The sequence below is a fragment of the Cornus florida genome, unplaced genomic scaffold (assembly GCF_030987335.1).
Source record: "Cornus florida cultivar Cherokee Brave unplaced genomic scaffold, ASM3098733v1 CherokeeBrave_3.0.0_Hap2_Chr04, whole genome shotgun sequence".
Taxonomy (NCBI): domain Eukaryota; kingdom Viridiplantae; phylum Streptophyta; class Magnoliopsida; order Cornales; family Cornaceae; genus Cornus; species Cornus florida.
Window position 1 is genome coordinate 21,385,548 of NW_026775574.1, and position 72,089 is coordinate 21,457,636.

The following is a 72,089-nucleotide window of genomic DNA, read 5'->3' on the forward strand; positions in this document are numbered from 1 at the left end:
TTCGAGACGAAGACATGACAGAGATGGCAAATAGTAGCACCTTTCATCAGTTCTAGGTTTTTCTTATGCATTTTGGGTGTGCAATCAATTAAACACAGAAGCAACCATCAAAGCCATGGAAATGTGCAAAAGACGCAGACGAAGTTTAGCAACAACCCTTTCAAGCAAAGCATAATCAGAAAACAGAAATCAACAGAATCAAAGCAAGAAACACTCCCACTCGCTGGTGTTTCCATAATGGATCTTCCTTCCTTCATCGTTGTGGACATTCTTTCAAGGGCTTCCAACCACAACCCTCTTACACCGCAGGTGCGTCTGCAAAACCTGGTTCAACTCACTCTTAGACCCTTATTTCAATAAAACGCGGCTTACAAAAATGCCCTTCATAAGTTTGTGCTTTCTCAAGATAGTTGTTTCTACTTGCTTGAACTTGAACAACACTGTGACTACACTGATCAATCTCACAGGCCTACTTACCGAAAAAGAAAACAACCTCACAGGCACAGCCCTATGTGTTTTAGAAACACATTTTACCTTTCTGAGAGAGAGTTAGAATTAGTGGGTTCTTGTGATGGTTTGCTCTGTTTCTCAAATGAATATCCTAATGACACTTTTTACATAAGAAACCCAATTTTGGGAGAATATATTTACCTTCCATAACCCAAACCAGAGAAAAAAACTTATAAATGTGGCCTAAGGGTTTGGACTTAGTTCAGCTAGCAACCAGTATAAGGTCATAAGAAGGTTCGGGGTTTTCCCACCCCACTTTCATATTATGAGAAATCAGAGGTTGAGGTTTGTACTTTCGGAACTGCTACGTGGAGAAATTTGGGAGATGCTTCATTCCCCCTTTTGGGAAAAAAGTGTGGGGTTACTCTGAATGGGGCTTTTCATTGGATTGTCGCAGATCATACAAATTCTAAATGTATATATTCCTTTGATATCGAGGACGAAAAATTCCGCTTAATTCCACCCCCTCCAGAGTTCGGAAATGGAAAACATGTTGTCAGTTTGGGAGTGCTAGGGAACTGTCTCTGTGTAAGTAGCTGGCATCATTATCTTGATATATGGTCTTTGAAAGATTATGGAGTTGCGACGTCTTGGACTAAATGTTGCATTTTGAAAAATACACTACCCTCTGGGCAGTGTAATACTGCACTTTACCCGATCACACTTTGGAAAGATGGAGAAATCTTGGTCTCATGTCATGGTGCTATGGTTTCTCATAATCTGAAAGAAAGGAGTTTTACGGAACTCAACGTTGATGGTATTGAATCGAGGTGCAAAACAGTTGCTTATATCTTTCACTCAAGGATGTTCCACTGGCAGAATGTTTGAGGGTTTTGAACGTCAATTCAGAATATTCTTGTACTACTCACAGTTTCACCGGTATGTTCTGAAACTACCATGAGCATGTTATTAGTTATCATTTATTTGCACTTTGTAGTTGAGTAAATTGTGCTTTTGCTATTATCCACCAAATTCTTCCTTGTTGCTATGTAAATTGTGCTTCTGATACTACAGTTTCACCAGCGATGCATGTCTGTTTCTCCTCCAAATTCTAGTCCACACAAACTATACCATGAACATAATTACTTAAAAAAATTATTTGCATGGGTTAAAAGAAAAAAATATTTGCATGGGTTAACAGAAATTTCTGAAGTTGCAAGCTTGCTTTTGGTCGAGGATTATTTGATTGGAATTTTTTTTTGAACTCTTAACTGAATCATACAGTGATATGGTGGGGAAAAAAAATACAATGATATGGGACATAATTGACACTTTGTTGAGATTTGCCATATTATAATACCTGTGTCATGTCATGTTAGTGTATCTCATGAGGGTGCGGAAATTCCAATTGTTCATAGATTCTTTGTGAGAGATGGGAGCTTTTGTGGTTCATTTTTTGTATAATTTTGTGTCCTTGGCATGTATACAGATAGTAACCCTATTGGTATTGGAACTTAGCAAAGAAATTTGTCCTTTGCTTCTTTTGTTAAAGCATTGATAGCATGACATGTAATTTGGACTGTGAACAATGGATGTTTGTTAGTTCAAGCTTAAAACTGAAGTCAGAAATACTAATCTTTTACACAAAGCCATCTTATTCCCATTTTGGCGGGTGTGAGAGACTGGGGTTGCTGGCCTTTTGTATAACAACATTATTGCCTCAGTTACTTCAACCTAAAGGCACCCCTCCACATATTCATGTAATGGACCCCGAGCAGTTTGAATTAAGGGATTATTACATATAAATGGGGTTAGGGCACCATATTTACTTAAAGGCTGAGTCAAAGTCCCATAGTTTCTCTAAAATGGGTTTGACTCAAAAGCTGAGGTGGCACATGAAAAAATACTGTTTCATATTTTCGTTGCCTAAAATACCCTTCTTCCTATTTTATGTGTTGCCTAAAATGCCCTTGTCCAATTCATTTTACCTTTGAGCCCTGATCGAATTCTCTCATTCATCAAATCTGAGTTTCCTTGTGCAAGAGCCTTGCCCTCTCTTTCTCTGCCCTAACTCTCACTTCGTGAAGCAAGTGCTCTCTCTCTTTCTCTCTCCGTCTCTGTAACCCAGCCGTAGCAGCATCCCCACTTCTTCACTTCGTTTGGGTGGATCTCCCCCTTCGTTTGGGTCGCTTTGCTTCTGGTAAATACTTCCCCTTTCTCTTAGATCGAGCTTTACAACTAATATTTTCTGCACCTATATATACACATGTATATACACACTTTTTTTGGGGTAAATTACTAGATATTTAGCTTTACAAGAGTTTTTTTTTTTTTTTTTTTTTTTTTTTTGTAATTAGGTTTGCTTGTTTTTGAAGAGTTCATGCTTTCTTTATATGTTGACTGAACTGAAATCCCAAATGTTATCCTACAATCTTTCCACTAGCATGGATTTTCATAGTAAAAATACTCAGAATTTGCTGAAGAAAACATAATTAAACAGGATAAAAAACAAATTTCCATGCATGTCCTTTGTTACATACATCGGATTATAGTTCAATGTTAAATATATAGACATAATATATATAAGATAACAAGCAACCCAACTCATATGTGTGCCAAAAGCCCCAAATACAATCATTTTCTACATTCAGTTAGACACGAAACCACAAAGCTTTACTTTTCCAAGTATCCCAAATTAAGATACAAATAGGATCAGAATCCCTATTCATATTTATAATTCTATATCGAAAATCACTAACTTGCATTTGAAAAGGAGTTCCGAAAAAATTGATGTCCCATCAGATTGGCAGAAAAGAAAGTTCAATCATCTCACAACTAAAAATACTAAGGACGGCATCACTGTTTATTTTGCTAAACCTTTTTTTTTTTGGTTCTTTGAACCAACCAAACACAACTCTAAACTAATCAGAGGTCTTGCCTTTTAAATTTTATATAGTTAAAAGCTATAGCAAAGTGACCAAAATTCAAGAAGATGTTTCTGGGTAGCTAGTTTCTGTAGCTACAAATGCAAGAAAAAGGAGAAATAGAAGCAAATTGATAATGATACTTACAAAGTTTAAAGGCCATCAGTGGACTGTTGGTAGACCAGTAATTAATAAATAATCTCCTATTGTGTACAGAATCATAACACTTACTCCAAAAACATATATATATATATATATATATATATATATATATATATATATATATATATATATATATATATATAATATTATGAGTTGAGTTGAGAATTGTGGGCTACATTTCAGATTGTGGGCTACTTTTGGTACTCTGTCCTGCATTTTGAAAATTTCTACTCAAAGGGTATTAACTGAATTTGGTGGCTCTCTGTTACAACCCTCCTGGCTTTTAGCTCATCAGCCAAACTGACATGTACTGTGTGCAACGTTTCATGCTCCCAGAGAAACCCTCTTTCAAACAAACCTTTAGAGAGAGAGAGAAACAGCAGCAGATCAGGAGCACGGTAGAGAGAGAAACAGGACAGTATTCTAGAGAGAAAGAGGAAATGAAATGGGCATTTGAAGGAAGTGAAAAAAGGAAGAGTAATTAACTTCCAAAAAATAAATAAAAAGATAGAGTAATGACAAAGGTACTGCATTAATACCCACGCCTACATCAAAACAAGAGCGCTTGATGATTAACCAAGCTACTGTAAACCATAGAGTACTTACTAGTATGTACTTGTGTGGATATGTATAATTATATATATTTACACGAATATATACTCTACACAAGCTTTTTTTATTTTTTTATTGTGTTTAGTTTATGTTTATTTACTTCTTATTTTGGGATTTTTACACATAAATGGGCTTAGTGGCCCATATTTACCCATACACTGAGTCAAAGCACCATAGTTTTTCTAAAATGGGTTTGACCCAAAAGCTGAGGTGGCACATGAAAAATTATTGTTTATAATTTGTGTTACCTAAAATGCCCTTCTTCCTATTTTATATGTTGTCTATAATGCCTTTGTCTAATACATTTTACCTTTTGGGCCTAACCGAATTCTCTCATTCTCTCATTCGTGCAAGAACCCTGCCCTTTCTCTCTCTCTGCCCTAACCCTCACTCAGTGAAGCTCAAGTGCTCTCTCTCTCTCCCTCTCTCTGTAACAGCCATTTCACCCTTATTCGTGCGTCCTCTCTCTCTCTCCCCTTTTCTACAATGACCTAATTGCAAGCCCTAATGCCTCTTTCATATTCTATTCGTATAGCCCTCTCTCCCCCCTTCTTTGTAAAACAGCGATCAACAAAGCCCTAACCCGAACATTCCATTTGTGCAAGCCCTCACCCTCACCCTCACCCTCAGCCTTAGCCTTAGCCCTCTTTCTCTCCCCCTCTCTGTAAAACAGCGATCAGACGATTCAAACCCTAGCCGGTAGTGATTCTGTGAAGCTCCCATCTTTGTTGGCCACCATTGATCGGGCATTTTTTTTTTTTTTTTTCTTCGGTTTCCTCTCCATCTCCCTCTCCTAATTATTTCCAGGTAACTTCATATTACAATTTATTTTTGTATATGCATGTCTTTATGTCAAACTTCTCGCCTATGATTGTTCTTTACACAAAAATCTAATAAATTTATCAGATTGCATAAGTATCCAAACACTAGCAAGTTTTTTTTGGTAATTTTTTATTATTATTTTTAAATCAGCTATTTATTCTGTCTTTTTTTTTTTTTTTTTTCCCTAAATTGAAACATATTATGGAATGTTTTATAATGGTTATGTATGCACTAGAGATCTTTCTCTCAGCCAAAAAAGGTAAAATCTAGAAATAAAGAAACCACTGCCTCAAGATACACGGATAATATATGCAATTATATATGATAAAAACAAGAATAAATAGAAATAGAAATAGAAAATATTAATATTAATAATATTAAAACACCTATTATGATCTTATATTAAAATTCAATCAGAACCCACAAATATTCATGAAAATTGGAGAGAGAGGAAGAACCAATGAACCAGAATTAGATTAGCAGAGAGAGGAGAGAGTCCCCGAAGAGGTAGGAGAAGAAAAAGTGAAAATTTGACCTAGATCATTAAAAATCCAGCCCGACACAAATGATTTGGTCCCAGATCATTAATAGTTGTATTTACCAACTATTATATATATATATATATATATATATATATATATATATATACACATACATACATACATATATGAAGCCCAACCCACATTGAAAAAAACCCAGCCCAACCCAAATGATTTGGTCCCTCGTGTGTGTGCCTATATAGAGGAAGAACCAATGAACCAGAATTAGATTAGCAGAGAGAGGAGAGAGTCCCCGAAGAGGTAGGAGAAGAAAAAGTGAAAAATTGACCTAGATCATTAAAAATCCAGCCCGACACAAATGATTTGGTCCCAGATCATTAATAGTTGTATTTACCAACTATTATATATATATATATATATATATATATATATATATATATATACATACATACATACATACATATATGAAGCCCAACCCACATTGAAAAAAACCCAGCCCAACCCAAATGATTTGGTCCCTCGTGTGTGTGCCTATATATAACCCTATTCGAGCTTTTAGATTGCACGGATCAGGCTATTTAAACCCTAGCCGGCAGTGATTATGTGAACCTCCCATCTTTGTTGGTCACAAGCGATCGGCCCTTTATTTTTTTTTTTCGGTTTACAGGTAACTTTAGATTACAATTTATTTTTTCTTTCATTCATTCAATAACCTTATTTGGGTTTTCATTCAAAGTGATTATTGGGCGTAATGATTTGTGATTTGTAAACTAAATTTGATGTATATTGTATGTGAATTGAGATATTAAAAAACCACATAATCACTTTGAATGATGTGATTTTGTAAACTTGATATACAAAATTGATGTATGTGAATGATGCTTTCCTTATAATAGTTTTCCCAGTATGTGAATGATACTTTCTTTATGATAGTTTTCCTAACATGGTTAGTTTTAAAATATTATATATATTATATATATGTGTGTGTGGGTTTAATTGTGGAGATTTTATTTTTGTGTGTATCTATCTAATAGTATGATTGTATGAATTTTAGAAAAAGCATTACAAGGGTTCCAATTACTAAAAAACTACTTCAAAAAGAAGTACTACAATATAATGAGAATAGAAAAGTAATAAATAAGACAATTGAACCCCTAGGCTTCCGTTCATTTTTATTTTCAACTTTTTAAATTAATAATTAAAAATCATGTATTAGTATAAGTTCGAACCACATCAGCCGTTAATGGAGAGTAACTACTCATGGATGAGTAGGTAATTTATGGTTAGACTGGAGTATCATGGGACACGGTAAATTTGTTTTGCACCTAGTTGAATCAGTTTCGAGCTTGGGTAATTGGACCCAATACCAACCAATTAGCCCAACAATGTCAAATAGTTGTATTTACCAACTATTATTATTATTATTCAAAGTTTCGAATTGTCTGTTTTTATATTGCTTTTGTTCCTTATTATTATTATGTAATGCCTTAATACTTTAATTTTTATTGCATTTGATAGTCACAGAGACAAAGTGGTTATTTTGTTCCAACTACACATAGACAGAAAGAATGCATGTCCATCAAATACACAAACAAAAGGACTCTCACTAGGACCACACAAAGGATAAGGGCAACAAATTGGTTTACCATGGAACAAGGAAATACATACCAGTATTTGCCCAATTGGAAGCTAGAGGAAGTGGGATAGGAGGATTGCTGAATTTTTTAAAAAGTACTTGAAATGATATGGGATATGGGACATTTGTAATGTTGAACAGTCTCATTTTTTTTTTGCATGTATTTTGCAATCTGTTGGTGTTAGCTATTTTTTAAGTTTTAAAGGAGAGTAGCTTTGCAACTTTTGATTGTGGATTAGGTTGGTATGTTTTTGCAACTATTGTATGGCTTATTATAGCATCTACCTTAGATGGAATCAAATGAAGTTGCTCTTTTGGGTTTTCATGAATTAGTATTGTATGGCTTATTATATTAGTGTCTCACTGAATTTTCATTTACTATTATATTAATGTACTAATTTCAAATTTGATGAAGTTTAAAATTGAAGCAATTTAATGAATGGAAAATTGGCCTGTTATTTCCTTGGTTCCATAGTGTCAATAAATGGATAATTTAATTTCAATAGTTGTCAAAGAAATAGCACACTATCTCAATAAACATATATGTGTAATGTGATTAAGTTGCATATTACATCCATAAACAACTCCATTAGCACCATGAATGACACAAAATATTCTCTAAGCTAGCTAAGCGAGTATTTAGAAAACGTGGTACCTTGATGCCAAACAGTGGTACCTTTAGTTCAAAAACGTGGTACCTTTGGGATAAAAGTGGTACCTTGACGCGAGGGACTTATTTTTGCAATTAAAAATGGTATTACACCCCACACCGCTAATTAAGTTGCACATTACATCCATAAACAGTTGCATTAGCACCATGAATAAGTGTTTAGAGATAACTTCGCAAAAGGGACTTATTTTTACAATTAAAAATGGTATTACACACCACATCTCTAATTAAGTTGCACATTACATCCATAAACAACTGCATTAGCACTATGCATAACTGTTTAGAAAACGTGATACCTTGACGCTAAAAAGTGGTACCTTTAGTTCAAAAACGTGGTACCTTTGGGAAAAAAGTGGTACCTTCGCAAAAAGGGTATTATTTTTGCAATTGAAAATGGTATTATACCCCACACCGCTAATTAAGTTGCACATTACATCCATAAACAGCTCCATTAGCTCCATGAATAAGTGTTTAGAGAAAACATGGTACCTTGACGCCAAAAACTGGTACCTTCAGTTCAAAAATGTGGTACCTTTGGGAAAAAAGTGGTACCTTTGCAAAAGGGATTTATTTTTGCAATTGAAAATGATATTACACCCCACACCGCTAATTAAGTTGCATATTACATCCATAAATAGCTCCATTAGCACTCTGAATAAGTGTTTAGAGAAAACGTGGTACTTTGATAGCCAAAAAGTGGTACCTTCAGTTAAAAAACGTGGTACCTTTGGGAAAAAAGTGGTTCCTTTGCAAAATGGACTTATTTTTTCACTTGAAAATGGTATTACACCCCACACTAATGATTAAGTTGCACATTACATCCATAAACAGCTCCATTAGCACCATGAATAAGTGTTTAGAGAAAACATGGTACCTTGACGCCAAAAACTGGTACCTTCAGTTCAAAAACGTGGTACCTTTGGCAAAAAAGTGGTAACTTTGCAAAAGGGATTTATTTTTGCAATTAAAAATGGTATTACACCCCACACCGCTAATTAAGTTGCGCATTACATCCATAAATAGCTCCATTAGCACCATGAATAAGTGTTTAGAGAAAACGTGGTACATTGACGCCAAAAAGTGACAAAAGACGATGCTTCTGCGGGTAGGCCTCAGATTGAAGTTTGGGAGACCCTGAAGAACCAGTTCTTGCCTCAGAACACTGCATGGATTGCAAAGGAATCTCTGAAGAAATTGAAGCACACAGGCACCATTCGTGACTATGTGAAGTATTTTAGTTCCTTGATGCTGGACATTCGAAATATGTCAGAGAAGGACAAGCTGTTCAATTTCATGTCCGGATTGCTGAGAATGTCGGCCAATTGATTCTCGGTGTTGATGAACATTAGTTCAATATCCCTTTTAGAAATCTAATCCCTTAAGAAGTGATATCTAATTTCAATGTGCTTTGTCTTGGAATGCTGAATGGGGTTCTTTGATATGCAAATGGTGCTGGTATTGTCACATTTAATAAGGATTTTGTTGAAGAATAAACCAAAGTCTTCAAGTTGTTGTTTGATATACAAGATTTGTGCACAACAACTTCCAGCAGCAACATATTCAGTTTCAGTAGTGGACAGTGCTACTGAATTTTATTTCTTGCAAGACCAAGATACAAGGGATTAACCAATAAAATGACATGCGCCGCTTGTACTTTTTCTATCAACTTTACAGCTGGAAAAATCCGCATCTGTAAATCCTACAAGTTCAAATGATGTATGCCTAGGAAACCATAATGATAAGTTAATAGTCCCATTTAAGTATTTGAAAATACGCTTGACCGCATTTAAGTGAGATTCGACAAGATTGAAACCTAGCACATAGACACACACTAAACATAATGTCTAGCTTACTAGTCGTTAAATATAGAAGGCTTCCAATCATCCCTCTATATTTCTTAATATCAACAGCTTTGCCTTTCTCATCCTTATCAAGCTTTAAGGAAGGACTCATGGGAGTTTTAGCATGTTTGGCGTCATCCGAGCCAAATTTCTTTAGCAAATCTTTTGTATACTTAGATTGGTAAATGAAAATTCCATCAAAAGTTTGTTGGATTTGCAATCCTAAGAAGAAGTTGAGTTCGCCCATCATGCTCATTTCAAACTCGTTTTGCATGGAGGTAGCAAACTCTTTACTTAGAGAGTCATTAGTTGATCCAAAAATGATGTCATCAACGTAAATTTGAATGATCAATAAATTGCCCTTAATGGTTTTGGTAAACAATGTATTATCAATTTTTCCTCTACTAAAACCATTTGAAAATAGAAACCCACTAAGTCTTTCATACCAAGCTCTAAGAGCTTGTTTCAAACCATATAAAGCTTTGGTCAATTTATAGACATGGTTTGGATTGCATAGCTTTCAAAGCCTGGTGGTTGTTCTATAAATACTTCTTCATCTATAAAGCCATTTAGGAAGGCGCTCTTTACATCAATTTGAAATAATTTGAAATTTTTGTGAGATGCAACTGCAAGTAACATTCTTATAGCCTCAAGTCTAGCCACGGGAGCAAAAGTTTCTTCATAATCTATACCTTCTTCTTGATTATACCCTTTTGCAACAAGTCTAGCCTTGTTCCTAATAATAGTTCCCGACTCATCCTTTTTGTTTCTAAAAACCCATTTTGTACCAATAATTGTTTTATTTTGAGGTCTAGGGACAAGATGCCAAACCTTGTTCCTTTTAAATTGATTGAGTTCATCTTGCATTGCCAAGAGCCAAGATTCATCATTTTCAGCCTCATGTATATTTTTCGGTTCGAATTGAGAAACAAATGCCACAAAATTGCATACATTTCTCAATTGTGACCTTGTGCTAACACCTTTGGATGGATAACCAATAACTTGGTTAATGGGATGATAATGAACTATCTTCCATTCATTTGGAGTAGTTTTATTTTGAGACGTATCATCACTCGAATTGGAACTATGATAGATATCAATAGGAGACTTATTTATGTTGAGTTCATTGGTACTATTCTCAAGCTCTATAGGGGACCTATTAGTGTTGAGTTCATTGGTACCCTTTTCAAGTTCAATTTCTTCATCATTATCCATCACACTTTTTATGGGAAGGGTTGTGGATTCATCAAACACAACATATACGGATTCAACAACAACCAAGGTCCTCTTGTTATAAACTCTATATTCTTTACTTCTAGAGGAATATCCAAGAAAGATGCCTTCATCAGATTTAGCATCAAATTTTCCTAGATTATCCTTGTCATTGAGGACAAAGCATTTACATCCAAAGACTTTGAAACAACCAATATTAGGTTTTCTTTTGTTCCATAACTCATAGGGTGTTTTGTTGAGAATTTTTCTAATGACAACTCTATTTATAACATAGCATAAAGTGTTTACAGCTTCGGCCCATAGAGATCTAGGTGATTTGTGCTCATTTAGCATGGTTCTAGCCATTTCTTGAAGAGATCTATTTTTCCTTTCAACAACACCGTTTTGTTGAGGAGTCCTAGGTGCCGAAAGATTATGATTGTAGCCATTTTCGTCGCAAAATCTTTTAACGCCTTGATTATCAAACTCCCTACCCCTGTTACTTCTAATGGTTTTAATTTTACATTCCTTTTCGTTTTCGACTCTTTTGCAAAATTTTGAAAGAATTAAATGAGCCTTATTTTTGTGTGCAAGGAAGAATACCCAAGTAAATCTAGAGTAGTCATCTACAATCACAAAGACATAAAGTTTACCACTAAGACTATCAATTTTCTCTGGTCCGAAAAGATCCATGTGAATTAATTCAAGTGGTTTAGAGGTGGTTATATCTTTTTTCCTTTTGAAGGAAGACTTGATTTGCTTACCAATTTGGCAAGCACTACACGGTTTATCTTTTGAAAAATTTGTCTTAGGAAGACCTTTAACAAGATCATTTTTAGACAGTCTTGAGATCAAATCCATGCTAGCATGACCTAACCTTCTATGCCACAACCAACTATGTTCATTTGATGACATGAAACATTTAACATCTTGTTCTAGAAGTTCACCTAAAAGCAAGGTATATACATTACCACTTCTAAGAGCACAAAATATTTGAGATTCATTTCTTTTAACAATGCATTTATCGGATTTAAAAGTCACATCAAATCCATCGTCACAAAGTTGACTAATACTAAATAGATTATGCTTTAAACCTTCAACAAGTAAGACATTTTCAATTGATAGAGAGGAAGAAATACCTATGATCCCAATGCCAATCACCTTGCCTTTAGAGTTGTCTCCAAATGTTACGCTTCTGCCGTTGTATGCTTCTAGAGAGAAGAATTTTGCGCGATCACCCGTCATATGTCTTGAACACCCGCTATCTAGAAACCATTTGTCCTTAGAAGATGTGGAGACCTTGAAACCATCCAGCAAAAGAGATTTCAAGTATTTTCACTTGGTAGCCAAATCTTGTTAGGTCCATGGGAGTTAGCTAAGAGCACATATGTTCCTTTAAGAACTCATTTTTTTTATGAGTTTAGGCTTTCTCTTTGAACAGTTTTGAATAACATGACCCATTCTTTTACAATAATTGTATCTAGAATTTCTGTCCTTGCTTTTGACAAAGTAGTTGGCCAAGGGCTCTCTCTTTTTCAATAGACATTCTTTCTTGTCAAAAGGGTCATAACCTAATCCATGTTTATTGAAGACACTTCTTTGAGCACCTAGCATTAGTTCTAGATTTTTGGTACCTTGAGTAAATTTTGCTAGACCATCAATTTGGCCTTCAATGATTAACTTCAAGGATTCATTTTCAAAGATGAGTTCAGGTGATCCAGTTTCTTTAAGTAACATGCACTCCTTTTTCAAGCATTCATTTTCATTTAGAAGGGTTTGAAGTTTATTTTCAACAATAAGTTTTTCCCTTCTTTGAGAAGCACATTTTTTGACCATTTTACCTAGTTCATCATGCAACTCCTTAAAACCATCAAGTAATCCATTATATGCATCAACTAAATCATCATAAGACATTTCACATTCAGAGGAAGAATCAGAATTAGAATTTACCTCATCCCTGTTTGCCATGAGACAAAGGATGGCTTTCTCTTCATTATTTTCGGAGCCATTTGAGTCATCATCTTCCCAAGTGGCTTGCATTGTTCTTTTCTTTTTCTTTTCATCTTTATATGCATGACAATCAACTTTGAAGTGTCCTAGTTTTCCACAATAAAAACAAGTAGGGGTGTCTTGTTTGCTTTGCTCATTTAATGGTTCACCCTTTTTAAACCTTCCTTTGTTGAATTTCTTTCTATGAAGGAATCTTTTGAAGGATTGAGTGATGAAAGCTAGATCATCGTTTTCACTTTCATTGTCGGCAACTTCCTTTTCTATTTGAGATGCTTTGAGAGCAATTTCCTTCTTTCGATGATGATCTCCTTCTCTATCTTTTAGAGTGATTTCCCATTTAAGGAGAGAACCAAAAAGTTCATCTAACTCAAGTGTGTTGAGATTGTGAGCTTCCTTAATTGCCATTGCTTTAGCATTCCATTTTTCGGGTAAGCTTCTTAGAATTTTTCTTCCAAGATTAGAGTTAGTCATAGTTCTGCCAAGATGTTTCAACTCATTTATAATGTCAGTAAAGCTAACAAACATAACACTAATTGACTCGTTTTCATTCATGCGAAACAATTCATATTGATGCATAAGAATATCAATTTTGGATTCCTTGACTTGTGAGGTTCCTTCATAAGTAACCTGAAGTTTATCCTACATTTCTTTAGCTGTGGTACAGGTAGAGACTCTATTGTATTCACTAGGACTTATAGCATAATTTAGATTAACTTTAGCTTTAGCATTCAATGAGATAAGTTTATAATCTTTGGTGTTCTATTCAGCTTCAGTCTTAGGGACTCTTTCTGCACCAAATCCTTTCATTGGAACAAAAGGTCCATTAACAATGACCAACTAGATTTGGTAGTCTATAGATTGGAGGAAATTTATCATTCTATTTTTCCAATAGCCATAATTTGTTCCATCGAACCAAAGAGGTCTAGTATTGGACTGACCTTCTTGAAGAAGGTGACCATTTAAGTTTGTCATGATTGATCTCTAAAACGCTTAAGCTTTTTCAATAGAGACCTTGCTCTGATACCAATTGTTGCCCAAGAATAGACTCTAGAGGGGGGGTGAACAGAGTCTTATGCAAACTAAGGTCAATTTTCAATTTTAAATTGCTAACTATAACAAAGCTTAACTTCCTTGATAAATACTGAAGAAGGCAACCTGAATTTCAAACTTTAAAAGACACTATTTATCAAACAAGATATAGAGCAATAAATTCAAGAGATAGAGATAGGAGATGCAAACATATACTCAGCGATTTTTAGCAAGGTTCAGAAACTCCTACTCCTCGGCTTAAGACCCTTCTTGAGACTTCCCAATTCAGTATGGCTTCTCCTTGCAGGTGGAGAGCAAACCTTTTACAAGAAACTCTTCCTTGCTTCTAGGTGCTAAGAGAAACACCTTTTCTTAGTCTTTTTTAGGCCACACCAGCCCTTACAAGTTTTGAGCAAGATTGAAGAAGTACAATATGATCTCTCTTAGATCTGAAGTATAAAATATAGCTCACTCTAGAGTGTATATGAATAAAATGGAGCTCAGTACTCTTTTATGATATGATATGTGTATATGATGAAGAGCAAGATTCAATGATAGCAATAATATGTTTTTCAATTTATGCAACAACCATTTATGAAGATAATAACTCATTATATAGACTTTTAGAAGTGTCTGATAGATATTCTAGCTGTTAGACACACACTTCGAGGAAAAATGGCCGTTTGAATTTTGAATTCTCGCAGATTCGGTAAACCAAAATAAATGGTTCTTTAGAATCGGTCGACCGATTTGGTCATGGGATGGTCATTGGCTTTGATTCGGTAGACCGATGAAGGAATCATCTTTGATTCGGTCGACCGAAATTCCTTGGTCCTTAGTTCTTAAACTCTCTGTGAGAATCGGCTCTGCTGATTCTTTTTCTTTGGTAGATTCGCTAGACTGAAACTTAAGAGAGATATTTTCAGTATGCTAGGTTCGGTCGATCGATTTTACAAGGTCCTGAGATTCGGTAGACCGAAGTAGCTTAGGAGTTTTGACCCAAGGTCTCTGTTTATATCGGTCGACTGATTTAGTGTACCCTTTCAATTCGGTCGATCGAATTGGTTTATATTTCAGGAGGCTTGTTCTGATGAAGTGTTAAACTTAGTCTTTTGGTCCTTAGGTATTATGAATGAGTTGAATATGCATGATTAGGGGAATGTGAGCTTCAAAGTGTTCATACAGACTTTAACAAGGATTCCTAAGCAATTCACCATCCTAGCTACCCCATTGATGACATCTAGATATCTTCTTTGAATCTTGAGTCCTCTTTGACATGTCTTGAGAATGCTTTTATTTCTTTGAGCTTTAATCTGTACTAACTTGTGTTGACGAGTGCTTTTAATCTATAATTTGCTCAAGGTAGATGTTAGTACACAAGGTACATCATTAATGAATTATGATTATCAAAAACCTTTGATTCAAGGTCAACAATTTCGATTACCCGTTTTAAGGTTTCTAACCCTTTGTTCTAAGTCCTAAGCAATCCTAATTAATTATATGACATGAATAAGCATCATTAACATGAATCAAACCACGCTTATATGCAAGAAAATCAAGATTCAAATCGAGTACATAAACTAACCATAGAAACAGTTTTTTAATTTAATACAAGCATGCATATTGTTTTGATTCAATTCAAACACGCATATTAAATCCATTTTAATATATAATTAATTCCTGGAGGTTATCTAGGCATGCACAAAACACAGGTTTAAGGGAAGGAGTTAGAATAGGAACTTGCTTGTGAGACTTTGAATAAAAATCTCAACGCCGTCTTCCTAAATTTTCCCGGCGAGTTCCGATTATCGTCAAGCCTCCTACTGCTCTGGTTCAATCCACAAGCAGACTTCCTTCCTTCCTCCTTTGTCAGACCCTCGGCCTAAACCCTAACTGTTTCCCTCTATCTGTTTGTCTCACAAAACTCTCTCTGTTCTCGAAACTGAATGTGTGTCTTAAAACCTTAGGCAGACACAACTCATATACTTATAGACGTCAATGAAAACCCTAATCCTAATCCCAAGCTAATTAAAAGTCGGCTAAAACCCTTAACGTAATTACCTAAAAGACAAATACAAAACCCTAATTAAAAACTTAATAAAAACAAACAATTAAATTCCACATAAGCATTTAATAATAAAAGAAAAATAACTCAATTAAATAATTTCATAATTAACCAATAAATAATTCAATTAATTGAAAACAACGATTTAAACAAATTGGAAAATAATAAATAAAAATGCAATAAACAATAATTAAAATGCTAATTAAAATGCCAAGACTATCTTTTTTAAAATTAGGGGTATTATAGCAGAATCTTCCATCAGAAGTAGTTTATTCCATGAGAAAGGTCGACAAACCTTTCCATAGGAAGTCGTTACCACTTCTTCTATTGGATGAAGATTTTTCATAGTCAGATTTTCCTTTGAAAACGGCACAATCTTCTCAATCGTTGTCCGACACGTGGAAAGTCATGAGACACATGGCAACCTAGGAAGCGAGCGGTTACATGCAAGTGGAAAGTCATGGGGCACATGGCAGCCTAGGAAGCAAATGGTTAAATGCTAACTACCATTACTAAATTCTATAAATAGTGCATGCAATTGTTAGAAGGCCTGTCAAACACACATCACATACAACATTTTCAATACAAATTCTCTTTTTATTACAATGCATTTTCAATATGTTCAGCCTAAGTCCCGTACTTTACTTTACATTAGATAATTTTACATTCCAACCAATTACTTTCTTAAGCAGTTCTTTCCTTCCTAGCCAAATAGCAATCCCGAAGTCCTTTTTCAAAGGCAAAAAAAAACCCTAAGATGTTCATTCCAGACCACATCACAATCGCCTATTCTTGCAATCTTCCATCTGGAATATTGTTTGGATCTTTCTTTGAAACTACAGTAGTTCCTAGCATGCCCATCCGGTTCCATCGGAACCGACCATTTTTACAAGCCAAACATATTAGCACGCCTAATGGGACAACCGGTAAAAGATCTTTCTTATGGCATATCTGAGTTTTGAACGTAAAGAGTACTACCTAAGGAGGGCCGAAGAACATGATGTATACTACCTAGAGATGGCCAAAAAAACGTGAAGAGCGCTACCAAAGGTACCTAAGGGTGGAAGAAAAATGTGAGTAATATTCTCGAAAATGCAAAGAAAAATTTCAAGAATGGAAAAGGTGCCAAAAATGTGTACAAACCCTTCTACGAGCTCAGCAACAACCACCACCCGTGGTGTTGATTCCACCAACAGTGAAGTCGATTCCACCACCAGTTCAAGTTCTACTTCAAGTGGAACCTCAAGTGCAGAATCTTCTACCAGCAGTAGCTCAACCATTTCCATTGCAGGTGCAGGTTCCACTATCGAACATTCAACAACCTACAAACACACCACCAAGGCCACTATTGGCCTTTCCAATGGCATTCGAAACGCAACGCCCTCTAAAGAAACCTCCTGATCAAGGAGAAAATCTAATTAGTCAAAGGAGTATTTTTCTGGTAGACCCAAACCCAATTCCAGTGATGTTTAGGGGGCATCCAATGGCCACCCTACCCAAAGGTTGGCCAGAAAATACAAATTTATTACCCCAACCTATGGCGTCGATTCCAACAACAGTGAAATCTATTCCACCAATAATAGTTTAGGTTCCATTTTAGATGGAATTTTCATTGCAAAATCTTCCATTAGAAGTAGTTCATTCCATGAGGAAGGTCGACAAACTTTTCCATAGGAAGCCGTTACCACTTCTTCCATTGGAGGAAGATTTTCCACAGGCAGATTTTCCTTCGAAAATGGCACAATCTTCTCAATTGTTATCTGACTTGTGGAAAGTCATGGGACACATGACAGCCTAGGAAGTGAATGGTTACATGCAAGTGGAAAGTCATGGGACATATGGTAGCCTAGGAAGCAAGCGATTACATGCTAACTACCATTATTAAATTCTATAAACAGGGCATACTATTGTTACCTAGAAGACCTATCAAACATACAACACATACAACATTTTTAATACAAATTCTCTTTTTATTACAATGTATTTTCCATATGTTTAGCCTAAGTCCCGTACTTTACTTTACATTTGATAATTTTCCATTCCAGCGAATTACTTTCATAAGTAGTTCTTTCCTTCCTAGCCAAATAGTAGTCCCGAAGTCCTTTTTCAAAGGCAAAAAGAACTTTGAGGTGTTCATTCCAGACCTTATCACAATCGTCTGTTCTTGCAGTTTTTATCTAGAATATTGTTTGGATCTCTCTTCGAAACTACAACAGTTCCTGGCTTGTCCATCCGGTTCTATCGAAACTGACCATTTTTACAAGCCAAACATATTGGCACGCCCGGTGGGATAACCAATATAAGATATTTTTTATGGCATATCTGAGTTTTGAACATGAAGAGTACTACCTAAAGAGGGCCGAAAAACTTGACGTGTACTACCTAGAGATAGCTAAAGAACGTGAAGAGCGTTACCAAAGGTACCTGAAGGTGGAAGAAAAATGTGAGCAATATTCCCGAGAATGCAAGGAAAAATTCTGAGAATGGAAAAGGTGCCAACAATGTGTACAAACCCTTCCACGAGCTCAGCAATAACCACCACTCGTGGTGTCGATTCCACCAGCAGTGAAGTCGATTCCACCAGCAGTGAAGTCTATTCCACCACCAGTTCAAGTTCCACTTCAAGTGTAACCTCAAGTGCAGAACCTTCCACTAGCAGTAACTCAACCACTTCCATTGCAGGTGCAGGTTCCACCCGAGGTGCATAACCCTCTACCAGCAACAGTCCAGAAACTTCAATTTCAGGTCCAACAGAATGTTCCACTATTGAACATTCAACAACTTATAAACATACCACCAAGGCCACTATTGGCCTTTCCAATAGCATTCGAAATGTAACGCCTTCCAAAGAAACCTCCTGATCAAGGAGTAAATCCAATCTGTCGGAGGAGTATTTTTCTAGCAAACCCAAACTCAATTCCAGTGGTGTTTCGAGGGCGTCCAATGGCCACCTTACCTAAAGGTTGGCTAGAAAATACAAATTCATTATCCCAACCTATGACATCGATTCCAGCAACAGTGAAGTCGATTCTACCGAAAGCAGTTCAGGTGCCATTTCAGATGGAATTTTCATTGTAGAATCTTCCATCAGAAGTAGTTCATTTTATGAGGAAGGTCGACAAACCTTTCCATAGCAAGCTGTTACAACTTCTTCCATTGGAAGAAGATTTTCCACAGTTAGATTTTCCTTCGCAAACGGCACAATCTTCTCAATCGTTGTATATTCTTCCACCTGAAGAATATAACAGTCATAGTATTTTTCTTCCAATTTTAGAGACAAATGCTAGCACTTTATTTGTCCCAAATTCACATCTTGTGATTTTTTTTTGGGGGGGGGGGGGGGGGGGGCAATTAACTATGTATATGGCCTGAAGATGTACAAATTTATCCTCTTCGTAAACCTTTAGATCCCGAGAGACAACAAAATTGGATTTGAGACTTCAAATCCTTAAGCTTACGACTTCCGTCTTAGTTAAATAAGCTGTTTAAAGTTTTCGGTCCAGTGGTACATTCCGGCTGAATAGTTTTAGTTGTTGAATTCCTTAACAACAGGAATATCACATGACAAATTCTTACTCACATCTAAAAATTTGATATGCCTTACAATTCTTCAAAGAATATTAGGCACATCAAATTTGGGGGGCAATGTTTACACCCAATTTTTCAGCTAATGACTAGTTGACACGTGGCGTGTTTTACAAAGACTTGCCATATATCAATTCTGTTTACACCATAATTATCAGCCACTTTCCGGTAGAAGATTGCCTTGGTCGATTCCAATGGAAAGGTATTATGACGTTCTAGTGGAAATCATTATCTTCTAAAGACTTTGGTTGATTCCAATTCCATTGCTTTTAATTGATTTCCCATATTGTTTGAACAAATTTGGAGAAGATATCAAAGATTCAAGTCAAGAAATTGAAGGCGCTCACCAAGTGTTTGAAAAAAAAGGCTTCAAAGAATTTTTTTTTATTCTTTTCATCTTTAATGGCTCCAAGAAAGAAATATGCCACACAAGGTGGTGCGTCCACAAGCCGCTCTATTCAATCTTCCACGATGCGCCCCACTCTTTGCGATACCATAGATGAGAGGTGGTATTGTCACCGTCTTAATTATGAAGTGGGTTTTGACATCGCCATTCTAAATCAAAGCATTCCGGAAACTCAGTGCCCATTGCAGATTTACGGCGCCGGCAAGCTAAAACCTTTTTGAGCCGGTTGGTAAACTTATGTACCCCAGACTAGTCAAGGTGTTTTATCAAAATCTTCATCCCAATCTAGATGAACGGGAAGCACTAGTGTCATCCGTTGATGGTACTATAATTCGCATTACTCCTTCGACGATTGCTATGGCTATGGGATTTCCATATCAATGCCCAGCCAACTTGGAGTCGATTTTCACTCCGATACCAGAGGACCCCCATATTCCTCTAATGATTAGTCGCCTTTCTGCTGGTCATTTTTTAGGCTCCAAAACTAATTCTACTGCCAAATCGTCTCTGCCATTACACTTATGGTTCACCAATGCCATACTTTTTCATAATGTGTGCCCTCTTACTCATCGATCCCAACGTCACCAAGACTTTTTACGTGCCTTATTTACCATACATTTTGGCTATTGGATATCTTTTCTGGAAATCATATATGGACAGCGTAGGATATTTTATAATTTGGTCATCAAGCGAACTCTGGAAAAAGAAAAATAGTGGGAGTTTCCTTTGACATTCTTTGTTATTCGATTACTAACTTCTCAAGGCTACGATTGCAACAGATGAATTATCTTATGCACGCAATGATCGATATGGTAAAATTGATTGGAGTCACAACAGTTCTTACATGGAATTAAAGGTAGTTACTACACTTGGAAAAAAGGCTCAAAAAATTGTGGAGGGTGAACAGGTTTTGCCTGTTCATCCAAGTCAATTGGCTACCCGACAACTTATAGAAGATAAGCTCGCTAATGAAAAAAAAAAATGAGCTTATGCCAGAAGTAGCCAGTGATGACGAAGATGATCATCCCTATGACTATTTGATGGGTAAGGTGACCTAACTCCGCTCTGAATTTCAAGAAATCCATCAAGGGCAGAGGAAAATTCTTGAGGGACACAGGATGATTCTTGAGGAATAAAGGATGATTCGTCAGGACCAAAGATCAATGATGGACATGATGCGCACACTTATGATTCATAACAGGCTTAATCCCGATGCTCCGCCGCCTCTATTTTAGCTATCATGTTAGGTGCATTCGTTCTTTGTTTTTATTTTCTTTTTAGTTATTATTTTTCTTGCATTTTATGTTTGCCTAGTGAAGACACTGTCCAATTCAAGTTTGGGGGCATAAAGTCTACTCTAGATATATAAAATAATAATAATAATAATAAAATCAATTCTTTTTCTTTGGCAAATTGACTTTAATTCAAGTATTGGAGAATTATTGGGGGGATTGAAAGACTTAAGTAATTTTTAAAATTCTTTTCTGTGATCGTCTTGAATCCCTAATATTTGTGCTTTATCTTATGTGGGTTCCATTATCTAGTATGATAGGAATTCTGATATTTGTTAGTCCCTAATGAATTTTACATGCACACTAGAATTTTATCTATGGATAGTTGTATTTTTGGTTGAATTTTAATGACTATGATGAATATGAATTGGTAAACTTTGAAGGTTATTACTATGTCATATATATATATATATATATATAATTAAAAAGAAAAAAGAAAAAAAAATATATAAACCCTCTCATGGAGTAATCGGGGCTCATGCCTCATAAGCATAGAGTGTTCGCATGAAGAAGTGGGGAGTAAGGATAAAGGAAAAAAAATTGAAATAAATTGATTTGGTTTGTCTAAGTTTGTAGCCTAGTTAACTTGAACAATTAAGTACTTAGGGGTGTCTTTACACCAAATGCCCTAAGACTGTCTGGTTTAGGAGTAATTGGCTGAAAACTTGTTACATGAGTCTTCTAGAAAGCTTAATAGACCGGACATTCACAACCAATCAAGACAATGTGTGTTAAAAAAATAATAATAATATTTTGCAATAGAAAATAACTTGAGAAGAGATCTGAGGAATTGAAATTATAGAAGTTGGGTTCAATTGAAAAGACATTACTACATATGTGATTTGCTAGTTCACAAATTTCATAACATTGGGGATTGATTTTGCTATTGTTATTGTTATATAAGTGTGTGGGAAACATTGGGATGAAGTATGAAAATAGGGAAAAAGGAGTATTGTCAGTTGATAATTTTTAAAGTACTTTTGTGCAGTCTTCCCCTTGATTATTGTGATGATATAAGAATAAGTTAATTGCCAAATGATTGAATTGTGTTGTATGTTTGTGAGTATCATCTCTGGAAACCCTCACGAGATTTCACTCATCCACTAGGGGTAACCTAGGGGTTTAAAAGGCTTGTTGCATATGCTAAATGCAATCGTGATTCATACAAAAGTGGCATTTATGTTTCTTTAGTTTTATTGCTATGAGGCTAGCAATATGTAAGTTTGGGGGTGTTAGGCTCTAAATGTTATACATTTTAGCTCATATACTTGCATGTTTTATTCTCTTAATTGTAGTTTATTTGTGATTTTACATTATTTTATTATTTTTATTTATTTCAGGGCTTTGATTGTAAAATCAGTCAAGACCAGTGGGACTGAGCAATGTTGAAATATCCAAGTCTACACTTAGAAAACAGTCCAAAAGAAGCTACAAGTTGGTGAGAATGGAAAGAAGAAAAAAAGGAAAAAATATTCTCCAAAAAGGAAACTTTCGCCAAAGTAGGTAACTTGAACCCATTTTGGTAATTTGGTTGTATCTCTATCCTCAAGTGTCAAAACAGCTAAATTTTTATGCGAATTGAAAGGAAATTCGAAGAGCTACAATTTTGTATTTTACGGGAATTTCATAAAACAATTGTTTACCTTGTTAAAATTGGTATAGAAGTCTGTACAAATTTTGAAGTCTTTGTTTGCCAGAATTTCCATGTATATCTTCTATATGAAAAACGGAACTTTAGGGTAAGGCTAATCTTCTCTTATTTAAAGGGAGTTCTCTACATCATTAGAGCATCATGATACAGAGGAGCTTTAGGCTAAGATCAGAAGAGAAGCATTCAGAAGTAAGAAGGGATTAATCCATGGCACTGAAGATGTCTACCTCAACCATGAAGAATTCCACTCCAGTTATACTTGGCTAAACGCTTTGCTAGGGTTGTGATGTAACCCTAGCTTAGCACCACTGGTTTGATTGTATTTACTTATTGGGGAATAATTTTTATCATGCATGATTGTATAATCTATATAATTTTTAATTGACTTTTCAATAAAAATCGGTTTTAGAATTTTAATTCAATTACAAATATTTTTCTATCTTATCTTATATATTTTAATCTTGTGATTGAACACAACTCATTCACTTCTTGCAGTTGTGAAAGAGATAATTACACAATGGTATTTCTTTGAATATAATGTTAGAGATTTGATGAATTATGCATAGAAAATATAGACCATGCTACACCCTAGAGTAAAGTAGTTGTGTAGATGGTTTATACCAATCGAAGATAGTCCATGCTTAGCTTTAAATTATATTATTTTCTAGCTGAATTAATATGTGCTTGTAATAATGATTAATTTCCTATGATTGTTATATAATATATCTCTAATAAATTGATGCAATTAACTGGTCATGCGACGGTAGTAGTGAAGTCATTTCCCTAGTTCTCTCTCTATTTTCTACATCCTATTCAATTATTGTTCTCATTTTATTTTTCTACTTAGTTAATTTAGAATAAATCATCACAATTTAATTATCCATCTTTCAAGTTAATTTAGAATTTAAGAAATATGTTGACAAACTTATTTTACACAAGTCCCTTGGGTACGATACTCTTACAAGTAAGCCATATCTGCAAAGATTCACACACTTACAAGTGGTACATACACACTTTGCGAGTGATATATATAAATCTCACAACAACACGGTTAGTCCCATCTGGGTGTGGAACCATGTTAAGGTATAATGACCCACTGCCAATTTTCTCGAGGCATAGGCCCTTCGGGGGAAGTGGAGTTCCAGCCAGTATTGTTAGGCCCTTCGGGGGAAGTGGAGTTCCAGTATTGTTAAGCAAAACTGGCTCACCATCGAAACAAAATGAACCTTCGTCGGAGGCACCACCAAATGCATGACAAAAATCACTTTTTGATTGCCAGAGATCGGTTAGCTTGGAAGAAGTGGAATTTTGTGGCACTCCAACTCTACCTTGTAAAGAAGGGGCAAATGGAGAATTTATTATAGCTACATTCTGGCATTTCTCCATGTAACAAAAGTCACTAGTTTTTGACGGGGATGAGTTTGCTAAAACAGAAGAATTGCAAAGAACCGGAACTGGTCGAGGCCCTGATTCAACCTCAAATAGTTGCGCTGAGAACTGATTGCGCATCAGCAAATGATGAAAATCGAAAGAAAAAAAAAATGATGCAGAGTTTTAGCCGATCACTTTACTCATAACAAATTTGAAATAAATTAAGTTTGAGGATCAATAGTTCAAATCATAATTGGGTAAAGCTTCATAGCTATGTCGAACATTGGGAGGGGCCGCAGCTACGTCCTTATTATTCATATTCTCCCAATACAATAAATTGAAAAACTTGAACAACATTATTGTCATTATAAAGGAAGTCAGATGTTAGTTTCATACCGTGCAATTGAAATGATTACTTCGTTAATTTACTAGTATTGTTTTAATTGTTATGCATAGTTTAGGAAAGCTAATCCAAGTTCACAATTAGTTTCAGCTTTGTGCAACCCATACTAAAGTCGGATCTTTCTGGATTATGTCAAAGTCTTTACTCATCTTATGATTGCATAATATATATATATCAATCTACAATTGGTACAATATTGGGTTATATTGTAAAAGTGACATAGATTTCCAATAAAAAGATGTCCAGAGACTCCAGACAAATCAAGCAACATTACAGTACATGTTAAATTTCATTGTGACATAAATGCAAACACAAACTAACCGCGCAGATGATTGATTTCACAACAGAACCACAACCAGAATCCGAGATATTCATCGCCTCAAATTGTTTCTGCAGTTGCAAATCTTGAGCTGAGTCACAGCAAACTCTCCCATTGTATTGACAGAAGGTCAGAGGGGTCTTGGGGATCAGAGGTGCTCCTATTTAAATTGAAACAAAAGAAAACAGAATTCAGCAAAATCAGCAGCACAAGACAACTAAAATATCACACAAACACACACAGAATTCAGCAAAATTAGCAGCATAAGACTACAAAAATATCACATGCACACACTAACATACACAAATTCAGCAAAATCAATAGCATAAGATAACTAAAATATCACAAATACAGAAAGAAGCTCACTCAAGTTTGTACTTAATGGGAGTGAAGAAGAAGGACGAGGAAGCAACAGTGAGAGAAAATAAGAGGAGACTGATGAAAACACCATCCATTTCCTCAAAACAGATTACACCACCAAAAACAAAGACAACCCACTTCTTTATTTACAGCCTCCAGGAGAGATAAAAGGCATGCAAACAATAATATATTGTTTTGAAAGCCAATTCTGTAGCTAAAAGTGACAGATTTCCAGAAGCTGTTGAAACTTCCACAACCCTTTCCAAAGGCGACTCTCTATCGGTTGACAATTTCATCTCCATGGATCTACACTATCAAATCAGAGAGCAAAGTTCATAGCAAGATGGAGACTCTTGAGACCCACCCAATTGGACCAATAATTCAAACCCCGGTTGACTTGGACTTCTATGGATTGGAATGGTTAAAGAGGATGTGGGAAAGCATTGATGTTCAACGTTTCTGTAAATAAAACTAGAATTGGATGAATCTTGGTAACAGTTGGTGTATTGTGTCTACATTTATTGCTCTTGCTTTCTTGTAACAAAAAAAAAAAAAAGTAAACAGAGTTGAACAGCTATGTAAAGGTATAACAATGGTTCAACCACTTGTTTATTCACAACCAATTCTAATTTTATTTTTATTTATTTATTTTGTCTGTCAAGTTTTTTAGAATAGTTGTAATTCAAATTAATTCTAATTTTATTTATATTTATATTTATTAATTAATTGTGTATAGAAACAAGTAATTTTAAAATATTTATAATTTAAGGTAAATTACATTCAGGTCCTTTGAAGTTAGGTTATATTTTATCTAGATGTAGATTTTGATTTTAACTTTCACTCGCACCCTAATTTACTTTTTGACATCTAATACATGCTAAATGACTATTTTATCCTTAATTTTTTTAATGCAAAATATATATAATTTTAAATGACAAAAGAGCCCATATTCTCTCTCCCTTCTCTTTCCTGCGGCGGCCCTCACCACCATCATCGTCGTCACAATCAAGCCTGGGTATTCTTCCACCGTCCGAACCCCTTCCTTTCTCAACACCCAAAAAAATATTTTAAAGACAAATTAAAACTTTAATTTATTATAGAATGAAGCCCTCCCCCTCTCTCTCTCCTTTGATTTCAAACGTTGCCACATAATTCTCCCTCTATCATTTTTTTTTTTTTTTGGTTAAACTCCCGCCATCGTCTTCTTCGTACTTTTCATTCAGATTTTATGGGTTTTCTTAACCCATTTACGTACAATAACACAATACCTAAAATCGGGCCGTCTTGAACCACTCGAAACATTTTGACTTCGAATATAGCTTCGCCGACTACCGGAACAGCCATGGCCAACTCCATAACCTCCGTCGATGAACCCCTACATTCTCGAGCTCTCCGCCATGATTCTGCCGCAGCCAAAGACGTCTATGATGGGTTTGTGGTGGCCTTCAATGGAATACAATGAGTCGCGGTACTCCGGCGGAAGGGCCATCAGAGATTGGTGAGGTGCGATCTGGGTGAGGGTCAGCTTGGGACATCATAAATCCTTCTTGTCCCAAAAAACAAGAGTTTGCTAGGCCTGACTGTTGTCCTGGGAAGCTTGAGGACAAATTTGTGGGTTCTTATAATAACCGGGGATCTTTTGATGCTTACCTGGTTTATAGCTCTAATTGTTGCAGAAGATGATGGACAACCTGTATTGATTGATAATCTTGATAGACATGGCCCTACAAGCATTTGTCTTTTGGTGATAAAATAGCTTTTGTTTTGTGATTGGTGGACTGAATCATTGTATGGCCTTTTTTTTTTTTTCTTTTTCTTTTCCCTGCTTTTCGCAACAAGATTGCTGGAAAAAGATGAGAGGAGAGATCGTGTTTGGGGGTGATGGGTGGAGTTAGAGGAAGAAGATGAGAGGAGAGATTTGTGTTTGGGGGTAGTTTGGTGAAAAAATAATAATCAATGAAGAGGTCAAAGGTGAAATAGTTATTTTATACTAAAAACATTGTGACATTAATACAAATTGATATTTTATTTAGGGTGTAAGTAAAATACGAAATCACTCTTTTTTTTTTTTTTTTTTTTTTTATATGAATGAAAAATAAAACTAAAATCTTCATTTAAGTAAGAAATGACTTAACCTTAAAAGATCTTAGTGTAAGTTACCCTATAATTTATCACCGAATATTTGTCAATTTTTTAAAAGTGACTCTAAAATTAACCTTTAAACGGTGACAAATTGAGTGAATTTTGATTTCTTTTAGAAGGTTAATTTGATTATAGTGTGAATATATATTATTTAAAATTTCATGGAGATATTATACATTGACGCGGTTTTATTGTATTCGCAATAGTACGATCACATGACGTAAACTTTGACTTTAACAACAAATGCCCAAACAAACAAAACCTAATTTTCCTGAATCCCATCTCTGCTGCCTCTCTTCCTGTGGGTCAATCCCTTCTCACAATCCCTCTCTCTTCGATCCCCGTCTCTCCCAGAATCCCTTCTCTAATCCCTCTCTCTTCGATCCCCCTCTCTCCCAGAATCCCATCTCTCCCCTGGGTCTCTCCCTTCTCTCTTCTCTCTCACAATCCCTCTCTCCCTCCGCAATTTCTCTCTGTCACGATGGCTTTCTCGGCTTTCGGCTCTTTGAATATGACGGGTCGGAGAGAGCCAGAAAAGCGACCTCCGCTCCACTTCCCGTGCTACTAATAGAAGACCTTTCTATGAAGTCGTGTAGAAGAGCCAGAAGCAGTTGCGGTTGTTCAAGTTGTGGTTCTTTTCTTTGTCGCTTTTCATTTCAAATCTTCTTGAAGTCAGAATCTCGTTAAGGTATGGCTTGCACTAAGAAGAGGCTCCTTGTACTGGGACAAAGCCTCGTTTCAAGACTCGGATCTCTATTCCTGGAGCTACAGAAAGAAAGTCCTTTGAAATTGCCATGGAGGATCTGGTATAAGCAAAGGTATTCCTACCAGGGTAAGTCTGCTGTACTCAAAGTGAATTGTCTAAGTGCTCTCCCTTCTTGGCTTTGTATTACCGTCCCACATCGTTTGTGAGATGGTTTCCATATATGTTACACTCGTTGCATTTGTCCCACATCGATCACATTTTGGATTGTGATGGATTGTGCACACTGTTTGTGGAAAATTGCATTGCTTAGTCATGATGGCACAACGGCCTCCATGTTGATGGCACGACAAACAATGTTGTTGAGCCGTGGTGGTGTTTGGAATTCATGGGTGGTCCTGAATCCACGTCCAGAAATTAAGGAGGAGGGTTTTTATTTACCCAAAGATAAAATTCATTTTCCTTTTTTTCTTTAGTTTTTTTCATTTTATTTATTTATTTATTTATTTATGTCCTTTAGCGTAGTTATAGTTCTTTTCATTTCTTTTTATTTTTATTTTTTTTCTTTTGTCCTTGTAGTTAGTTCATTTTATTTCTTCTATTTCTTTTGTCCTTTTTTTTATCATCTTCTATATATATTCTTTAGTTAATCCTTTTTTTATTTTATTATTTTTTTTTTTTACAGACCATTTTAAGTTCCAGATCCAAAGAAATCAAATGAAGATTAGCGATCAAATGAAGATCAGCAGTCATTAATGACGATCAAACTCCTTCAAACATCTGGATCGGTGGGAACGGTCGGCTTCGGAACCAACTGTCAGCGTCGATCCAAAGAAATCAAATGAAGATCAGCAATCAAATGAAGATCAGCAATCAAAGGAGAGTTCGGATTTTTCAGATCAGAAAAAGGTTGAATGGCAGAGTCTTGAGGTTGCAAAGTTCGCTGCGAAGGTTGAAGCTGACAAATTGGAGGTAGCTCGTTCGAATCTGGAGATTTTTGCCGGCTCCAGATTCGAACGAGCTACCTCCAATTTGTCAGCTTCAACCTTCGCAGCGAACTTTGCAACCTCAAGACTCTGCCATTCAAACCTTTTTCTGATCTGAAAAATCCGAACTCTCCTTGGATTGCTCACAGTTCCTCCTCATACTCCGGTTCCGAAGCCGACCGTCCCCACCGATCCATATGTTTGAAGGGGTTTGATCATCTTTTACCATGAATGCAGTTACAATTTGACCCCAAAACACAAAGTATCAGAGGTGGACTCGTATTTTTCAGTTCAGTTTTCTTGTATTTCTTTTGTCAAATCAAATGAATGGTGAGATATACACCACGTCTTAAATCTATAAATTCCATTTTGCTTTAATAGATAAATTCTGAATTACGGCGCATACAAATTTATTGAATTATTTACTTTGGTTCCTTACACAAAATTAAGAATAAATTGACAATTTTGCAGGTCTTTAAATTGGAAGTTCCAGATATGAGGAAGGAAAGGGGGGTGAGAGAAACTAATGAGGGCATATATATATATATATATACACACACATACACGATCTCTTACTCCATGTGGAACAAGAAAATTTTTCCGCACTTTTTATAATGACTATTAGATTAGACCATTAGATCGGATTTCAAACCCACATATATGTTTTTCTTTTAATTCAAAATCACTATAATTATTTTTAGTTTCTAAAGTTAATATTTGCTAATACAATTAATTATAACAATAAAAGGTAAGTACTAAAAAAAATAATAATAATAATGATACTATAATAATAGCAGTATTAAAAATTCCAATTTCAATGAATTTTATAAGTGTTAGAAAATTGCATCCATGACTTGATACTAAAGTTGACATTGTCTGATTGAGTGTAAAAAAGAAATTAAAAATTACACTATTGACATACAAAACAATAAGACATCGACTAAAAAATAATAGTAAATTAAAAATAAAATCTACTTGATCAACTTAATGCAATCTGTGATTTGCACTGCACTTCACTTATAAAAAAATTAATACATTACAATTTAAACTATTGTATACCTCCCTAAATGCATTCTATTTAAAAATTAGAACTTCAATATTTTCTTTAATATTGCTATTATTATACTATCATTATTTTTATTTTTTTAGTACTTACCTTTTATTGTTATAATTAATTGTATTGGCAAATATTAAATTTAGAAACTAAAAATAATGATAGTGGTTTTGTATTAAAAGAAAGCATATAGGTGGGTTTGGAATGCGCATTATAAAACATGCGAAAGAATTTTCTTACTCCATGAGAAGCAAGAGATCATTACTCTATACATATTTTTATTTTTTGTAGAATATATTTTACTGAAGAATCTTTGCCCATTGGAGTTGGTGTTGTGACTCGCAATTAACTCACATAATTGTGAGGAAAAATTTACAAGATTGACATTTAAAATGGGGTGAGGAATATATAAACTCTAACTAAATGTTTTCTACTAAAAAGATAGGGAGAAGAGGAGACAATAAGCAGGCCTTACCGCCTGAGTCACTTCAATGACATCGGAAGGAATTGGCAGCTCGTTCCGAGCCGCCGCACCTGAGCAAGAAGCGTAATTTCAGATATTAGCATGGTGGCGGCTCATTTCGAGCCGTTGGCACCAATACTTACATGCAACCGCAACCAGTAAAACTTACACGCAACCATTCAGACTTTTGCAGGTTGCAACTTTAGTAGGTTGTATCATTTACTTTCAGCGATTATAACCACAGCAGGCATCTTTCATCTTCTTGCGAATGAGTTCTTCAGCAGTCATTGCGTGCCATTGCTCCCGCTATATCATGACCCATTCGCAGGGTGACTCAATTGATAGCCATAGTTTTGGTTAAACTATACACAATTATGTCTTCCCCAAGTACCACAACCCATTACAAGGTTGATCTTTTACCTTGCACTCTCAACACCCCAAAAATGCAAGGTTACAGCCAGAGTTGGTTTGCATTTAATGCAAACTCAAGCAGCTCATATTAATTTTGATACAAATTTATGAACTAAAATTCTTAAAAAGAAATGTTAAAATTGTTTTCTTTCACACAAGGTTGTTTTGCCTAAGGGCATGGTCACTAGAAGCCAGTTGGGGGCCTTGTCTCAACAACCTCCTCCTCAATGATTGGGGCTTGGAATGTGAGAGGGTTGAACAAGCCTCGAAGGAAAAAGGAGGTGAAGAAATGGATTACATCCAATTCATCTCATTTTGTTTGTTTGTTTGAAACTAGAGTTCGGGCTGTTTCTTTTGATATTATTTCCAAAAAGGTTATGCCTAGTTGGAGTTGGGCGGATAATTATGTGGCACATGGTTTGGGCAGAATTTGGATTGGATGGAATGCTGCAATATTGTCTGTCGTGGTTTTGGATGTGCAGGCTCAGTGTATGTTGCTTCAAGTTACCATCCTACATTCTGGTGAAATTATTTTCTGTACTCCAGTCTATGCTGCGAATAGGGCTGTAGATAGAAAGGCTCTCTGGTCCTATATAACCCACTATTCTATATTGGCTAATGGGCCGTGGATCACCCTAGGAGATTGGAATGCTATTAGGTTCCATGGTGATAAGAAAGGAGGTAAGAGGGTTCCTCAAAAGTTGCTTGATGAATTTAGTAACTGCCTGCATACAGCAAATTTACTGAAAATTTATGCTACTAATGGTGAATGGTCTTGGAGTAATAGGCAGAGGACTACTAGGAGGATTTGTGTTAAACTTGATAGGGTGTTTTTGAATAATCAATGGTTGGACCAAATTCCTGGTACTAAGATGGCTTTCTCTGCAGCAAAGAGTTCTGATCATTATGGAGTGGTGGTTCAAGTTTCAAAGACTTTTGCAGCAGGTCCAGAACCATTTAAAATGCTGAAACTCTGGTGTCTTAAAGAAACTGTTTTACCCATTATTGAGCAAGCATGGAAGATTGAAGTTGGTGGCTCCCCTATGCACAGACTTCTAAAGAAACTAACACAAGTTAAAGCTGCTATTAAGGAATGGAATAAAAATATCTATGGGGATGTAGGGGAAAGGGGTTTTAAAGTCTACCCAAAAACTTGAAGACATCCAGTTGCAGTTGCTGTCCAATTCGTCTGAAGATCTGTTTGAGGCTGAATATAAGATCAGAGAGGAGTATCAAGCTTCTATGACTGACCAAGAGATACTTCTAGCTCAAAAGGCTAGGACTCTATGGTTAAGGGAGAATGACAGATGCTCTGCCTTTTTCCATCATTAAATCAAGCAACATAGGAATTTTAATGCAATTACTAGCATAGAGACTGAAGATGGACAGGTTCTAATGGATATATCAGATATAGGCCAAAGTTTTGTGGATTATTATCAGCAGTTGTTTTCTAAACAAATGGATAACACTGTCTGTGATCTAGTGCCTAGAAATACTCTCCCTGTAGAAGATATTCTTTTGTTGGAGGCTCCAGTTGGTTATGAGGAGGTGAAGGCTGTGGTGATGGGGTTTCATCCAGATAAGTCTCCGGGTCCTGATGGTTTTCCTGCAAGGTTTTATCAAACCTTTTGGCAATTGGTTGACAAGGATGTGGTTGTAACGACTCGAATAGATACCAAAATAATAATAAAAATCTATAAAAATTTTGGCATGACTTTCGCAAAAAATGTCCCTCAACAACCTGTAGAAATACAAAAATAAATGCAATGGCCTCACTGGGTCTTAAATCTAACTTATCATGTCCTAACGCACAATTCAAATATTATACTACATTCCCAAAATGGTTACATACATATAAAAGTCCCGTTCCTCCATCTCATCCAAACATGGAACCCACTTAAGTTACATCAAATTACAGTCCATAAAATGTAGCTAGAATTAAAAGTCCATAGCTTACAACATTATACTAATTAAACTAAAGTGTCACAAGGTAGCTAATATTACATTTACAAAATATTACAGTCTAATACAAAAGATAACAAAATAGAATGAGTCTTCAAGCTCATCTAAACCTGTGGTGGACCGTCGTCCGCCACCTCTTTTCCATATCCTGAAAAAATGTTTAAAATAAGGAGGTGAGCATAAGCTCAGTAGGAAGTGTCTAAGACACACTTCTTATATCCCCGTGAATCCATACAATGAATAGATAAAAAGTGAACGGGAGCATACCATCGGAAAACACATATTCTCAACCACAATAACAAATATATAACAAATATCAACCAATCACAAATTTACCACGATGTCATGAAGTGCAACGTTATGCAAATGTCACTCCCCATTTCCGAAACAATTCCGTTTCAACAACCAAACCGTTAGTGTAGTCCAACCCAAGGCACCTCCATGGCGTCACGAAAGGAAGGTTGGTTAACTATTCACGACCACAAGGCACCTCCAAGGCGTCGCATCCGGCCTAGTTAACTCAACTACATTCCTTTCTAGACTACACCAACATCACAGACCACTAGGCGCCTCCTAGGCGTCCTGTTTTCGCAACACTTTTAGAAAATATTTTCCCCAAAATAATTTTATTTGTTCTAACAATTATTTTTCCCCTTTCTCTTTCTCAATGGATGCATGAATGCTTCATGCTTCAAATCATTAATTTAACTATATGTTTTCACACATTTCCATTTGCATTATCATCACAATTTAATGAAAATTTCTAAACATTCATTTCCTTTATTTATTTATTTATTTATAACCATAGCATCCATTTTTCTTCAAAACAATAAATAAATAAATAATCATGGAAACATACAACACATCAAACACTAAGCATGCTCATTTACCGTAATGAAAATAGACATGTATATGAACTCAAATAACACAAGGAGCACAATTATCATTGTAATTACAAAGAACTACAACAACAACAAGCTAAGTAATTAAAATTTAGCATGCTTAGAATCAACTTTAAGGGGAAAAATTCACCAAAGGCCAAGAAATTGTAAATTAGAACACCCCTACCTCAAATTGATGTAAACCCCCAATTTGAGCCCAAAAGCCCTAGAATTTTGAACTCCCTAGAGTGCACCAAAACAAAAATTGTTGGTACTCACACGTAGAGCTCGCCGTGCTCTTCGATTTGCTACAAATAGCACCCAAAAATTCCAAGTATGGGAGGAGGAATCAAAGCTTGAAATTAGAAAAGAAAAAGAAAAGAAAAGAAAGGGAAGCTTCTGGACAGAGACGCAGAGAGAGAGAGAAATTGGTCTGTGAAATGGCCTTATGCCCTTTGTGGTGTTTTAATACATTAGTGGGGCCCACTTGCTTTTTTAAAAAAACACTTTATAACTTTAATATATATATATATTTATATATTCATACCCATTACATTCTCCCAAACTTTAAAAGATTTCGTCCCCGAAATCAGGCCATACCTGAGGGAGAAAACAACTCTGGATACTTGGAGCGAACCTCCTGTTCGAGTTCCGAAGTAGCCTCCTCAACTCCATGATGCCTCCAAAGAACCTTTACCAACGGTATCATCTTTTTCCTCAACACCTTCTGTTGTGTGTCAAGGATCTGAATTGATCCCTCCTCGTAGGAAACATCCTCATCAATGTCCACATCAACCCAACTCAAAATGTGAGACGAATCTGGCTCGTACTTCCGTAGCATCGACACATGAAAGACATTATGAACCCTGTCCATCTGTGGTGGCAATGCTAGTCTGTAGGCAACCTCTCCTACGCGGTCCAAGATCTCAAAAGGTCCAATAAATCGTGGCGACAACTTACCACTCTTCCCGAACCTCATCAACCCCTTCCTTGGAGACACCCGAAGAAAAACATGGTCTCCCACCTTAAAGGATAGCGTTCGTCTCCGCCTATCTGCATAACTCTTCTGTCGGCTCTGAACTGTAAACAATCTCTGTCTAATCAGCTTAATCTTCTCGGTAGTCTCTAGTACAATGTCGGATCCTAAAGCGGTTGTCTCGCCCACCTCAGTCCAACAGACAGGAGACCTACAAGGTCTACCATACAACGCCTTAAATGGAACCATCTGAATACTCGCCTGATAACTATTGTTGTAGGCAAACTCAATAAGTGGAAGGTGATCCTCCCAACTACCACCCAAGTCAAATACACAGGCTCGAAGCATATCCTCCAAGATCTGGATGGTACGCTCTGACTGGCCGTCCGTCTGTGGATGAAATACAGTACTAAGGTGCAACGCTGAGCCAAACGCTGCTTGAAGTCCTTCCTAGAACTTCGAGGTGAACTTAGCATCCCTATCCGACACAATAGCCACTGGAACTCCGTGCAATCTCACAATCTCTTTCACATAAAGAACACCAAGTGCCTTTGCGTCATCTGTTGCCTTAATAGGCAAGAAGTGAGCCATCTTGGTCAATCTATCGAAAATGACCCATACGGCTTCATTTCCCCTCCGTGACCTAGGAAGACCTGTCACAAAATCTATTGCAATCTCCTTCCATTTCCACTGCACTACCGGCAACGGCTGCAATAAACCAGCTGGTCTCTGGTGCTTGGCCTTCACCTGCTGACAGGTAAGGCACTTAGCTACAAACTGTGTAACATCCTTCTTCATTCCATTCCACCAATACTGACGTCTCAGATTGTGATACATTTTGGTACCACCTGGATGAACTGCAAAGCGGGAAGTATGAAACTCCTGTAAGACGTCCTCACGACAAACTGTAGGAACAACCAACAAACCCTTAAACCGTAGACCTCCATCTACATGTAAGGTCCAATCATTCACGGTCTCACCACTGGAGATCAAAGTGTAAATGGCATCCAAATCTGAATCTTGTCTCTGTGACTTAATCACCCATCTAACAAGAGTGGGTTGAGCCACGAGACTAAACAAGAATGTTGACTCACTGCCATCATCATCATCATCAAAACAATACAATCCCATTTCAGCCAAATCTTCCAGCATCTTCCATTTTTGAATGGTTAAACTAGCCAAAGTCCCACGAGATTTCCTGCTTAAAGCATCAGCTACCACATTTGCCTTGCCAAGATGATACTGCAAATCAAAGTTATAGTCTTCTAAGAATTCAACCCATCGCCTCTGTCTGTTGTTCAAGTCCTTTTGGGAGAAAAGGTACTTGAGACTCTTGTGATCCAAGAACACCTCAAATCTCTCACCATACAAATAGTGTCTCCAACACTTCAAAGCAAATACAACTGCCGCTAACTCTAAATCATGAGTAGGGTAGTTAAGCTCGTGAGTCTTCAACTGTCGAGACCCGTAAGCCACTACTCTATCATCTTGCATCAGTACACAACCCAAACCATCACGTGAGGCGTCACAATAGATGACATAACCCAAGCCATACTCAGGTATCACCAACACCGGAGCCGTAGTCAACCTTGTTTTCAACTCTTGAAAGGATAACTCACAGGCCTCATTCCATGCAAACTTGATCCCTTTCCTGGTCAATCTGGTCATAGGAGCTGCCAAACGGGAAAAATCCTTCACAAATCTCCGATAATAACCCGCTAGGCCAAGGAAACTCCGGATCTCAAAGACATTCTTGGGTTGCTTCCAACTCAAAACTGCCTCTATTTTTGAAAGATCAACTGAAACCCCACCTTCCGAGACAACATGTCCCAAAAATTTCACCTCTTGTAGCCAAAACTCACACTTTTCATACTTGGCGTACAAACAGTGCTCCCGTAGAATCTGCAACACTATACCCAAATGGACCTTGTGCTCCTCCCGAGTCCGTGAATACACAAGAATATCATCCACGAAAACTACCACAAACTAATCCAAGTAATCGTGGAAAACACGGTTCATTAAATCCATGAATGCCGCCGGCGCATTGGTTAAACCAAAAGGCATAACAAGAAACTCGTAATGTCCATACCGCGTACGGAACGCGGTCTTTGGAATATCCTCCTCTCTAACCTGTAACTAATAATAGCCTGACCTCAAGTCAATCTTCAAAAAACAACTGGCTCCCCTCAACTGATCAAATAAATCATCTATCCTTGGTAAAGGATACTTGTTCTTAATGGTGGCATGATTTAACTTTCGGTAATCAATGCACAACCTCAAGGAACCATCTTTCTTCTTAGCGAACAAGACCGGTGCACCCCACGGTGACACACTCGGTCGTACAAAGCCTTTCACTCTCAAATCATCAAGTTGCTTTTTCAATTCTTTTAATTCAATCGGTGCCATACAATACGGTGCCATAGAGATTGGCGCGGTACCAGGCATCAAATCAATAGCAAATTCCACCTCTCGGTGTGGAGGCAACTCAGTCAAGTCTTCTGAAAACACATCTAAAAAGTCACGCACAACCGCTGGATAATCAACCCCGTAAAACTCAACGTCATCATCGACGAGAAGACTAGCCAAGAAGAATGTCTGCCGATCTCGACCCCTGACACCATAAAATGAATGAGTGAGATGATCACACCGATCTCCCACAAAACAGAAACAATCCCCATCCGAGGTACACACTGAAACTCTGCCCCTGAAATAATCAATGACAGCTCTGAAGGATGACAACCAGTCCATCCCAAGAATGACGTCAAATCTCGTCATCTTGAGAAGGATGAGATCAAACTTAAGAACGCGTCCGGCAATTGTGATGGAACAACTCCTACAAACTCTACTAAGAGCAACTGAACCCCCGATAGGCGTGTCAACACAAAGCGGTCTGTCTAACTGATTGACCTCTAAACCCAATGCCCGTGCAAATGATGAAGCAATGAATGAATAAGAAGCACCGGAATCAAACAATACACGAGCCCAAGAATGGGATACAAGAAACATACCCCTGACAACTGAAGGACTGGATGGTGACTCGGCTGGAATGAGTGCAAACACATGACCCTGGGTCCTCTGCCCCTGGGAACTGCCTGCCTGATAGCCAGACTGCTGAGTAGGTGCACTCAAAGAAGCTCCCCTACCAGGTCGAGAACTCTGGGCTGACATAGCTGGCTGAGATGGCTGAGGTGGTGGTGGTGGTCGAAACCCTGACTGAACTATGGCAGACTGCATCTGCCTCTGCTGTGAACCTCCACCTCTACCCAAACCACTGCCCTGCTGTGGACAATCTTTCACCCTATGGCCCTACTGGCCACACCCAAAACATCCACCAGACGCCACCTGAATCTGAATACACTGGGACTTGTGATGCCCTGGCTGCCCATACTTGAAACAAATCATCTGAGCTACCTGTGTCTGAGTGCATTGGGACTTGTAATGTCCCAACTGCCCGCATCTGAAACAAGTAACATTCGGTCTAGAAGACCCCATGGACACTTAAGCTGTGGGTGCAGATCTGACTGGCTGCTGTCCCCTGAACCCTGACTACTCATGCTTCTGCTTCTGCTTCTTACTTGATTGACCTTCGGAAAAAGTACTCATACCCCTGTTGTGCTTGTAGGAATCCCTGATAGCCTTGTTGTCCTTGCTCTCAGCCTCAACCACTAAAGCCTTTCGCACTGCTTTTGCATACTCTGTCGGTTCTGAAGCAGCTACAATTGGCCTAATGGTAAGATCAAGGCCATCAACAAATTTCTCTATCTTTCCTTCTTCATCATTAGCAATTCCCGGTGCAAACCTCAAAAGTGATGTAAACTTGTTTTCATACTCTGTCACTATCATGCTTCCTTGCTTCAACCCATCAAACTCCTTCTTTAGTTCCCTCCGCTTAGGCGCCAGAAAGTACTTCTCATAATACAACTTCTTGAATGTAGCATATGTCATAGTATCCAGATTATAGGTGTGAGAAATGGTCTTCCACCAAATCTCAGCATCGCCCACAAAATTGTAAGTAGCCAATGTAATCTTCAACTTATCCGTTGCCAAATTCATGGCATTAATATGCTTCTCCACCCTATCCATAAAACTATCCGCAACAAGCGGATCTGAACCGCCCTCAAACAAAGTTGGCATCAATTTCACAAACTTTACAATGTGGTAAAGAGTATCATCTAACTTATTTTTCTTTGTAGGTGGTGGTGGTGGTGCCGGTGGTGGCATAAACTGTGACGATAACACACCTGTCGGTCGATATGCATCAAAAATGGCCTCCTGAACGGCTAACCTCAACTGCTCCCTATTTATCTGAAAAGGTGGGTCAACGGTCCCCCTCGCTTATCCCTCTCTTGGTGGGACCAAATCACGCAATAAGATATCTTCCTCAACTTGCTCCTGATCCCTTTCCACGGGATTGGAGCTAGAACTTTCCCGGGATCCCTTCATGTTGCCATGAAGCTATAAGAAAAGGAAACGGATCAATTACGATGACACTAAAATACGCACGAGAACGGAGTCCTCACACGAATGACTTGACAAGAATGGAAACACATAAACACCTTCCATACTTCCAAAATACCCAACTAAGGATAAACATAATCATAATAATATACAACAACATTAACCACTTAACACGTAATGATATAAGCATTTAAACAATTAAGCATGCCTTTCAAATAATTAAACACCTTAACACATAAACATATAAGCATGCAATCACGTAAGCAATTAAACAAGTAAGCAAATAACTCAACTCCCCATGCAATCTTAGGTAGGCCTCTACCCATCGTCCTAATGGTATTCGAACCATCGCTCTGATACCAAATTTGTAACGACTCGAATAGATACCAAAATAATAATAAAAATCTATAAAAATTTCGGCATGACTTCCGCAGAAAATGTCCCCCAACAACCTGTAGAAATACAAAAATAAATGCAATGGCCTCACTGGGCCTTAAATCTAACTTATCCTGTCCCAACGCACAATTCAAATATTATACTACATTCCCAAAATGGTTACATACATATAAAAGTCCCGTTCCTCCATCTCATCCAAACATGGAACCCACTTAAGTTACATCAAATTACAGTCCATAAAATGTAGCTAGAATTAAAAGTCCATAGCTTACAACATTATACTAATTAAACTAAAGTGTCACAAGGTAGCTAATATTACATTTACAAAATATTACAGTCTAATACAAAAGATAACAAAATAGAATGAGTCTTCAAGCTCATCTAAACCTATGGTGGACCGTCGTCCGCCACCTCTTTTCCATATCCTGAAAAAAATGTTAAAAATAAGGGGGTGAGCATAAGCTCAGTAGGAAGTGTCTAAGACACACTTCTTATGTCCCCGTGAATCCATACAATGAATAAATAAAAAGTGAACGGGAGTATGCCATCGGAAAACACACATTCTCAACCACAATAACAAGTATATAACAAATATCAACCAATCACAAATTTACCACGATGTCATGAAGTGCAATGTTAGGCAAATGTCACTCCCCATTTTTGAAACAATTCCGTTGCAACAACCAAACCGTTAGTATAGTCCGACCCAAGGCACCTCCATGGCATCACGAAAGGAAGGTTGGTTAACTATCCACAACCACAAGGCACCTCCAAGGCATCGCATCTGGCCTAGTTAACTCAACTACATTCCTTTCTAGACTACACCAACATCACGGACCACTAGGCACCTCCTAGGCATCCGGTTTTCGCAACACTTTTAGAAAATATTTTCCCCAAAACAATTTTATTTGTTCTAACAATTATTTTTCCCCCTTTCTCTTTCCCAATGGATGCATGAATGCTTCATGCTTCAAATCATTAATTTAACTATATGATTTCACACATTTCCATTTACATTATCATCAAAATTTAATGAAATTTCTAAACATTCATTTCCTTTATTTATTTATTTATTTATAACCATAGTATCCATTTTTCTTCAAGACAATAAATAAATAAATAATCATGGAAACATACAACACATCAAACACTAAGCATGCTCATTTACCGTAATGAAAATAGACATGTATATGAACTCAAATAACACAAGGAGCACAATTATCATTGTAATTACAAAGAACTACAACAACAACAAGCTAAGTAATTAAAATTTAGCATGCTTAGAATCAAATTTAAAGGGAAAAATTCACCAAAGGCCAAGAAATTGTAAATTAGAACACCCCTACCTCAAATTAATGTAAACCCCCAATTTGAGCCCAAAAGCCCTAGAATTTTGAACTCCCTAGAGTGCACCAAAACTGAAATTGTTGGTACTCACACGTAGAGCTCGCCATGCTCTTCGATTTGCTACAAATAGCACCCAAAAATTCCAAGTATGGGAGGAGGAATCAAAGCTTGAAATTGGAAAAGAAAAAGAAAAGAAAAGAAAGGGAAGCTTCTGGACAGAGATGCAGAGAGAGAGAGAAATTGGTCTATGAAATGGCCTTATGCCCTTTGTGGTGTTTTTAATACATTAGTGGGGCCTACTTGCTTTTTAAAAAAAAAACACTTTATAACTTTAATATATATATACATATATATATTTATATATTCATACCCATTACAGTAGTGGCTGTTGTGCAGCATTTTTTCAATTCTAGTACTATGCCTTTGGGAATTAGTAGTTGCTTCCTCACTTTGATCTCAAAAGTTGGTAATGCTTCCAAAGTAGGAGATTTTAGACCAATTGCTTTGTGTAATCTGGTGTATAAGATTATCACTAAATTAATGGCTAATAGGCTAGCTTTTCTTCTACCAAAACTGGTGGGGGTGGAACAGTGTGCTTTTGTTAAGGGTAGGAAAATCAAAGAAGCTCTTATTATGGCTCATGAGCTGGTTAGGGGGTTTAATAGTCAAACACATCCATCTCTGGCTTTAAAGGTTGATATCAAAAAGGCATATGATTTAGTGTCATGTGAGTTTTTGCTTCAGGCTTTGAGTTCTTATGGTTTTTCTGATCAGTGGATTAGTTGGATTTCTAGCATTTTTTAATCCACTAGATATTCTATATTGCTTAATGGTTCTCCAAAAGGCTTTATTCAACCTGGTAGAGGTCTCAGACAAGGCTGTCCACTGTCGCCTTTGTTGTTTACATTAGTCACAGAGTTGCTGTCAAGAATTATTATGGATGCTATTCAAAAAAAGGAGTTAATAGTTCTTAACTTAGTTAAAAAGTTCAAGCCCTTTTTGTCACATTTTCTTTGCAGATGATCTCCTTATGGCTTGCTAAGCTTCTATTCACAATGCCAGGGTTTTATTTGATATTTTTAAGAAATTTGAATGTTTTACTGGTCTTCAAGTTAGCCCTAGTAAGAGTAGTGTGCTGTTTTCTAGGGCAGTTAGAAGGAAGCTGCTTTGCTTGAGGTTTTACACTACAGGGAAGAGGTTTTTCCAATGAAATATTTAGGCATTCCTCTCTGTCCAAATGGTTTAAAAAGATCTGTTTGCAAGGATTTGATTAATAGGATTTGTAGTAAAATTCAGTGTTGGAATGCAAAGCTTTTATCTGTTGCAGGTAAAATAGAGCTTATTAAGGCTGTAGTTACCCCTATTTTTCAATATTGGTGTTCTATATTTGATGTTCCAGTGGTTGTCATTGATCAAATTCAGAGATTATGCAGAGATTTTTTATGGGGCAGTAAGGAGCATACAAAGAAACTTCACTTGATGAAATGGGATATGATCACTAGGCCTAAAGATGAAGGAGGACTAGGCATCAGAAAGTTAATGGATATTCAGGTAGCATCTAAATGCGTGCTTGTGTGGGATTTTCTGACCAGCAAAGATAGGTTGTGGATATCGTGGTTTCAACATAAGTATTCTTCCAAATGTAATTATTGGTCTACGATTCCTAGGATGGTATCTTCTGTTGTGTGGAAATCTATGTTATCAGTTAGAGATACCATGCTGCAGCATTGTGAGTTTCAAATAGGCACTGGGCATAGTTTTTTGTTGTCCAAGGATCCTTGGTGTGCAGGGTAGACTGTTGTTGCTAAGTTTGGGCATAAGATGATAAGAAGTTTGCAGATGCAGCGAGATGCTCCTTTGAGTTCCTTAATTCAGAATGGGGCTTGGGATTGGTAGCTGTTGCAGAGTAACAATTTGTTGCCTTTACGGCAATTTCTGTCAACTATTGTTATTTCTAATAATGGAGATAAACTTGTGAGGGCTGGAGATCAGTTTTCTTTCAAAGTGGCTTGGAGCAGGTGTAGGAATGCTATAGATAAAGTGCAATGGTTCAAGTTATGCTGGAATAAGGCCACGCCTCGGTGGTCAACCACAACAGCTTTTATGATGGCAAATAAGTTACCATCTATGTGTAATTTACAGAAGAGAAAAGTTCAACTGGCAACGAGATGTTCAAATTGCAAAATGAATATTGATGACAGAGATCATATCTTTGTTACGTGTTCTTTTGCTCAAGGTTTTTGGGTCTGGACAGGGGATGTGCTCAGATGGGATATGCAGCAATTCTCTCATGTTCTTTTTGTGTGGGAGCTATTTCAGTGGATGCATCAGCACTATCGTAATTCTAAAATCCTGAAGTCTTTGTTTGCAGCAGCTATATGGCATCTTTGGGGGGAGAGGAACACTAGACTTCATGACAATATTGCAATGTCTTCGGAGGTTACTGCTAGACGCATTCTTATGGAGTGTCTAGAAGTCCAAAATGCTACTCTTAATGACCTTGTCTCAGTATAGGGTGTGTGTTACTTCTGTGTATTGGAAATGGGCCTCTTCTTTTGGTCTAATTTCCTTTGTTTTTTATTTTCCTTTCTGACTGAGGGTATGCCTTTTGTGCATCTGTATTTAATCGTTTTATTCTTTTGCTATACAACAATACCAATTATGAAAAAAAAAAAAATTTGTTTTCTTTCTTCCCAATTTAAAACAAAAATTAGGAGAATAAGCAAAGGTCATAATAATGGAAATAGTTATAGAATAATCTTAAATTAAGACAACCAATTAAGGGTTAATTGAAAATCAATATTCATTCCAAGTCTACGACACAAATCTTTAACTACAGAGGATATCAATACCTCATCTCCAATGTCATTCATGTAAAGGTTCAACGATAACAAACTCTTGCTTCTTTTAATGTATTCAGTAACATGGAAGGCACCTTTGGAGCTAATTGCATTGTTGCCAATGTCTAGAAGAACAAATTTCCCTGGAAGAGCATGCATGCATGTAACCATTAACTGCAATACAAGGAAATGCAGTGTCCTTGCCCTGGTTTGGACATTGGTGTGCATGTATTATTAACCAAATGCATTACTATTCAACACAAACGCGCGCACGTGCACACATACATATACATGACCCCATACATATAGAAGTTCAAACAATGAAGCATAGAATAGAAGCGTAACAACTAGAATAACAGATTTAGCAAAAACCAAACCTTTATGTGAAGATAAACCAAACATCAAAGCATGAGTTCCTTCATCTCCAATAGAATTTCCATATAAATGAAGTTCCTGAATACATAATTTAGCTATAAGTCGCATGACCTATCAAAGGGAACAACAAAGTTTTATCTATTGCAAACACATAACTATACAAAATATCATTCTGTGACAGATAAGTAACATAAAAGATAAATGTATGCTTTATCTCTAGTTAGCCACAATGCCTGTCACGCTTTATGAAGCCCCAATACTTAATAATGAAGAACATTTCCACTCACTAAAGAGGTTATTATTCAATATTCAGTTCTTCATCAAAACCTCCATGCAGTTTCTTCTTCTTTTTTTCCCTAATTCCACATAGTTTCTTCACTTGCTAAAAACTGTCATCAGTTATCATTGAGGGAGGAGGAGAAGGAAGCGGGAAGGTTTATTGCAAATGCAAATCGAGGCAGAAAGCAGAACTGAAGGGCAGCAATTTCTTGCAGAAAAAAAAGATTCTTAGGTTTATATTCAATTCATCCCTCCCACCATTGTATAACTCCCAAATATATGCTAATGTGATCAAATCAAGAAGCCAACTTGGTGAGCTCCACCAACCGCTAGCGTGAAGGGCCTTATAAGTTCAGCAAAATCCTTCTTAATGATATTTTCTATTCTTCTCATATGTCATTTGCATCACGTATTTTATATCAATCCAATCTATGACTGAAGCTCATGTTAAATATATTGTAATATATATATATATGTGTGTGTGTGTGTGTGTGTGACTTTTGATTTTAGGTTACAACTATTCAGATAATACATGATTTTTGGTTTACACCTTTTGAATAGGTTGCAACTATTAAGATGGTATATGACTTTTGGTTTGCAACTCTTGAATAGGTTACAACTATTAAGAAGATATGTGACTTTTGGTTGCAACTCTTGAATAGGTTACAACTATTCAGAAGATATGTGACTTTTCGTTTGCAACTTTTGAAAGTTTATAAATAGCGATGGTGCCACACATTCTATATATACTTTTTTGTTCTCTTTCTTGTATTTTCTAGTCATAACAGTTTCAACGAGTGTTTAGGGAATTCCTTCAATATTGCTAACTGTAGGAATTCAGACTTTGTTGTATCCTGGGAGTGTTTTGTTGCAGAACCCGTTAGCAAACTCAATTTGAGTGGGGGCAAATAACACTTTAAGGAAAGTGAATACATGCCTCAAAGTCTGTATTTTGTTTAACATCAGTGTGCTTGAGAAGGTCTGGTTATCTCCAACAATTTCTGGATCAATTGCTTCAACAATCTTAAAGTGTTATTTGGATGGAGACTATATCAGATAATACTACGTTCAAGGTTATGAATCAAGACTTTGTGAAGTTAGATCGATTTGATGGATCTAACTTTACCCGTTGGAAGGATAAATTAATGTTCCTCTCACTGTTCTTAAAATCTAATATGTTCTGGATCCAAATCTCCAACCATTCCCAGAGCCAACAGATAAAGATACAGAGAAAATGATTGAAGATAGGAAGAAACGAGATGAAGATGAATTGGTTTGCAAAGGTCACATTCTGAACACACTTTTAGACCGACTCTACGATCTTTATACTCCTATGAAGTCTCCTCGGGAAATTTGGAATGCACTAGAATTCAAGTACAAAACTGAGAAACTAGGTACGGATAAATTTTTAATATGTAAGTACTTTGAATTTTCAATGGTTGATAATCTGTCAGTTTTAGATCAAGTTCATGAATTACAAGTTCTAGTCACAAAGCTTCGGGAAGTGAAAATTGTACTTCCAGAATCCTTCCAAGTGGGGGCTATCATTTCAAAGTTGCCTCCTAGTTGGAATGATTATAGAAAGAAACTTCTGCATAAGACAGAAGAATTTATTTCGGAAGAAATACAAAAACATTTGTAAATTGAAGAAGAAACTCGAATTCGTGATAAGAAATATTATATTGAAGATTCTTTCAAAGTGAATTATGTGGATGGAGGCAAATCAAATAAATATCAGAAAAGCCTCAAGTTGAAAAACAAAGGGACATTCAAGAGGAATCATCCTTATAAGAATAAAAATCCTTCTGTACCATGTTTCCATTGTGGAAAGAAATGACATTTTATTCGTGATTGTAGGTACAAAAAGTACGAAAAGAAAGAGAATGCCAATAATTCAAACAATGCTAATGTAATGGAAGAGAAGATTTTAGATCTTGTTGCTATGGTGTCTGCAATGCAAATTGGCATGATAACTGAATTGAACATGGCAACAACAACTAAGTCTTCAAATTGGTGGCTTGATTCTGGGGCTACTATCCATGTTTGTAATGATAAATCACATTACAAAACTTATGAATCTGTAGATGATCAAGAAATTCTGATGGGAAATCACAACTCTGCCCAAGTTTTGGGAAAATGGATTGTTGAAATTCAATTTACTTCAGGAAAGAAGTTAACAATGCAGAATGTTCTTCATATCCCAGAAATTAAAAAGAATCTTGTATCTGCAAATTTATTATGTAAGAGTGGCATTAAAGCTGTGTTAGAGGCTGATAAGTTAATTCTGTCTAAGAACGAAATTTTTGTTGGGAAGGGTTATGCTTGTGATGGAATGATTAAACTAAGTATTAATAAAATAAGTCATTCTGCTTATATTGTTTGTTCTTCTTCTATTTGGCATGCATGTTTAGCACATTTAAATTTTAGATATTTAAAATATATGTCAAAACATGGTTTTATTTCTTGTAGTAATGATTGCAATGATAAATGTGAAATTTGCATTGAATCAAAAATGACTAAGAAACCTTTTCCTAAAGCCAATCGAAATTCACAACTATTAGAAATAATTCATTCTGACATTTATGAATTAAATGAAAAATTAACTAGAGGAGGAAAAAGATATTTTATAACTTTTACTGATGATTGTTCTAGATTTACTTGTGTATATTTAATGGCTAGTAAAGATCAAGCTTTTGACATGTTTAAACGTTATAAGGCTGAGATTGAAAATCAAAAGGAAAAGAAAATAAAAATTCTTCGTAATGATAGGGGTAGTGAATATTTTTCTAATGATTTTTCTGCTTATTGCGAAGAACATGGAATAATACATCAGAAAAGTGCACCTTACACTCCACAACAGAATGGTTTGGCTGAAAGAAAGAATAGGACACTTGTTGATATGGTTAATTCTATGTTATTGAATGCTAAATTACCTATAAATCTATGAGGTGAAGCTTTACTTACTGTTTGTCATGTGCATAATAGAATTCCATCTAGAAAAACACATATTTCACCTTATGAGATTTGAAAAGGAAGAAAACCAAACTTATAATATCTTAGAGTGTGGGGGTGTTTAGCCTTTTATAGAATTCCTGATCCAAAGAGAACTAAATTAGGTCCAAGAGGAATAAAAAGTGTTTTTGTAGGTTATACTGAAAATTCTAAATCTTATAGACTATTAGACTTAAATTCTAATGCCATTGTTGAATCTAGAGATGTTGAATTTATAGAAAATAAATTTTGTCATGATTTTTTGTTTGAACCTATTCAAAGGAAATCTAATGATTTGGAATCTAATACATCTCTTAGAGACAAAAGGAAAATAAATGATGAAATGACTGTACCTAGGAAAAGTCAAAGAATTAGAAAAGTTTTGGCTTTAGATCCTGATTTTATTTCATCTCAAGCTATAATATTTCTAGTAGAAGGAGATAGAAATAAAGTTCTTAATAAAATACCCATTTTATTGAATATAGAAGATGATCCTAAAACATTTTCTGAAGCAATGGCTTCAAGAGATGTGGCTTTTTGGAAAGAGGCTATAAATGATGAAATGGATTTATTGTTGTCAAACCAAACTTGGATTTTGGTTGAATTATCACAAGGATCAAAACCTGTGAGTTGTAAATGGGTATTTAGGAGTAAGTATAACACCGATGGATCTATTCAAACCTTTAAAGCTAGATTAGTAGCCAAAGGTTTTAAACAGAAGAAAGGTATTGATTATTTCGATACTTATGCACCCATGGCTAAAATTGCATCTATTAGAGTTCTTATGGCTTTGGCTTCTATTTATCATTTACATGTGCATCAAATGGATGTAAAACTGCATTTTTAAATGGTGATCTTGAAGAAGAAGTATATATGGAATAACCAAAAGGTTTTGTCCTACCTGGAAATGAAAGGAAAATTTACAAATTAGTAAAGTCATTATATGGTTTAAAACAAGCACCAAAACAATGGCTTGAGAAATTTGATTCAATGATACTATCATTTGACTTTAAGCATAATAATGCTGATAAATGCATTTATTCTAAATTTACAAATGATTATGGTGTTATTATTTGTCTTTACGTTGATGACTTACTAATTTTTGGAACAAATATGAGATGTATTTCTGAAACTAAGAAGTATCTAACTTCATGCTTGAAAATGAAAGATCTTAATGAAGTAGATACTATCTTAGAAATTAAAGTAAAGAAACGTGAAAAGGGGTATGCATTGTGTCAATCTCATTATATTGAAAATATGCTTCTTAAATATAATTATTTGGGAATTAAAGAAACTAGTACCCCTTATGATTTAAGTATTAAAATGCTTGAAAATTCTGGCAGAGCAATTGCACAGCTTGAGTATGCTAGTGTTATAGGGAGTATGATGTATGCTATGCATTCTACAAGGCCAGATATAGCATTTGTTGTGTGCGAACTTTCTAGGTACACAAGTAATCCTAGTACAGTTCATTGGAAAACAATTATTAGAATCCTTGGATATCTTAAGGGAACAGTGGACCAAGGACTGTTTTATTATGATTTTCCAGCAGTACTAGAAGGACACTCAGATGCTAGTTGGATTACTAGTGCAAGTGATAATAAGTCCACGTCTAGATGGATATTTACAATTGGTGGAGGAGCCATTTCTTGGACATCTAAGAAACAGACGTGCATAACACATTCAACAATGGAATCTGAGTTTATTGCATTAGCGGTAGCCGGCAAGGAAGCAGAATGGTTGAGAAATTTGTTATTAGATATAGAGTTGTGGCCACAACCGATGCCATCTATTTCTTTGCACTGCGATAGTGAGGCAACTATGTCTAAAGCATATAATAAAATATATAATAGAAAGTCTAGACATATTAGTTTAAGACCTGAGTATGTTAGACAATTAATAACTGATGGAGTTATTAACATAATATATGTTAAGTCAAGTAATAACTTAACAGATCCTCTTACTAAGGGACTCTCGAGAGATTCGGTAAAAATTACGTCTAGTGGAATGGGACTGAAACCCTTTGTTAAAAATCACCAGTAATGGTAACCCGGCTTTGTTCTAGAATACCACTAGTCCAAAGTTTAATGGGTAATAACAAGTTACTGATATGTGGTTGTATAAGCACTGAAATATATATATATATATATATATATATATATATATATATATATATATACTGCCCCTTCCAGGATGTTCAGTGTAGACTGCTACGTTTTGAGGATGAGTTATATACTCTTAAAGAAGTTCAAAATTTTGAAGTGTCTATAGTAGCAGAGACACATATTGGAACTTCTCCTATATGAACATAAGAAGTGGTGCCACTTCTAAATGTTCATAAAATCAAGATGAACACATGGCCATAATAGTGCTAAAGAAAATATGGAAATCTCATAGAAACTGGATAGAATCATGTGTGTGATATTTCCGGTTTTAATAAAAGGAGACTTGGTTTAAACTAAGGCTACCATTGTTCTTCATTAAAACTTTGAATTGCTTACACTAATTGAAGGTTCAAATCGAAAGATACCTTCTTGTATGCATGATAATATCACATTGACTGGATACCAATATATTACAATATAGTGGGGGATTGTTAAATATATTGTAATAAATATGTGTGTGTGTGTGTGTGTGTGTGTGTGTGTGAATTTTGATTTTAGGTTGCAACTATTCAGATAATACATGATTTTTGGTTTACACCTTTTGAATAGGTTGCAACTATTAAGATGGTATATGACTTTTAGTTTGCAACTCTTGAATAGGTTACAACTATTCAGAAGATATGTGACTTTTGGTTGCAACTCTTGAATAGGTTACAACTATTCAGAAGATATGTGACTTTTGGTTTACAACTTTTGAAAGTTTATAAATAGCGATGGTACCACACATTCTATATATACTTTTTTGTTATCTTTCTTGTGTTTTCTAGTCACAACAGTTTCAACGAGTGTTTAGGGAATTCCTTTAATATTGCTAACTGTAGGAATTCAGACTTTGTTGTATCCTGGGAGTGTTTTGCTACAGAACCCGTTAGCAAACTCAATTTGAGTGGGGGCAAATAACACTTTAAAGAAAGTGAATACACGCCTCAAAGTCTGTATTTTGTTTAACATCAGTGTGCTTGAGAAGGTCTAGTTATCTCGAACAATTTTTGGATCAATTACTTCAACAGCTCATATTCTAAAGATTTATATTGTCATACCAATAAAGAAATCACCAAAAAGCACAAGGAGACCCAAGCAGGATACGGGCAGTGTACAAGTAATTAAGATGCGCTCATTCTGAGTTAATTGAATTCTAGCAGCAATGGCAAATGAAATATGAAGATTCAAAAGTACTTAGGCACCTGTCCTCAAAAGTACTTAGGCAACAATAAAGATAAAGCCTTAATTGATAAAAACTTCCTTGGGAGTTAAGACTGGTGAACCTTATAAAAGAGCTAAGAATGTTAACAAATATTTCCCCATCATTCCTCAAAAACTAACTCTTATCCTAAAGCTACCATAATAAAGATCTGATCAAAATGTATCAACCTTGTAAGCCAAAAAAGGAAAGAATAGTGGACTATGACAAAAAGGACATGAAGTGGTGATAGTAGAAAGTACTGAATTTTTAGAAGTTGACAATTCAAATATCTATCTTGATGTAATCATTTTGAAACTTTTAAATACAAAATATTTAAAAGTTAACCCCGTGCTCCACATAATCCCATTTAGATAAAAAGAAAAATAACACATTTTAAAATTACTTCAATCTATATATAGTTCCAATACCAAATGATTCATCCTTTTTTATGAATGGTCAGAATTGAACCCATAATCCCACCTTCTATTTCGAATGTCATGCCAGCCCTTAACCTTTGCTGTAATTGTTTTGGCCTTAAAAGATTTCATCCTTTATTTAAGAACGGAAAAAGGAACAATTTTTTTCCTTTTCATTTTGTTATTGTTATCTTTTTCTTTTGTTTTGTGGAAGACACAATTTAAATTGCTCTAAAACCGTTGAAAAATAAACCTGATTTGAGTATTTAGTATTTTCAAGTATTTTTATATCTATGATGCATGTGTGAATTTAGTATATATGTTAGTGGGTAGTAAATTGTCTTAGTGTGAGTTAAAGTATTGTAAAATCAAGAGTCATGAGAGTTACAACTAGTAATGGTCATTTTAGTGGGTTAGTGGGAGTTATGCCTATTGAAGATTATGTTAGTGGGAGAAATGAGAGTTATGGACATTTAAATTTAATAGGTACACATACATATGTGAGGCCTATATAATCATATACTATAGTCATTTTAGAATAAGAATAAGTAAGATACAAGTGAAATAATATACGTCTTCCTCCATTTCTCTTTCAATTATATAGAGTTGTATTTGTTTGTATAGCCCACTATTTCCAATAAAGTGGTATCAAACCAAAGTCAGAAAGTAGTATCAGAGCAAAAGCTAACAAAGTGGTATCAGAGCCAGATTTCATGTTCAGAGCCTAGACAATCCTGAAGGCCTGACGAAGTTGATCCTATAGAAGGTTTAACATTTTGAGAAAAACATGTTTCTTCTCGATGATGATGAAGAAGGGAAAATGTATTTTCTTAGCGAAAAGATGATGTTCTCTAATTACAAGAGAATGAGAATCATCATGACTTCATACCTCAAAGCATGTGATTTGTGGGATGTTGTTGGAGAAGAGCCAAAGAATGGTATGTCCAACAAGCTTCGTGAAAAGAAAGAAGATAAGGCATTGGTAGTGTTGCAAAAGGCAATACATCAAGAAATTTGGGAGTATTTTAGAGAGTCCAAAACTCCAAGTTGTATTTGGAAGATGCTCGAGACCATCATTTCCAATCATAGAGGTGAATCACTACCCATGGAGTATTGGGTACAATGCTTTAAGGATGATAGGTTTACAAAGACTAATTATGAAAGTTTTGAGGACAAAGTTGTGGAGAATGAAAAGGTGTATCATGCAAAAAAAGTTGAAGATTTTGGAGATTCAAAAGTTGAAGGAGAATTTGAAATGGTGAATGAGGAAGAGGTAAAAAAATATGTTAAAGAAGAAATTGAAAAAGTGGAGGAGGATGAAGTGAAAATAGAAGATTTAGAAGAAGAAAATGCTAAAGAAGAGGCAAAAGTTCAAGTTGGTAAGTTAACACTTTCAGGTATGGTTACAAATTTCACCTTGAAAGAAGTTATATTTGACTTATTTAATGAAATTATTATTTCTTCATATTCATCAAATAATGCTTATTTTGTGGGGAATGATGAACCTCTCTTAAATAAAATTGTTCCAATTAATTATGAGATTAAAGCTAAAGGCGAGAAAAAAATTTCGAATTATTTTTTATAAGATAGTTCAAAGAATTTGGTAACTGACACAGGTTGGGTGAATATGGAGTTATTTTTTGATTCCAAAGAAGAAGCACATAAGAAGTTCAAGAAGTATCGAAATTTCAAGAAGAAAGAAGACGGATGGAGTGTTCGTGTGAAGAAGATAAATGTTGATCATAAGAGGACATTATTTAAGCATTTGAAGAAGTTTCACAAGCCCTACACATCAATGGAAATGGCCAAGCAGATTGAAACTATTGAAGGAAGTGGAATTGAAGATCAACTATCGAACTTTTTATCAAGCCCCCAAGATTAATAAGAAGTTTATTTTCAAGTTACAAAATCAAGTTTAAAGGGGGGTGTTGAAAAATAAACTTGATTTTAATATTTAGTATTTTCAAGTATTTTTATATCCTTGATGCATGTGTGAATTTAGCATATATGTTAGTGGGTAGTAAATTGTCTTAGTGAAGTTAAAGTATTGTAAAATCAAGAGTCATGAGAGTTACAACTAGTAATGGTCATTTTAGTGGGTTAGTGGGAGTTATGCCTATTGAAGATTATGTTAGTGGGAGAAATGAGAGTTATGGACATTTAAATGTAATGGTTCACATACATATGTGAGGCCTATATAATCATGTACTCTAGTCATTTTAGAATAAGAATAAGTAAGATACAAGTGAAATAATATACGTCTTCTTCCATTTCTCTTTCAATTATATAGAGTTGTATTTGTTTGTATAGCCCACTATTTCCAACAAAGTGGTATCAGACCAAAGTCAGAAAGTAGTATCAGAGCAAAAGCCAACAAAACTTAGGGCCATATGAAGGAAAAAGATCTCTTGTTAACAAAATTTTTGGATCTAAACCATCTGCAGCAAGTGTAAGAGCTTTATCTGCAAAGAAATGTCAAACTTGAAAAAGACTGACATCTAACGGAACCAATCATTTAGGTACACTGGTATAAAAGTTTAAAACCATTTGAGGACTTCGTGAGCACTTACGCTACACATGACAGGTGAAGCAACATAACATGTGCACAAACACATATTGATGGAAAATCTTCCAATATCTCAAAATGGAATATCATATTCCTCAATAAAACAAGTATATTGACATTAAACTTTACTAATAACGCATTTGGACTGACCTTAGCTCCTTCGTCTCCAATGTTTGATTGAAGAACACCATCAAAAGCTTTTAATCCAGCTAAAGTTATTCCATTGGCAGCAAATTTCACTTCCTCTACACTCTGAAAATCATGTGGATATGTTGGCAATGGAAAGCAAGATTACTTTAAATCCTTCAATGTAAGTAGGAAAACTGAGCACATACAGAAACTATATTCAGCAAAGAATCACATGTAAATTGTTCTCTGTATGTAGTTCTTCTCATGTATGCAAGGCTTCTGCCATTTTATGTTCATAATCAAGAGAGTTCTTGATGAACTTAATTAAAGCAAGAATAGACATGTAGTTGTAACAAATAACAATAATGATGAAGATAGGCACACCAAAAAACATAAACTCAAAAAGTATATATATAATTTAACCTGATTGTATGCTAAGCTCTCGGCAAGGAAAAATAGTCCCTTGTCTCCAAAGTTACAACCTGCCAACACCTTGTTGTATAGTCAAACTATATAATATGAGTGTTAATCAACTTTGCTACCATAAACTACTAATATGGAAAGTTGAAATGGATCTCCGTGACAGCATTTCAGATACCGAGAAATCCAGACTCAAAATAATTGGTAAGCAAACTGATATTAGTAAATTTGATATTTAGTTGTAGGAATTCGAATGGATATGTATGTTATCGCTCTGCCACATTCTAATGGGGTTCTAGCACACAATTGTTCTACATTGAGGAGGAGATTATTGTATCACTTGATAGTATATGAGTTGTACAGAAGTTTTTGGATGTATTCCAAGAGATTTCAGGGTTGCCACCAAGTCGAGAGATAGACTTTGTAATTGTCTTAGCTCTAGGCATTACATGTATTGCTAGGGCATTATACAGGATGGCACCAACAGAGATGCGAGAGCTGAAGGATCAAATACAACAACTACTCAGTGAGGGTTTCATTCGCAGGAGTACTTCACCATGGGGAGTGCCAGTGTTGTTTGTGAAGAAGAAGGATGGTTCACTTCGCTTATATATAGATTACAGAGAGTTGAATAATATTACTATTCGTAACAAGTATCCTTTACCCAGGATCGACGATCTATTTGATCAGTTAAGGAGAGCCACTTATTTCTCCAAGATTGATTTGTGTATCATCAACTTCGAGTTAGGGAATAAGATGTTCCTAAGACAACGTTTCTCACTAGATATGGTTCTTATGAGTTCCGTGTCATGCCGTTTGGGTTGACTAACGTGCTAGTGGTCTTTATGGACTTGATAAATAGGTTTTCAGAGCTTACTTAAATCAGTTTGTCATCGTATTCATTGTTGATATTTTGGTTTATTCTAAGTCAGAGGATGATCATGCTAGACATCTTCGTACAGTTTTGCACAAGCTTCATGAGCATCAGATGTATGCTTAGTTTGAGAAGTGTGACTTTGGCAGCGATAAGTGAAGTTTCTACGTCCCGTGGTGTCGGAGAAGGAGATAGCAGTAGATCCAGCTAAGGTTTCAGCGGTTTTAGAGTGGGAATAACCTACTTTACCTTTGGAGATTCGAATTTTTTTGGATTGGCAGGATACTATCGTATGTTTATTCAGGGTTTCTCAAAGATAGCGGGACCACTCACCCATCTGATTAAGAATGGTATACCATTTGTATGGGATGAACATTGCTAGATAGCTTTTGACGAGCTGAAGAGCAAGTTGACTTCTGCACCAGTTCTAGTTACTCCACAGAGCGGGATAGAGTATCTTGTCTACACAGATGCTTCCTTGCTGGGTCTAGGATACGATTTGATGTAAGAAGATCGACCGGTTTTTATATGGGTCTCGTAATCTTAATTCTCATGAGCTTAATTATTCGACACACGATTTGGAGTTAACAACTGTGGTCTTTGCCTTATGTATTTAGAGGCATTATTTGTTGGGAGAGTCCTTCAGACTATTTAGTGATCACAAGAGCTTGCAGTATTTGTTCACTCAGCGGGAACTGAATATGAGACAGCGCATGTCATACCCCTAATTTTAAAAGGATAGTCTCGGTATTTTCTTTTATGGTTTTATTGAAATTTTAAATTCTTTATTTGATTACTTGGCTATTTGTTAATTGGTTAATTGTCTACTTGATTTATTTGTTTAATTGTTTATTTGTATAATTGTTTAAATTGGTTATGTGAAATATAATTATTTGTTTCGCTTGATTTATTTGTTTTAATTAAATTATATGCTTATGTGGTAATTAAATGTTAAATTAAATATATTATTCTTATTTTAAAAGGAGTTGGGTTTGGACATGATCAACGGATTATTTGGATAGTGTAAATGGGTACAGTTTTTACCCATGGAAGTATATACATGTATATATGGGTATATATATATCTTGGGTTAGGTTAATTATTAATAATTAAATTAGTCTCATTCTTTTTATATATGTAATATAAAGTTTTAAGGTTTTATTCATATTTAGTAAAATTGTTCACTTAGTTAGTTTATTTTATTTTCTTTTTCCTTCTCTAAGTATAAGTAAAATTAAGTTAATTAGCGTTACTTATATATATAACTTTGTACGTCTGCCAAGGGTTTAGAACCTTATTCACGTAGTAGTGGAGGCAGAGAGAAAGAACAGTGAGGTTTGAGAGAAAAACAGAGAGAGGGAGAATTAGGGTTTGACTAAGAGCAAGGGCTGAACCAAGGAGAGGTATTTGATGCTTGCTCATGGGTTGAACCGAGAGCAGTGAGGACTTGAGAATAGTCTCGGATTTGTTGAAAAAATTAGGAGGATGACAATAAGGTTTCAAAAGTGAAATCAGAGGCAAGTTCTATTTCTTACTCTTTCTCTTTGACCTATGTTCTGTGCATGCCTAAATAATCTCCAGGATTAAATCGGAATTTAAAAACTGATATTGTATGCATGTTAATTTAGACTTTAAACCATATTATGTGTTGATTAAGTGAAATTGATTTGTCGTTCAAATTGTTTCATATTCTGTTTTAAATTCTTGTAACGATGCATACTAGGTTTATATGATTTTTCTAAATGATTGGGACTTAATCAGACCTCTAGGAACTTAAACTAAAGATTTCAAAGGGATTTTAATATCGTCAGAGACGAATATGATGACAGGAAGCAGGGGCAGAGCCGGCTCCCTATTTTTTTTTTAGCCAAGGCTCTCTGTGATAGAGAAAGAGAGAGCCGACTCCATGGTTTTAGGGAGCCAGCTCCCTAAGGCACAGAGCCGGCTCCAAGGGGAGCCGGCTCTCTTTATGTGGGAGCTTACTCTCCACTTTTGAGAGCAAGCTCTCTTGCTTAAAGTGTGTACTGGAGGTGGTTTTTAAGCACTGTTAGGATGTTTGGGGTTCCTGAACTGTTTTAGGTTAATATTGAAGGTTCTAAATATTATTTCATGTTATATTAAAACCCCATATTGCATAATTTATATCTATATGCTAATGGATTAAACAGTATGAAATTTTAAACAATTTTGCATGTTGTTAACAAATATAAAGGATTTAATTACTTAGTTTTATTTTAGCAATTTAAATGACTGGAGCATGATTTTTAAATCTTGTATTAGATGCATAATGTGGTCATATACATATTAGACTTTATTTATGCTTACTTTGGAGTATGATTGATGAACTATTTATTCCTGTTTTGTCAATTATAAGGATTTTGTGGATTGTATGCACTGGTATGGGACGGTAGCATACTAGGGACGGATTAGTTCAAAATACTAAGTCATACCTACTCTGGAATAAGGGAATGGATTAACAATATTGTACATCCTACTTATATATATCGTGTCAAGGCAACGAACAGTTAAGCGGCACTAATTTGGATATGGATGAATTTTAAATATATAGTTATGGTACCATGATATGAGCTTGAGTCTCAGGATCGATGGTTGGGGGGCATATATGCATTAGGATGCACAGCTGGATATGATGGTAGAGGTGTACCCTGTTAGGTCTAGATACTCATGCCCACCTCAGGTGCGTTTTGCATGTTGCCTTCTATTCAGGTTGAGACCCCATGTGTAGTCCAGTGAGAGTCCCTTAGTGTGGATATATATATATGTATGGACTAGATAGATATTGTTGAGTAATCTAAGATGTATATACGTATCGGGTCTCTGTTTGGATTATAGTTCGAATAGAACTTATTCGTAGGCCTGACCCACTATTATTTTTCAAGTATCGGACTGTTCCAGTCTTAGAACTTGTTTATGCTGAGCAGAGATCGTTACTCATTCTTCCGATTACGTAGGCCTACTGTTTATGTTTATGCTGTAGTTTTGGATTCTTTCTTTAGTTCAATTTCTCAGTTAGATTTTGATTAGGGGGTCCACTCGATGGATTCCTGAGTTGTCTAGTTATTGGAGGTTTTGGATTATTGGATTTTAATTATTTAATTTTAAAGATTTATATTTTAGATTTCTTTCAGCCTTTATTTATTTTTTTAAATTCTTTTTGTAATCTATGGTCATTTATATACTTAATTGTCTGGTATTCCTCATATCTGTGCTCAAACTTGATCACCCGTGGCTCTAGAATCGAGGGGTATCATAGTTGGTATCAAAGCCAGGTATAACAATTTTGCATGCTGTTAACGGATATAAAGGATTCAATTGCTTAGTTTTATTTTAGCAATTTAAATAACTAGAATATGATTTTTAAATCTTGTATTGGATGCATAATGTGGTCATATACATATTAGACTTTATTTGGGCTTACTTTGGAGTGTGATTGATGAACTATTTATTCATGTTTTGTCAATTATAAGGATTTTGTGGATTGTATGCACCGGTATGGGACGGTGGTATACTAGAGACGGATTAGTTCAAAATACTAAGTCCTACCTACTCTGGAATAAGGGAATGGATTAACAGTATTGTACATCCTACTTATATATATCGTGTCAAGGCAATGAACAGTTGAGCAGGCACTACTTTAGATGTGGATGGATTATAAATATATAGTTATGGTACTACAATATGAGCTTGAGTCTTAGGATCGATGGTTAGTGGGCGTATATGCATTGGGTTGCATAGCTGGCTATGATGGTAGAGGTGTACCCTGTTAGGTCTAGGTACTCATGCCCACCTCAGGTGCGTTTTACATGTTGCCTTCTATTCAAGTTGAGACCCCATTTGTAGTCCAGTGAGAGTCCCTTAGTATGGATATATATATGTATGGACTAGATAGATATTATTGAGTTATGTAGGATGTATCTGCGTATCGGGTCTCTATTTGGATTGTAGTTAGAATAGAACTTGTTCGTTGGCCAGACCCACTATTATTTTTTAGGTATCGGACGGTTCCAGTCTTAGAGCTTGTTCGTGCTGAGCAAAGATGGTTACTCATTCTTCCGATTACGTAGGCCTGTTGTTTATGTTTATGCTATAGTTTTGGATTCTTTCTTTAGTTTAGTTTCTCAGTTGGATTTTGATTAGGGGGTCCACTTGATGGATTCCCAAGTTGTTTAGTTATTGAAGGTTTTGGATTATTAGATTTTAATTATTTAATTTTAAGGATTTATATTTTAGATTTCTTTCAACCTTTATTTATTTTTTTAAATTCTTTTTGTAATCTGTGTTCATTTATATACTTAATTGTCTGGTATTCCTCGAATCTGTACTCGGACTTGATCACCCGTGGCTCTATAATCGAGGGGTATCACAGTGCAGGTGGTTAAAGTTTGTGAAAAGCTATCATTTCTCTATACAGTATTATCCAGGGAAAGCGAATGTGGTGGCAGTTACACTCAGTTGCCGACCTTATGCTAGTCTTTCTACATTATTCGTCACCGAGTGGAATGCTTTGAAGACGGTTGATGAGTTATCCAATGCTTTTATGACATGTATGGTAGTTACACCGTCTATCATTCACAAAGTACTTAAGGCGCAACTTATAGATCACCAGTGCATTGATAGAGTTGCAGAATTATCTTCTGGAGATGTTCTATTTTATTCTATTAAAACAGATGGAGGCTTGAAGCACAAGGGACGTCTAGTAGTACCTTTTGTTGATGATTTGAGGAAGGATGTGATGACAGAGGTTCACAGATCTGAGTTTTCTATCCATCCAAATGGAGATAAGATGTATCAAAACATGAAGCCATAGTTTTGGTTAGAGGGAATGGAGAGGGACATAGCTATTTTTGTGTCAGATGGTTAAGATTAATCATCAGAGACTGTCGAGTTCTTTGCAGCCACTACCTATACCAGAGTGGAATTGTATGGTGATAAGTATGTTAGTTATTTTCCCCAATGTAAACATGATCCCCCTTCCTTTATTCCATTCTTTGCATGTAATTCGCGGGATCATTAAGGAGTACATTTTCGGTACCTCCTACTGAGTCATTGTGCTCACCCCTTTATTACCATTTTTCAGGTCACAGAAATGAAGTAGTAGATGACATTCCTCCACAAGCTTAGACAAATTAGAGGGACCTTTAATTTCTTTTGTAACCAAAGTAATATTTTATGTTTTGAAGAAATGAAATGTATATGTATCTATTTTGCTTCAAGCTTATATAAGATCGGCATATATATTTATTGTGGATAGAAATAGTTTTGATACCATCCTTTTATCTTTTGTGGTCTCATTAGGATTTCTAATCCTATGTACGGCCTTGTGGCCATATTATAATGTAACCGCATTATTTTGACTTCAATTGATGTATTAAGCCGCTAATGTGTATATAAATGCATGGATGATATTTTGTGGAAGATTTGCGTCAAATGTATGTTTCCGGGATGGGTTTTTATCATATTCAAGGGATAAATGGACTAGCAAGGGTGCCAGGGACTTAAATCATCAAATGAAGCCTTAAAGGCCATTACAACATGAACCGGGCGACGTGTGGGGTTTAGACGTTGACCAGTATCTCAGAAAATAAGGCAGTATGACATTTCACTGTGCAGGGCTCAAACTGGTCAACGTTTAGGCCCAGACGTTGACCGATTTGCATGAACCAATCAACGTGTACCCCGCACACGTTGACCGATTCCTGTTGTCCCTCCATTTTTTTATTTCTTTCATTTCTTGTCTAATCCCAACTCATTCAATAATGTTATCGTGTATTACAAGGCATAGTATGATGCATTAATTATATTTTAACATTAGAAATGACTGTAATGCCCTTAGATGACCTCGGATTAGGTTAAGGACCCGGATAACGATCCAGACCCCCGAGTTTGGGTCGTTACACTAGCAATTGTTTTTTTTTTCATTTTATTTTATTTTCCCTCTTGTAATTTAAATTTTAAATTTTATTTTTCCCTCCTAAGTGTTCCCTTCTAAACTCTATAAATAGGGACTCTTAAAAAGGGGAAGAAAATATATATACAGAGTTCGAGAAAAAAGTGAGAGAGCCAAACAAAGAGCTTGCTCCACTCAATCCTTGTATATATTTTTTTTATTCCTTCTCATTCAATGAAAGTAGTTTTATTTTTATCTTTTATTTTCATGTTATTATGTCAGTGTAATATTCCTCTTCAAGGAGTCTGGAAACCACTATCGTTGAAGTATACATATTTGTGTCTTTTATTTCTTGTATGATAATTCATCCGGAGAGTATTCTTTTGTGAATCTCAATGACAAAAACCTCACAATGAAAGTTGGAGGCTAAAAAAATAGAGGGAGCATTATTCTTGATATGCCAAAGTGTATATATAGTGCAGTGGAAATACCGATAATGGCTATCCCTATTTACAATACACTTTACTAGAGAAATAGTGGCAAACATTCCCCGTATGAAGGTTTAGACATATCTAAAAGAATGTTAGAAAAGCATCTGGAGTGTAAGGCAAAAAATAAGATTAATTTTTTTCTGTGGAAGTGCTTAAAGGATGTGATTCCTGTAAAACAAAATCTCAAATTGAAAGGTGTGATAAAGGAGGATGTGTGCACGGTTTGTGGAATGGAAGGTGAATCTATTGAACATATGCCGTTAAAACTGTCATAAAGTTAGAGAGAGATGGAGATTATCCCCTATCCGCACTTTGTGTCTTCAAAGCAATTAGTTTACGAGACTTGGTGTGTCTAGAGATAGACGGTTGCCACCGGTGAAAGGAATGATTAAATGCAATATGGATGCATGGTTTGACGATAGATTGCAACCAGGTGGGCGGTGATATTCAGGAATTCGAAAGGGGATGTAGTCAAAGGTGTGGTGCTTCGACATTTTCGTGCGCAGTCGGCTACATTGGCAGAGGCTATTTGTGTTGGGGAAAGCGATAGAGTGGTCTCGAGGCTATTTGTGTTGGGAAAGCGTTAGAGATAAGGGTGGTCTCGAACTTATGGTTTAAATAAATAAATCCTCAACTATCCACTTTCAACATTTTGGAGAAGTGGAAAGAGGGCTTGGGTGAACCTCATTCCTTTTTACTTTCACTTGTTTTTTCTCCACTAATCCACTTCAAAACCCAGTTTATTATAAATAATTTAATTGCGGAACTGAAACAACACAAAATCTACTTATTAGTCCAGCCCTGAGAATCAAACAAGGAAAATAATGGCAATCCCAAATTTACAAACCACATCATGTTTTTAGTGTTACAGTCAAAGCCATACAGCATCAAGGCAGTTAGGTGACTTCTGTGAACGGTTGATGGGGAAAATGGATCTTCTCTTCGAAGAACAAGTGATGCTTACTGTTAACACATTATGAAAAAAGAATTGAACAAAAGGAGCACTTTCATTTTTACTTATACCATGCCATATTCAAAGAGAACAGCAACATCAAGACAAACGCCTCTTGATATCTTTAATAGCAATGTGTGCAGCATTCCGCCCTGGTGCGCCCATCACGCCACCACCAGGATGTGTTCCACTCCCACACATATACAGCCCTCTAACAGGTGTCTGGTAACCTGACCTGTGACCAAAATTCTGAGACATTTTATTCATGATTGATGAGTTCAGATGATACAAATACAGTTCAAACTAAAATCATCCATGGAAAATCCGTGCTAATCAGGCTCAGAAGTACTTCAACATGAAGAAAGCTGGAATTTACCACCCCTTGACAGGCCGCATCAAGAAAATTGAATCCAAACTCATAGCACCGTGAAAAATGTTTCCCCCTATCAAATTATATACACAATAAATAAATCAAAGTTTATAATTAAAAACATTACTTATTTTATTTTATTTTTCTGGTTTTTATGCATTTAACAAGAAACTAATACATTTTTTCCCCGTAAATAACTAGTACATTTTCCCCATAGAATCGTTTAATTTAAATTATTTTCCATAGGCTTAATTCCTCGTAGCATATATGTTGCTTAATTCTTAGCATTGCAAGTCTCAAAATGCATACTTTGTAGTTTTGAGATTATAAAAAATCGAAACTTTCCCATGCTAGGCCGGTATAATTTCCTCTAAAGGAATGACTCATGGCTGTAATAGCAGAATACCTGTCAGACCAATCACCCTTTCCAGATCTGGGGGTGTCAACATGTCATAGCCGATAACTGATGAGCTGAAGCCTGGGGCGTATTCATCAATCAGCGTGAAACATCGTTGTGCATATGATTCCTATGAGGACAGGGAATAAAAATATCAGCTGCCAACAAAGGTGGATGTACTCAAAGCATTAGAGGACATGCCACTTGAATAACGGTCAGACATATCACTAGCGAAAGAAAAGGTTATTATGCATTGGCACACTGTCCCCAACCCACAATAAATTTCTTGGATAGATTTCAATTTACCCTGTATGCAGGATCCTCCCAGCTACCATCTGAGGGTTTGTAAGGCGTGTATTGCGTAAATAAACTGATCACATGCTTACCTACAAGAACATGGCAAGATTTCTACAATATAATGTATGAACCGATTATTTTACAAGCAAAGCTTTATCCATTAGTTTACTATAGCCCCATATTTGATGCGGAAAGCATTTGTGTAAAAACAATAATGCTGCACGAGGAGAAAAAAATAATATTGGAGCACAAAATGAAAGGAAAAAAATAAATAAATAATCAATTATATACATAATTTAATTTCACATAAATATTTGAAGCATCCGTGTGTTTCTAACATCTAAGAATAAATCCCCTCATATTTTGGACAAATATTTTAGAGAACTGCTCAAGTTTCAGAAATAACAGACACTCATGTCTTCACCTAATATCAATTTAAATAAGGAAAATCCAGATCAACTTCAACTCAACTCTACCCAATAAAGCTTTCTCCCAGTATTTGGATTCAGCTACATTAATCTTCTAAGCCGCTCAGATCCATCTAAGACCATAGTTTCTCTAAATCATGCACCAGATGTCTTCTCATTCCCTCAACCTACATCTTATTGGTGTTCTCATGTCCTTAAAAAACCATAAAACTTGAATCACATTCCTCCTCCTTGCTGGTCTTACCCCTCATTATTGCACACGGCACAGCCTTCTTAACATATCTCATCTTGTCCTTCCATTGTTCCACCTAAAAATTTTTCACACATATTCATTTATAATTATATATTTTGTTTTGCACCATCCATCTTAATCTCTGCATTTCAAACTCATTAATTTCAGAAACAGCCCAAGTACAAAAACATATGCTTCCTAGATATGTGAGACACTCACAGAAATAACAGGTGAGGGAGCATAATTGCATAACCTAGATTGACTCATTCCTATGAAGGGGTCAAAACCCTCAATTTAGTTCAATTTCTCTCTCTCTAACCAGTTCCTTTCATCTCTCTTCCCATCTAATCTACTCATTTATCCCATTGTTTTGTTTAGCTTCCCTTTACCAACCACAATCATAAACAGTCCTCTCTCTCCCTCTCTCTTTCTCTAACCAGTTCCCTTCATCTCTCTTCCCCATCTAATCTATTCATTTATCCCTTTGTTTTGTTTGGCTTACCAACCACAATCATAAACAGTGGTATATTGGAGGAATCAGTTTATATTCCACACAGTTCCAATATAAACCTAATCTAACAAAATTCAGGAAAAAGGAATGATTATTTAATTACTGCAGCATGCCATGTCTACAACCAAACAGCAGAATACAGTGTTAGATATGTCTGAAACCAAAAAATGGAACAAGAATGAGCATCCTATTCATGCAGCATTTCTATTTCATTCCATACTACACTCTGTTTCTACTTTCTTCCATTCCTCTGTAGTGTTGCAACAAATCATAGAGAGGAGGGGGGGGGGGGGGGGGGGGGGGGGGGGGGGGGGGTTGGGGTGGTGGTTGTGGGGAGCGGGTTTGTTTGGAAGAAAAAAAAAATGTAAAACTTTGATGCGTCAAACTAAATATCGGCCTCTTAATATACATAATGTCGCTATGAAAGAACAGATAAATGCACCAGGACAATAAGTGCATCATACCAGGGGGGGAAATAGTCTTGTCCAATGAAGAAGGAATTGTCATCTCCATAACAGGTCTTCGTGATGGTAAGCCATTCCAAGCATCTTGACAAGCTAAGGCAATTTCATCCATGCTATAGCAATGAGAAGAGCAACGTAAGAAGGCAGAAAATAATCCACAAATGCCAAAAAATTAAGTTTAAGGAAACTAAAAAAGGCTTAGAATGGAATTAGGTGCATGTTTTATTGTTAAGAGTGTGAAGTTCCGTTACACCCCTAACTGATATATCTAAATAACTTGAACTGTAGCATTTCTGATAAACAAAAAACTGACTCATTTTCTAGGCTCTGAGTCAGAGTAAGCGAACGTCGCCATCTAGACCTAGAGAGGGTGAATATGTGATGACAAACAAATAACAAACTTTAAAAGAAATTCGAAAATTGAACTACTATTAGTTGTAATTTGAATAACTATATAAGAAAGTCATAACCATTATGTTTGCAAATCTGAAGCAATTAAATAAAGATAACATCCATATTACATGAACACGTGCTTTTTACACGGAAAACCACATCAGAGAAAAGCATGGGACCTAGTTCAGACAGATCAAATCTGCTATGAGAAAAGGTTTACAACTAGGTTAATGAGACTCTAAACCCAATAATCCCCTAGTTACCTCTAAACTAGACTCAAGCCGGATGCTCTAAAACACTGTAGCTGCCAATCAACAAAATCGCTCCTCCTTTAACACATTGATCTCCATGACTAGTATCGCCCGCTCTTCTTAGGTGCATTGAAGATACTTCTGGTGTTGAATAATCCTTGTAGCACTTGGATTGTTTGTTGTTCGACACTTAAATCATGCTCACCATCTAGATGTTTGATGACAAACACCCACCCCCCCCCCCCCCCCCCCCCCAACCCAAAAAAAAAAAAAAAGAGGGAAAGGAAAGAAAATTCTAGCAATTGAATTGCTGCAATATACTCAATATGATTGTATATGCTTGAGTTATGCTTGCTTCGATTGTGCATATGTTTTCTAAGACCATTGGGTGTCTATATAGATCAAAGAAGCACAAAAGATTTAGGGATGAGAGAGTTTGAATCTTACTATTATTATAACTTCTTTTTTTTTTCTTTTTATCAAGGCCAAAAGAGTTAGAATCCTTTTTCGAAACTCAATTTTCATAGGTTTCGTTCAATCAAACACGCTATCAATCGATCGGAATTACTCCAGTGGCTTTCACTTGATCCATCAACCAACTGAAGAAGAACTGTCCTGGATTCTTTAGGATTTCAAAATAGAAACTTCAAAAAACTATCCTATGCATTCCAAAAAAGGTTTGATGAATCGAAACATATAATTTGAAAACCCTAGCATGTTGAATGATATGAATGCAATATATATATATGAATCCTAATTTGCTGAATGTATAATTGAGACTTGCAACTACCTTTTGCCCTCAGTTGTACCTCTAAATAGCAAATTTACCCTTGGATAGAGGAAACTCAACTAACGGAACCAACTTTGGAAACACTAATTAAATGCTAAAATGAAATACAGACTTACTTATAAAAATAAATAAAATACAGACCCGAAGTTTGAACGAAATTAGTCAACTAAGTCCTATTGACCTAACAAAGTCAAACCATACTATAATCGCCATCTTTGTCATTCAGGCGGCCAGGCCTTATTCCCACATCATTGCATCTGCTATGTGAGTTCAGATATGTCTTTCTACCCCAATTGAAATATGATGTAAAATAATCTGCTACACTTTTGGGCCAGCACCTGTCTCTCAGCATGACTTAGCTTTATCCTCATCTAAAATTTCTTCTATGTGAAGCAAATTGAAACTGACCACTCATGCTAAAGAGAGTGGCAAGTTTAATATCTGAAGCAAAAAAACTTCTAATGTTTATTAGCATCACCATCAACATCTTAGTCTTTCAAGACAGCTAATCTGCTGTTTCCCTATACCTGAACAAGTTGTAAGAGAACTGAGAAGCTCTCAATCAGCTGTCAGTTCCCCTTTTTATGTCATTGGTTTAGAAATTAGGAAAAGTAGAAGTAGAGATGAGTAAGAATTTATTTCCTTTATATTACAAGGACATTGGTAGGCCCAAAAAACAGATGGGGCCAAAACTAACTTTGAAAATATAAAATTGAATATAAGTGAAAAGGAAGGCAAAATAACACTGACTCATTAGCATAGTCGCACACCTTTCACAGCCGATATGAATGATAGCAGAATGATGAGGACCCACGTCTGGATGATCCAACTTGCAACAAGGGAACAGGGGCAACGAATCGACAGCTACATTAATTTTTGTTGTTCCCTGTTTCAGCAACAACAATATGAAACTGAACTTCAATTACCTCCAATAAACAAACTTTTCCATCCATAGAAATAAAAATAGACACACATATATAAAATTCCATGAAAGGTTAATAAATGCAATTGTAGTTCACATCACCTATAAAAATATGGAAAATGATTGTTACACCGAATAGTTACAATGAATTACTAGACCTACTCTTTTAATTGGTCAATTATGCAACAAATAAAGAAGGAGAGCCCTCCACTTAGTTGTATTTGGTATAAATAACCAATAAATAACCAATTAAAAATTATTTGGTTAGACAATTCACTGCAAGTGTTCGGTGTGAGTATCACTACTCTAAAAATATAAATTTCCTACTGCAATCATTGAGTTGACTTGAGTTTTAATGATTGAATGAAAATTCTGATTGGCAAGAGGAAAATTCATCCTTTGATGATCAAGAAGGAAAGTGGAAGGTTGTACATCAAAGGGAGTAACTACACACAGTGCCTGTTGGGAGTGGAATAAATACAAGCATTTGGCCAATCGGTATCACCAATTCTGATATTACTGAAGAAAAATCATATTCAGAAATTATAATTTAACCCCTCTCAACCTATCAATAACATCACTCTTATTTATATATTCCCAGGATATGACCCAAAGAAAATTGTAAATTGCTATCCTTATCCACAAGATGGGTTATAGGTTTGTAAAAATCTGAGACTCAAAATCTTTTTAAAATATAACAACGCGTGGCCTAATCAGGGCTCTAGATGACATTAATATCAAATTTAATTTTTTCTCTACTGGTCAGATGTGTTGGCTGACCTCTTTATTATATGGAAAAACAAAGCTAATTTAGAGAAAATGGCTTCTAATAATGAGAATACAAGATAACATAAAACATTTAAAGGAACATCAAATGGTCGTACACAAAGTACTGAAATATAGAACTCGGTGTTTATCCAATGACAGTACCACTTATCCCAACCATACAAGCATTGAAAATTCATTACAGACCAATTGCACTATGTTCAATGTAATAATACATCGATGTGTCAGCCTTTGGTTAATTTTAAATGTCACGTCTTAGCATATCTATAGCAGAAATGAGTTGCAACCTGCATTCCATTTTTTTTTCCCCCTGTTGGGAGAATATAATAGGAGTGATTTTGGCCTAGAATATATATATTTTTTTTTGATAATTAGCCTATGATAGAATATTGATGAGAGTGATATTTGATTTTAGGAATCCTCCATTAATGTATTTCCATATTTATCTCTTGTATTCTTTCACTTATAAAAAGAGGTGCTCATTGTAACCAATATTTAGAGAGAACAATAAAAGTGATGTAGCCCACTGGGCTTTGTGTGCCGTGGATGTAGGCCGTAGTGGCCGGACCACGTTATTATATCCTTGTGTTCTTCATATTTAATTTCTCTCTTCAATTTTTTATTCCTTTCAACATCCCCCTCAGGTAAGTAGTTGCACCCTGCATTTTCAATTAGAGTAATACTGAAAAAAAAAAAATTAAAATTAAAAGGAACCTTTGCCAGCAATGAGCAGACAAAAATCAAGACGTATATTTACCGCGTATTAATAAAAGTAAGTTGCTAGCAAACAGATCATACAGAATTGTAATCAGAGTACTTAATGGCACGAAGAAAATCATCTGGCAGAGCATTTGGAGGCACTAGTTCCTGCACAGGAAAGCAAAGCCCTTGATCAAAACATAATCAATTAACAATAGCACATCCAATAGCCAACATATGCTCTTTTTCCATTTTTTATGATACAAGTAAAAAATTGCTTATGGTTCCATGCTTCTCCTGAACATGAAAAAAAAGAATAGCAATGTTGAAGTCTTTACCAAGAAAGTCTTATAGGGAGTTGCATTAGATAAGACAACCGAAGAATACAAACGTGTCCCATCAGCCAGCAATACCTAGAATTTCAAAATATATGCCAAAAAGGATCAAGTCTGTTTTGATGAAAGATTCAAATCAATTAGCTGAAGAAATTTATAGAGTGAACTTACCCCATTTACTTTGCCAGAGTCTTCAACCATCAATTGCAGAACCTAAAGAGAAAGGTGAGTAATAAAAATTTGAGAGAAATTTCTAAATAGTGAACCTAATTGTGGGACAGGAGAATGAAGAAAGAACTAAAAAAATGAATCCTAGCTATTGGCTGCTTTACATGCTTCCACTGGTTCGAGAGTGGGATCAACATCTTCCATGCGTAATCATCATTTCTAAGTATTGGATGGTGAATAGGTTTAACTAAAAAGACTGTTTTTGATGTTCATTTCAGTCTTCTACATTAACCTTGATTTTAAGAAGATTTGAATGACAATAACACTTAAAATTGTTACAATTATGAAGGGAACCCATAACCTCAGTGAAAAATGACCATCAACTGAAAAATGCCTCATAAAAATTTGAATAGTTACTTCTACAATGCAATATAGGGTTCTAAGTTTCGAAAAAATATTCAAAATTTAAAGAAATCATTTCCATTATGACCCATTTAAAAATGTCAATAAATTTTTAAATGAAATCATTATCTGCATGAAACTTCCAGTAATTTTACAAAACTTTGAACAAATCCTGGAATAAAGGAAATTATGGAATTTTATTATAACTTCCACTGACAGGTTGTCGAACCAAAACCTGATGAACGAATGAAATATCCGGCATTGCTTGAAGGGAAATATATTTTATCTTTCTTTTCTTTTCTTTTTCACTTTTCATATTCAATGAAAAAAATCATGTATTTTCATTAACATATTACCATTGAGGATGCAGGAATGATTACCAAAAGAATACCTCTGCGCTAGTTACAATATGAGCCCCAGCTTCCCTAGCAGCCTTACTTATAGCCAAGGATACAGAACCCATCCCACCTTCAACATGCCTACAATGAATGTGGGTCATATAACTAACAACATTCAATGATATGCCTACCAGAAGTAATATATGTATAGTCTGAACGTGTAATCACTCATAAGTGCTATCTCAAATTGACCCAATTAAGAAAAATTAATATAACGTATGAATCCCAGGAAAAACGGCCGTACACAATTTTTCAGTCAATGGATTGAGGAATTTTAAAGGCTCCAAGCCGAAGATGCTAGAATCAGAAGAAATGAGAGAACGTGTAATGGAACAAAGTAAACTGATAGCTGCACAACTTGAGGAACTTAAATCTATTATAATCACAAAGCAAGCCATCGGTATTATATGTGTAATTGAATTACTCCAACCATTAATGCTTTGGGTATCTGCAGAGTTTTCTGCTCCTCCGATATGGTAGGACTTATAACTTTTGCCCATGGTGGAATGAAGAAAGTTAAGAGTTGGAAACTAGGCGAAAAAAAAATTAAAGAGTTGTATCATGAATTATATCTGTAATGAACCAGAAAGGAAGACAACCATTTGATTCATATAGCAGCATTCTGTTCAAAAATTGTATCCTGAATGAAACGCCACCAATATTCATTTGAGATGACACTTGAAACACATTACATGCATGGCATGATGGTAATCAATATATGCTTGTGGTGTATGTAATACATCTATGTTGATATGAAGCCGACAGTTTGCTCTTCATGACACATAGTTAACAAATTAGTTTTCCACTACATAAACTTCAGAAAGAAGATACTTACGACCAAATATTGCGATCACCATCAGTTTCACCCATTACATGATGTAGAAGAACATAGCCACTCCCAGGTGTATGGATACTTGCCTATAGTCAACTTAAAATGCCATGCATATTAGAATAACAGATGCAATAATCAATTAAACCAGCAGCCCTCGACACAATTGAGAAACTCATCCAAACCTCATTGTAGCATTTCTTTTATAGTTAATAAAACAACTTTACTATCATATTTACAAGTAGAAAATAAATAAATAATTCTATCAAGCAATAGGATCATCATTCAAGCCATTGTAATGAACTCTAGACCCGCAACAAAAAGAACATCTAAGCCACCTAAAGAGAGGAAAGGGAATGAATCCATTGATTATCCTAACACAGATTTTTGTCTGGAAGTGCATAAGAGTTACTGATAGAAGAATAGGTTACACAAATTTACAACTCCCTGTAGATGATGCAATTTTGATACTGCCACTGCAGTAAAAAGATAATACACTATCTGAAGATGCAAGAAAATATTCTTCTCTATTATGGAAAGATTTCTCACACTCCAAACAACCTGCCTCTCCTTCTCTCTCTAACTTCTCTTTAGAATTTTACATTTTGCCCTATTCCTCCTTCTTGGTCCCCAAGGTGTGAGCTGATGGGCTGGATTCTATCTTTTGGGCCCGTTCGATTGGAGACTCATCTTTGTCGTGTATGCAGTTGGGTCAAGACATTGCCAGGC

At 35.9% G+C, this 72,089-nt stretch overlaps 2 protein-coding genes across 4 annotated transcripts in view; one reads left to right on the forward strand and one right to left on the reverse strand.

The window, feature by feature from the left end:
• The first annotated feature begins 31,306 nt into the window (after positions 1-31,306).
• LOC132304831 (uncharacterized) lies at positions 31,307-32,411 on the forward strand. The gene is made up of 2 exons (XM_059802539.1): positions 31,307-32,107; positions 32,202-32,411. Exons 1-2 carry the CDS (start codon positions 31,307-31,309, stop codon positions 32,409-32,411), a joined length of 1,011 nt encoding a protein of 336 aa, XP_059658522.1.
• A 30,092-nt stretch (positions 32,412-62,503) lies between these two features.
• LOC132302951 (uncharacterized) overlaps positions 62,504-72,089 on the reverse strand; it is a 22,910-nt gene continuing 13,324 nt past the window's right edge. For 2 of the 3 annotated variants that reach the window (XM_059799966.1, XM_059799965.1), the window contains exons 6-16: positions 71,367-71,449; positions 70,525-70,612; positions 69,735-69,776; positions 69,567-69,641; positions 69,328-69,396; positions 67,592-67,707; positions 65,388-65,500; positions 63,762-63,841; positions 63,465-63,585; positions 63,065-63,131; positions 62,504-62,923 (exon numbers count right to left, since the gene is read on the reverse strand). In XM_059799966.1, the coding sequence (XP_059655949.1) occupies positions 62,788-62,923; positions 63,065-63,131; positions 63,465-63,585; positions 63,762-63,841; positions 65,388-65,500; positions 67,592-67,707; positions 69,328-69,396; positions 69,567-69,641; positions 69,735-69,776; positions 70,525-70,612; positions 71,367-71,449 (990 nt within the window). In that variant the 3' untranslated portion in view covers positions 62,504-62,787. Of the gene's footprint in view, positions 62,938-63,064; positions 63,132-63,464; positions 63,586-63,761; positions 63,842-65,387; positions 65,501-67,591; positions 67,708-69,327; positions 69,397-69,566; positions 69,642-69,734; positions 69,777-70,524; positions 70,613-71,366; positions 71,450-72,089 lie in introns of all 3 variants that reach the window. The other variant, XM_059799967.1, reaches the window with a different exon arrangement.

Coding starts and splice junctions, on each gene's coding strand:
- LOC132304831 (XM_059802539.1), top strand. CDS start 31,307: ATGATTGGGGCTTGGAATGTGAGAGGGTTGAACAAGCCTCGAAGGAAA. Junction 32,108..32,201: donor AGCAAGCATGGAAGATTGAA/GTTGGTGGCTCC, acceptor ATGGGGATGTAG/GGGAAAGGGGTTTTAAAGTC.